We start from the raw sequence: 72,089 nt of genomic DNA on the forward strand, positions 1-72,089 counted from the left end.
TTAGAGACAGAGATGGCTAAAAAAATAACTAACATAAATAAATATATACCAAAAGTAATAGTTTTGCTTATTATTTGTTGTTCAGAAAATTGATATGAAAAGTTATTTTGCTTTAATGTAATAAACATGTTATTTTTCAAACTTTTTTTATTGAGTTATAGTCATTTTACAATATTGTGTCAAATTCCAGTGTAGAGCAGTATTTTTCAGTTATACATGAACATACATATATTCATTGTCACATTTTTTTTTTCACTGTGAGCTTCCACAAGATCTTGTATATATTTCCCTGTGCTATACCGTATAATCTTGATAAACATGTTATTTTCCTTAGAAGCAATTTTATTTTTGAAGCTAGTTTTCGATAGAACTGTCAGTGAAAAAAACCAACTTGTCAGGAAAGAAATTTATAGAAATTATCTAGTTTTAAAGTGTCCTGGTTAGGATGACAGATTGATTATATGATCACTTTATTCACATTATATATGACCTTTTTTTATATTTAGATGTTTATATAATCTTTTTATTTGTTTGTATCTTGTGCTCTAAATTGTTGCTGTATTGTATGTTGGTGAAAATCTTGGGCCCCTTTCAATCTGGAAACTTATATCCTTCATTTTGGGGCAATATTTCTTGCAGTAATTCATTAAAGATTTCATTCCTTCAATTTCCATGTTTTCACTCTTTCTGTATTTTCTATTCCTTGATCTTAGATCTATGAGATGGTTTTCTAATTTTCTTATCTTTTCTCTTTTTTCATCTCTTTTTGTTCTACTTTCTGGAAGATTTTCTTAACTTTATCTACCAACTCCATCACTGAGTGTTTCATTTTCATTATAATAAAAAAAAGATTTCCAAAAGCTCTCTTCTTGGCACATGAAAAAATCCTCAATTTTTTTAACATTTTTTATTGATTTATAATCATTTTACAATGTTGTGTCAAATTCCAGTGTTCAGCACAATTTTTCAGTCATTCATGGACATATACACACTCATTGTCACTTTTTTTCTCTGTAAAAAATCCTCAATATTGATAATCATAAGAGAAATGTAAATCAAACCCACAATATTACCTCACACCCTCACAGAATGGGTATCATCAGAAAGGCCACAAATAGCAAATATTGGGGAGGATGTGGAGAAAAAGGAATCTTAGTAACAACGGTGGTGGAAATGTAAATTGGTGCAGCCACTATGGAATACAGTATGGAATTTCCTCAAAAAACTAAAAATAGAACTACCATATGATCTAGCAATTCCACTCCTGGGACTATACCTGAAGAAAATGAAAACATTAATTTGAAATGATAGATGCATCCCAATGTTCATAGCAGCACTATTTATAATAACCAAGACATGGAAGCAACCTATGGTGTCCACATGCAGACAAATGGATAAAGAAGATGTGAGATATCTCTATGTATCTATCAAAAGAGAGAGAGAGAATATTACTCAGACATAAAAAAGAATGAAATTCTTCCATTTGCAACAACATGGATGGACCTGAAGGATATTATGCTTAGTGAAGTAAATCAGATAGAGAAAAGATAGTGAAAGACAAATACTCTATATTATCCCTTACATGTGGACTCTGAAAAGTAAAACAAATGAATGTATATAACAAAACAAAAACAGACTCATAGAGAACAACTAGTGATTACCAATGGGGAGATGGAGGTGGGGAAGGTCAAGATAGGGGTATGGGATTAAGAGATACAAACTACCGTGTATAAAGTAAATAAGCAAAAAGGATATATAGTGTACAACACAGACAAATATAGCTCTATCTTGTAATAACTAAATTAAATCTGTAAAAATATTGAATTACTATGTTGTACACCAGATACTAATATGATATTGTAAATCAACTGTACTTCAATTAAAAAATAGAAAAAATAACAAAAGCTCACTTCTTTTTTGTTGTCTGAATGTCTGTTTTATTTTTATAGTGTCTGTTCTTTTGCATGGATTCCCAAATGTTATTCTCTCTTTGAGGATATTAATGATGATTTTATTTATTCATTCATTTTTAAAGTTTTCTTCTCCCTGTATAGTGTTGGTTTCTTCCAAAGTGATTTTTTGCATGTGGCTCTTTTAGTCTGTTGATGGACTATTCATAATTAAGATCCAGGGATTTAGAAGCTGATTGGAAGATCTGAGTGTGTGAATGAGGCTTTGAACATCACTGTAGGGCGATCAATATCTCTAGGTTTTGTCTCATGGCTGAGCTACTCAGGACAAGTCTGTTCTGTTATCCTACTAGATGGGAAAGCTCTGTGTTCTGGGAGCCATGCCATTTAGTATCAGGTATTCACATGGTCACTTAACTGTACTCTTCTTGGTACACATCCCATACAGACCCTCAACTCTGACTGGCATATAGTTGCTGAGTATTGGTAGCTCCAGAATCTTTTAGGGTTCTGTGGTGGAATGGACTTGATGATTAGTTTTTCTGACTGCCAATTTTGTATTGCTCTTTCTTGCATCTCCTAAGTCATATACACTGGTCCTGCTTTTCAGCTTTCAAAATTCTGTCACTGTTGTCTCCCCTGCTGCTCTCTTCATTTTTGTGGATTAAACACTTTTTCCCCTATATTTGGTAGGAGTGAGTAGAATTATATGCATGTGTTCAATCTGCCAACATAAACTTTATATAGATGCTTTATTACAATCTTCTTCAAATCTATTTTTATAGTGATTTCATCATTTTTCCATTTCTTATTATTTTCTTCAGTTGTTTCAAACATGCTGATTTTTCTCATTTTTCACATTGTAGAAATCCTCTAGTTGCTGAATTGAAACTTTATCAAGGTGTAACTATTTTCCTGTGTGGTTTATACTTTTTTAGACTGTGAATCTTTCTCATCATCCGATACAACTCCTCTCCACCCCCACTCCTCTGGGAGTTGCCTGCTTTGTTCATGGCAAAAATGTTGCTCTGGGATAGTTTTGTATTTCCATCTGCATTTCACCTGCTCCAGACTAGTTTATGTTAGCTCGAGGCTTCCTGAATCTCATAAATCATGTCAATTCTGATTCTGCATGTGTGTGTTTTGGAGGCATGGGTCTTTCTTTATATTCTTTCCATGCAGAGAGCTGTCTTGTGGTTTGACTAGGCTGGTGGTGCTTCTTGCACGGAAAGGGCTGTTCTTCCAGGCTCCTGGCTTTGGGCAGAATAGCCAGTTCCAGTCTCTATCTTGAAAGGACTCAACACCTTGTATTTTAGGTTGACTTTCCCAGAAGCATTCTCTGAGATGAGGATATATGTTGTTTATTAATTTTTTAATTTTTTTAGTTGAAGTATAGTTGATATATAATATTATATGTTTCAGGTGTACAATATTGTGATTCATAGTTTTTAAAGGTTATACTCCATTTGTAGTTATTATAAAATAATAGCTATATTCCCTGTGCTGTACCATGTGTCCTTGTAGCTTACTTTATAACTAACAGTTTGTACCTCTTAATCCCTATCCCTGTATTGCTTCTCCCCACTTCCCTTTCTACTAATCACTAGTTTATTCTATCTGAATCTAAAAAAATAATTTATTAGTGAGTGTTTACAGAAAAAATAAGGGTTTCGGGAAATGGGACTGGATAGGGAATTTGGCCAACTAAGGTCATGGTTATCAAGCAAAGTCCCACCCAGGAAACTTGGTCTCAGGTCTGAAAGGCAGATTTAAAGTTTACACCTTAGAGCCCCACCCTTATCAGATGGGGTGGAGCTAGAGTATTTCTAAGCCAGTCTTTAGTTAAAGGCTTCCCCAGAAGGATGTAAGTTTCTGGAAGTTTTCTACTTGAGCTCTGTCAAAGGAATTATAGCAGCCTAGGGCCAACTCCTTAAAAAAAAAAGAAAAAAACGCAGGTGCTGGTTGTTCTACTGAAAGTACATGGGTGGGGATGTGAGGGGGTTGGGGTGGCTATAGCTCAGTGGTAGAGTGCCTGGCTAGCATCTACAAGGTCCTGGGTTCAATCCCTAGTACCTCCATTAAAAGAAATAAATAAACCTAATTAACTTCCCCCCCAAAAATAATAAAAACTTTTTGAAAAGTAAAAAAAAAAAAAAAAGAGAGAGAAAGTTCACAGGGTAGTGTGGTGATAAAGAATCCAAAGGAATGTGGGTGGAGCAGTGCCAGTGCCCATTGCATCCTATGTCTGTCCCCGCCCGGGGCTAACCTACAGCCTTATTAGTCTATACCAGCTCTGCACTTCTCCCTCACAAATGCTGCCTTGGCATGGGGAGAGCTTTGTTTCTCTCTTTGTATGGACTTGGCATTTCCTTTCTTTTTCATATTGAAAAATTAAAATGGGATGGTGGTGTTGCCCCTTTTTCATGTACTTGAAGCAAAAATGTGTGTCCACTTCGGTGTATTCTGTCATGGTGTAAGACCCAAGTCTAGTATGTATAACTAAAACAAATAAAAAGTGATCACATTTCACTGTGTGTTAAGTGATGACATAGGTGGGAAAAAGAAGTAATATGGATCCTTTCAGAAATGACATGCTAAAAAGTCCTAGAAAAAATTGTGGAATATAGTGATTTGGCTTTTAGGTTATATGTTTATTTATAGTTTGGCATAGTTCAAAACATTGATTTGAAATTAGGTGCTAGTCTCGTGAAATTGCACACTGGATTTCTTTTTTCTTTGCAAAAATTATCTCTTTGAGATTTATGTTTCATTTTGTTAGTAGCGTTTTGAAGACAATAAGATGTTTTACCAAATATAGTTTAATGTAAAGAGTATAGTAAAACTTCTTAAAACCCTAGATGACAGCTGATTTACATTCCCTCCGATGATCTATTCCTTTACTTCCTAAGATGTCATAGCATTCTGGGAGACATGGGCAAGTTGGATCAGTAAACTAATGCACTAGTGAAATCCGGATTCTTATTATCGTAGCATGACTCGTCTCTTCCAATGTTTGATCTGATTTGTGAGGATGTGCAGGAAGAAATGCTGCGTGTGTGTGTGTGTGTTTTAAACAGATTTGAATGGTTTCTGTAGTCCCTGATTATTTCATCTCTGGAGGCTAAGGGTTTGAAACAAAGGATGATTTTCTTCTAAGAAACACTTTTAAATGTGTACCTCTTTCTAAAATAGAATAACAAAATAAAGAATGAAAAAATAAAATGAGTGGACAAGCATGAAATGGATACCAACTCTGGAATCAGACCTGGTGGGGCTTCTTGCTCTGTAGTTCCAGTTTTTCTGTCTTCCTCAAGATCTATAACTCTCTTTAAGCTGCAGTTTCCTCATCTCCAAAATGTGTGTCATAATCATACCCATCTCTTGGAGTGTGGTGAGGACCAGATGACATAATGATGAATGAATGGTGCCTACCACAATGCCCAACCCCCGGCTAGAACTCAGTAAATGGTAGTGACTACGATTATTATTGCATCATTGGTGTCAGACTAAAAGTAAGGGCATATACAGTGTTCATCTCCCTGTTAGTTACTTTAAAATCAGTAATTTTAAACCCACACAGTATTATAATCACAAATTTGAGTGATATATAGCCTTTCTTCCTTCCTTCTTCAGAATTACATGTTAGATTCAGATTCAGCATAATATTAAAATACTGACCTTCCCATCTCAATCATATGTATTTTTAAATCAGGAAATACAATCTTTCTTAAATCCCAATGAAACATCATAGAAATTCACAGAAGCCTCTCTGGGTTGAACATCATTTTCTGCTTGTTCTTTTTGAGAGAACACTGCACTTGCATCTTAAAACAAAACTACTTCCTCTGTTTCAAGTACAGCAAAGGCAAATCGTTTCCTAATTCCAGCCACAATGGCGCTCTGTGAATTTTGTCTATTAATTCACTACAAACCTAAGCTAAAGCACATACTAGGGCTGTCATTATAAAATGGACCATAGATTTAAAGCAAACAAGCCAACAAACACACAAACAAATTAAACCAGAAGATTTACATTACAAGATAGAATTGAAGATTTCTGAGATCAGCTGGGCTAATGATATGGGCTAATGTCTCAGATCATGGACAAGCCCTGCAAGGGTTGAGTTAATAGCCCTAGTTGATTTTATTATGAAAAGGTTAACAATAGACAGGCAAGCGCTGGTCTGTCTGCTTCGCATGTGTGTTAAAATCATGTTCCTAAAGAATGCCTGAAAGTCAGATAGTCCCTGGATGTTTTTCCTTGCAAATAGACATTTGTTGATGATTTTACTATGAAAAATAGAGACTAGCGACTACTTGCTGAACTAAAATTTGTCTTGTGGTACCATTTTCCTAAACAAATCCGAGTATTATTATTTCTTTCTCTTTCCTAAATCCCCCGAAAGTGAGACTTTGTAAGAAGCAATATAAAACTGATAAAGAGGGTCAAACTGCTCTTTACATCAAATGGCACTGACCAAAAGCTGGACCATATTTTTTGTGATCTGGAAGAAGCCATACCTGTCATGTCTGCAGGGTTTGAACACCTCTGCACTAATATTGGAAAAATATCCAAACCTTTTATTTACTAGAAATCAGTACATTTGAACTCCTGCTGAACAGGAATTGTTCCTGACTCTGTGTCTCCTGTAATACAGAGATACTGAAACCCCGGGCTCTTGTGAGGATTAAATAAAAGAATATATTTAAAATCTCTACACAATGCTCACAACTGTGAATTTGTACTCAGTAGTAAGGTTCCCCTTTTCCCTTGACTCTGAGTTCAAGACAGTGTTGGAAATTTCAGCAAAATGACATACAGCCATGAATAAGACAGGGTAGAAATTGCTTAAGTGCCTGATGTCTAGTGCAGACCGGAAAAGCAGGGGGAACCCTGACCAAGGAGAGGTCAGTGGGATGCCATAGTCAGTTTATAATGAGACATGACCTGGCATTTTGGCGGAGCTAATATTGTGAGGAAAGGTATTTATTATAGCTTTAATGTTTAGTGTATTTTAGATTAGTTTACATCCTTGAAAAATGGTAAGTTGTAAATAATAAATATGCCAACTGTTGTGGTACCAGAATATGTGGCCTTTCAGTATACTGAGTGCTTTGTGTAGTTAAAGTGGTCAAATGACAGTTTATTTATGTTTCAATTTAGGCATATTCTAAATTGCTTTCTCAGAAGTTTCTGGCTAAGACTGATTTATCTTTTTTTGGTACATGTAGAATTTATCAGACTGAGTGTGACATGGTAAATGTGAATTGACAGTTTTGCTAAAGATAATCTCTAATTGAAACTTGCTAATTCTCAAAACAAGTTACTTCTGAATCTTTTATAAATTGATACTGCACTCTTGATAATTAGGATTTAAGGGAACAGAAATTACCAAGTTACAGCAAAATGTTTCGCTGTAAGTGCTATTGGAAAGCTCTGACAGAAAAACCTGACAGTTCTCGGGGGAAAGTTTTTTAAAAAATTTTTAATATGAATGACCTACTTCATCTCTTGTGGCATCACCTGAAGCTTTATCATGAGTTGAACTTGGTGATAGAGAACAAAATCCAGGTGGAATCCTGAAAGAGGCATACTCAAACTTTGAATTAGCCTAAAGAGTCATTTGATCTGTACATTTTATTGGAAATTTCCTGAATTTAGGAGGCATTGTGGCAGGATGGGAAAGGCATTAGTTCAGGAACTGAAGAGAGATGGATCCAAATATTGGTCCACCAGTGAGGACTGCTATCCTTGTGTAAGTTATTTAAATCTTTAAGCCTTAAGTTTACCATCAGTAAGAAACAAAGACACAACAATAACAGCAAAAAACCAACTCAACTCATTTCACAGAGTTATTATCAAGATACACTCATTTATATAACAGGTGGTTGTGGAGTGTCTTCTAAGTGTCAGGCACCATGCTGGACACTCTCCACGTGACAGGAAGCAAAATCAGGCTGGATCTGTGCTCTCATAGAGCTTGAGAGACAGGCAACACTCAGAAACACCCAAGAATACACGTAGAATCACTGCTTCGGGAGGTTTTGCAAAGGCAAAAAATACGGTTCTGGGGCCAGTTTTATAATGCTTCATTGAGGAAATGGATTTTGAGCTTTAATTTGAAGGCAGAGGAGAGTGTGAGGAATGAAGAGAGGTCCCAGTAGAGGGAACAGCAGGTACTAAGGCCAGATGGAGATAGGACTGAAAGAAGGCCAGTGAGGCTACAGCAGAGAGAATGAGGAGCAACTTGCTATCAGCTGAGACTCAAAACAGAAAAAGGGCTTAATCTTCAAGTAATGAAAAGGCACTGAAGGGTTTTAAGATGTGGGGTGACAATCAGATTTTGTGGCTATGGCTCATAAAGGGCAAGATAACAGTTAGGGGGCTGTTGTATCATCTGGATGAACAAGTGACTGCCTTGACTAGGGTATCGTGGGGTTATGGGGAGAAATGAGATAATTTGAGAGATTCTCATGATGGATGGACTGAGTACAGGGGTGGCTGAGAGAGAGTTGTCCAGGGTTGTCTGAATGGTTGGATGGCAGTTTCTTTTGAGTAGGAAACCACTGCAGGGGAGAGAGCATAACTCAGTTTTTACTACATTTGAAATTCTTTTGAGATACTCAAATGCACGTGTCAAGAAGAATTTAGATTTTAGAGAAGATAAATCTTGTCATTTTCTTTTTCTTTCTTCTACTTGTATCTTCAACTCACTTTATTTTGGATCTTTCCTTATCAGCCTTTTAAACATTCTCAGGACTTTCCCAGTTTACAAACATGAAAAAATTCTAAAAAAGGACTCTCTTTTGCATCATATTTCTCTTAGTCATTGCCTCATTCTCATAGTCAAGCTTTCAGAAGTTACTGCATTCACTGTTTCCATTTTCTTAACTCTTAGTCACACCTACACTTACCAGTTTTTTTCTGACCTCACCTCCAACAAACTGCCTTGCCAAATGGCGTGTTCTCTGCCTGCTACTTCTTCGAAATTCAAATCAGTATGTGTGAGTGCTTACTGAACTTGGTACCGTTAAGGCATCTCAAACTCAATTCATCTAAACCCAAATTCTTGGTTATCTTCCTCCAAACTTGAAGGGTCTCCAGTAAATGACTCATAATTCACCCAGTTGCACAAGCTGGAAACTGGGGTTTATTCTTGTCATTTTTTTTTAATCCCTTTTATTGCTCTTCTCCTGTGTTCAATCATTGTAGACTTGTCACTTCTACTTTCTAAATATGTGCCTATTTCTCTTTATTTTTATTGCCATCACTCTAGTCCAAGGTTCTCTACTTTGGCACTGTTGACATTAGGGAGACTGGGTAATTCTTTGCTTTTAGGGGGGCTGTCTTGTGCACTGTAGGGTGTTGACAGTGTCCTTGGTCTCTACTCACGATATGCCAGTAGTACCACTATCCCTACTTATAACAACCAAGTATGTCTCTAGACATTGCAGCATGTGCTTTTGGGCAGGGGAGGAAGAGTCATGGTGTAAACTTGCCCTCATTTGAGAACTGCTGCTTTGTCCAAGTCACCATCATTTCTTCCTTGAACTTTTATAGGCTAACTGGTCTCCATATGTGATTCATTTGAAACCATTCTTTATCTGTTGCTACAGTGATTAAAAAAAAAGTAACCTGCAAATCTATTTATATCATTCCTCTGCTCCCAAAACCTCAGTGTCTTTGCATGGCTCTTAGAATAAAAGCAAAATCCTAATAAGACCTATAAGGTATGACTAAATCTGCCTCTGCCCCTTCGTAAAGCCTCATTTCATATTCTGTCCTCATTCTTGGTCCACTCAGGCAACTTTGACCATTTTTCACTTTATTCTGTCTCAGATCCTTTGCACACGCTGTTCTCTTGTCTGAAATGCCCTTTGTTCCCCTTTCTCTATTTCCTCATTCCCAATTTGGCTTTGCTAATGTTTATTTGTCCTTCAAAACTTCCTCTGTTATATGCTATTAACACTCCACAGAGTTAGTCTTCTTCATAGAAGAAGGCTTCTCTACAGTCTTCTTCACAACATGTACTGATATGCATAATTGTGTAGTTGGGTGTTTAATGTCTGTATTGAACTCTGCAAGGCTAGGGACCATCTTCTTTTGGTTCAGCAATATATCTCCATTGTACAGGGGGTGCTCTACTCATAGGCAGCACTCAATACAGTGTTGAATGGATAAATTAGTAATTAAATATGAATGTGAGGTCTATAGATGAAATATCAGTTTGCTCTGGTAGGAATGTTTTATTGTGATTGAATTTTGAAAACTGGAGGCATGAGCTAGTTTCTGATCTACTTATAGTAAATTGCTGTCTATTCATGCTGTAAAAAATAAAATCTGTTTTAACACACTTTGAGTTTTTAGGTTTAGGTGTGCTATGCAATATTTCTTCCTTTTTTTTTTCTGTCAGCCTCTAGAGGGGAACTCTAGCCTGGAAGTGGAGGAATATATAAATTTGGCTCACGAGGTTAAAAAAAAAATTGGTATAGTGAACCATGAGGTAGTTGTGAGGCTTGCCCACAAATATCTGCAAAATACATGTATTGCTATTCATATACTGCAATAAAATTACCTCCCCTCTGGGAGTTGGCTGAGAAGAATTTAGTATTTAATGAAAGGTTGACTCAGTAAGTCATATTTTCCAAATCAGAAAATAAAACTTTAAGAGGAAGAGTCTTGGACAACTGTTCTGTGATTTTGTAGACATTAGGACTTGACTTGAAGCTACCTTTAATTACACAAGCCTTGTGGAAGTACAGTTAGTGAAAAGGGGTACAATATGGAATTTGAATAATTTTATCTATTGAAATGTTCCTGGTTATTTATGTAATGTTCAACACTTACCCATCTTCTAAACTATTTAGGCAAAGTCTAAACATAGCATTTTCCCTTTTCCATGAAAGTAGAAAGAAAGCTATCAATAAAGAGAAAGCAGATGTTTAATTTGGGTAATAAATGACAGTAATCTGGGGTTGGTTAGCTTCATGACTATCCATCTTAAACCTATTTTGTCATAATCCTATAATGTCTGGTTGTTACAGGCTCTGTTTCACCACAATCTGGGTGCCATTGGGCCAGTGATACTAGCCATACAGACGTACAGTTGAATGTAGAAGCTGTGTTCCTCCAGTAATTAACTGATCTTTTAATTTTTCTATATAGTGTGGGAAACAGAATAGTTTGATGGAGTCTGATGTGATACCTCAGTAAGTGCCAACGTACTGGCATATTCCTTTCTCTTTTTTCATTGTAAAAATAATGTCACAACATTGAAGAAAGATTACCTCCTGAATAGTATCTATGGTCTCACTATTCTAATAAAATGAATTTCCTATTTACATTTAAAAACCAACTCCGTATTTACACACATAATTGCACACTATTCTATAATGGCTACATTTCACTTCATAAGATCGATGTGTGATAATTTAATCAATCACTCCCTATTTATTTAACTTACAAGTTACCTTGAATTTGTGTATTTATGTCTTTTACCCAGTTTGGCAAGGTTTCATCCATTATCTCTGTAAATATTTTTTCTGCACCAAACTCTTCTTTTCCATCTGGGATTCTGATGACACCAACATTAGCTTTTCTTGATATTGGGCCATCAGTTCTTGAGCATATGTTCACGAATTTTAAAAAATTCTCTATTATTTAGATAACTTTTATTGATCCATCTTCAAGTTTCTTGATTTTCTTCCTCTATTATTGCCATTCTCTATGAAGTCCATCCAATGAGTTTTTATTTTGGTTGTATATTTTAGTTCTAAAACTTCCATTTGTTTTTTTTAAAAAATAGTTTATCCTTAAGAGTTTTTTCAAGGCTATGATGTAGTAAACAAAATCATACACCCAATTTTCTTATTCAAATTCTGCTCTGTTTGTATCTATAAAATTTATTGAGTTAAAATATAAGCTTTAAAAAATCATTGTTAGATGTAGAAGTTAATTTTATGTCCAATACAGAAAACTTCTTTTGCAATGTGATATATTGGAAACGTAAGTAATACTCCTGAAAGTTAGCATTGGAAATGATCAGAGAAAATGCTGGAATTTTATTTTCCAGTAACCCCTAGAGAAGTCTCTTTGGAAGAAAAAAATAAAAGGTGAAAATCTGCCACAATTTTGTGGACAGTGGGTAGACCATATCTTATAAAATGTGGTGATTATGATTTGTTAGTCTCCGGTTGTTCCTGAGAGAATTTTTTATTCATTTTTGCTTTTCATTTAATTATAATTGAAACAGTATTATATTAGTTTCAGGTGTATAGCATAGTGGTTTTTAATTACGAAATGATCACCATGGTAAGTCTAGTTACCATCTGTCACCATACAGAGTTATTACAATATTATTGACTATATTCCCTATGCTGTACATTGTACCCTGGGACTTATTTATTTTATAACTGGAAGTGTGTACCTCTTCATGTCCCTTACTAATTTCACTCATTTCCCCCCTCACTCTGATGACTACCAGTTTTTTCTCTGTGTCTATGAGTCTTTTTGTGTTTTATTTCACTTGTTTTTTTCATTTTTTAGAGTCCATATATAAATAAAATCATATGACATTTATCTTTCTCTGTCTGGACTTATTTCACTTAGCGTAATACCCTTTAGATCCATCCATGAGACATACACTGTGTCTTTATCCCTTCACCTATCAATGATCACTTAGATTGCTTTCATTCTGAGATGATTTTTTAAATAATATATTTTAAATTTAGATATTGTAGGGTTCCCCCCAATTAATGATTTATATTTTTAGAAAAGTGATCTTTTATCATTTAAGGCATATTATAATGCTCATAATGAAAAGGGGTTGTCTTAATTCTATGTATCTATTAAAACTAAATTACTTGTTATCAATAATTAAAGCCAATATTTATTGCACAGTGCTATATACCAGATGTTTTTAATTAATTAAGCAGAGGATTAAATAGGATAGTTAAATATGTCAGCTGAATGAAGTAGATACCTTATTATCACCATTTAAAAAATCAGGGCATTGAAGTACAGAGAACTTATTCAGTTGCCCCAGGTTGCCTAAATGGTGAGTAGAAAGGCCAGGATTCAATCCAGCTATTTTGATTCCAGATCCTTCTTTTCTTTTCTTTTTGCTACCAGTACTATTGAACATATATACTCATAGGGGTAGGGAATACAGAGATTACAAGAAGCAATGCTTTTCTAAAAGTCTCTTTAGGAAATAGACAGACAGAGAAATGGAATACAGTGTAATAATTTTTATAGTGAAGGTATGTACATGTGTGCTGTGGGAGGCAAGACAAGAAAGTGGGAAGTCGGCTTTGGAAGTTAGGTCGGGCTTGGCAGAGAACCTAACAAATAGTTGTCTCCAAAGTGTTGAAAGTGGGTAACTGCATTTCCACCAAACCACAGATCTAAATATGGTGTGTTCAGGGAATGCGCCTGTGATTCTTCCTAAAATCAGAGCAATTCTGCCTGCATATACATGAACCCTGACTCTTGTATTTGTTGTTTTGGTTGCAGAAAGCAGAAACCATCCAAGCTAGTTTAAATAGAAAAATATTTGACATGGGGAACTGGGTGCTTTCAATTTTAATAGAAGAGCTGGAATACAGGCTCTGGGCCAAGCTTCTAGGAATGAGTCTCCCATAAACACCATAGAATTGGCTTGCTGAGGGGGTTGCATCCTCTTCCCTGACCAGCATGTGGGGACTTCTCCTTCAGCCTGGGAATCAGAAAGCAGCAGCCTGCCTCTCTACCACCACACACACCGCCTCAGCAGCAGTCAGTAGTTCAGCAAACCAACACAATTGGTGGTTCTAAAATCACACCTCCTGTCGTCCATGCCAACAAAATGGATTCACTCTCTTAACAGCCTTAAAGCAAGCAACCAGTCAGTCACTACAGCTGCTACTGTTGTAGAAATCCAAACACCTCCACCACCAGGCTTGCCAGCAGAAATATTTGACGCAGCCAAAGAATGGTCTCTCTCTCATTCTGTGATCCAAGTATAAGTCACCTCTCAGTCTAAATCACATTTGGAAATTTAGCTGCAGGGAAGTCTGAGAAACGTCATTTTAGTTTCCTGATTTTGCTTTATGAAATGGTATATCTAAAAGGGTTAAAAGGTTTCTGAACTCGTGCTCTGAAGTACCTCCCCCATCTCAGTATCTGCTAAGGTGGTAGAAAAGTGAATGGAACAGAGGCCCAGAATTCTTCACTCTGAGTAGATACCTTCGTGTGATCACCTTCACATATTATGTCTTGTTTTTTTTAATGATGTCTCTTTCTCAAAACTGGTTTAGACTCTTGGATTTGTTTCCAGGACTTGTGTTTTTTTCATCGAATAGTATCGATTATGATGAGTATTTGTCTATTGGAAATGAATTTGAGTACTGGAAACAGTACTAAATAATGGTAAATGAGATAGATTGCCATGTTGAGTAATACTGTTTAGCTCAAAAAATTCACAAAAAACATATACTTTCAGCCAAAGCATTGTCATAGTGAAAAAAACAGTCCTTGTGTGGCAGTCCAGGCCATGTGCCTCACCCTCCACTACCTGCAATGCTGCAATCATTAACTCAGGCATTTACTGGACATTTAGTTTGTGCAATGGTTGTGCAATGTTTTGCAACATTTAAAACTTATATTTGTGCTTTGCTTTATAGCTCTTTTACAGTGTGCCTTCCTGTATGTTATCTTATTTAATATGAATAACCAGTTTATCTTTCAAAAGGAAACTGAGGTCTAGAGACTTTACTGTTAAGAATGCCAAATGAAATGAATAGTTCCACTGGATATTTTATTTTTTGAAATTAATTTCATATAATAAATGTCATCCATATTCCAAGACTGAACCCATTTTGTTTTTACTTGTGATTTTTGATATATATTTTTCCTGGGTTGTATTAGAAATTATTTTCCTCTATACAGTGTATAATGGATGCCTAAGACCCTTGGCTTGCTTTCTTTATTTTTTTAAAGATCAACTCTTAGCAACTTTCAAATATGCAATGTAGTATTATCAAGAGTAGTCTTTAGTTTGCTTGTTTTGTTTTTACTGGTTTCCATGTAGATAGATTTCTATAATCTATTTTATAGTCATTTCTCCTTTATAGCACGTAGGATGATGCAAATCACCACAAAAGTAAACAAGAAAAACTGGATCAATGCATAAATCAAACGGATAAGTAGATGGATGGATGGATGGATGGATTGAAAGCTAAAAAGAAAGAGAATTTTTTTTGGTGCTTTATAGCAAGGAAAAAAGGCTTAGAAACATCCTAATTAGAATTATATCAACCCTTAGTTCTGAAAAAGTTGTTAATAGTGGAAAAATCAGAATCAGAAATAGGATAGTTGGTATGCAGATAAATTCATTTTTAAAATATTTGCTTAGAAGAAGTTAGAATTCATGAAAATATAAAGTAAACTCATCTTTATTTTGTCCCTTTTAGTAGAGTAGGTAAATAACACATAAGAGTAGTGCAAAAAAAATACAAATGGATTCAACAGAATATAAAATCTTATCACCTATAACAATTAAAATTATATATGCAGCAGCTTTGCCATAATTAAATGTATGTATAAGTGCAACTCTAATAAAATGCAGAACTCAGTGCAACACTTGTGCAAGAGATGTGCCCAGACAGCAGCAGGGGTTCATTTTGTTCCACCTCCTACTATTCATTCTTGCAATCTTGCCCACCTTATCTTCTTCCTGCTTATTCTAGGCTTGTTTTGGCCTTCCCATGGTTTGTAAGGGACTTGATTGATTAGTTGTAATTAATATACTGTTGCTTAGGAAAGGTCCCCAACCTTCTTTTGTTGCAAAACTAATAGATCACAGGAAGAAGAGGTCTATATTAACATTCAAAGCTTACCAGGTTGTTACTGGGTTTCATGATCTCTTAAGCCTTTTTCTGATAAGGACTGTCTTCATCCTAAATTGGTTCCTAATAAATCAGATTCACTTTGTTGTCCTTAAAAATCCAACTTTTAACAATTAACATTTATTTCTGAACAAAATATAACAGTGTTGAACATTATCACAAGATATAAGGTTTAAAAAGTTAATTTAAGCAACATGACAGTTAACTTCTAGCTGATGAAGTTAATCTTATGTTTCAGTAAAATCACTCAGCTGCTTATGCTGACCAAACAATTTGGTGGCAGTGCAAGAGAGGATAAATGGCTATCAAATGCTGCATAAAACAAAGAAGGCAAAGAGTGAGTACAAAGGTGTGGTTAGTCGTTGCAAAAAAAAAAAAAAAAAAAGCCCAATTGAAACATCAACAAATTCTGTAGCTGAGAACATGCTACCTTAAGTACATGAAATATTACAACCTTTGGTGGTCAACTTTGTGAGTTAACTCTTTTCACACAGATTTAATTCATTTTAGCAGCTCTCCGCAGTATTTTGCTCAGACCACATATGACGAGTTGTGAAAACTTATCAACAGCTCGGAAAAAAACAACAAAAACACTCAGGGATCCCTGAGAAAAAGAAAGCTAAACAATGAATAAAAAGAATGTCTAGAATTTGTGAAAGTATGAGTTGATAACTGAAAATATAGATCTGATGGCATTCTGTTATTTCAGAGCACCTGTCCTGATTTTATTTAAGGTTAAAATTATTTAAGAGATTATGATCTTTGCTTCCATGGTATACTCTGGAACTGATGATAAAATACTGTGTCTTTCACCTGGTATGTCTTATTCAATCAGAAGACACTGTGAAAATACACCTCTGGGGTAATGTTCGTGACCACTGGGTAGAGAAGTCGAGGCATGGATAGACATGTAGCCAGATATCAACTTCTGTTCCAGCTATTACAATTCTTCACATGTGCATTCATATCTCACAAAAGTTGAGTCAGTTTTTTTCTTTTTTATCACACAATTACACTCCATTGTGTAATGTTATTTCCTTCTATCAGTTGCAAATCCAGTCTTTTGACTGACTCATCTTTTTGTCCTCAAGTTGGTTTTCTACTTTTTGGTAAAGCTCTTCTTCCATCTTCAGTTCTTATCAGAGTCCTTTCTATTTTCTTCTGTTTTCCAGTGGCTCTTTCCTACTTTTATTTAGCCTTTCTCTGTGTCAATCAGTTTCTGACTTAAGATTCAACAAATATCCCAATATGAGTTTGTAATATTCTTAAATACATTTAGTTTTCTGGAAATTAATTCGATAGACAACTCTTTATTTACATCTGATTATCTCAGACAAACTCCTTGTTTTTAATTTCCCTAGTTGACAACAAATTTCTCTTCACCAAATATCCTGTAAGGAGACTGTGTTCTTTTCTAGTTGCTGATTTTCTTTGTGGCTGAGCTTATCTGTAAGACTTATCTGTGAGATACTAACCCTGAGTAGGAGGCTAGTGTTTCTTATTACTCAGTGTAGTTCATAATTCTTCAAAGACTTCAGTTTACCTCATTTGGAATTTGAAAATTATTCCAATTCACCTCATGAAAGATGACCATTCCATGACTATGGTGAAATAACTCCCAGACTGTGAGTTCACCAATTCCAGTTTTATTATAGACTGAGTCTCTGTATGATTTCATGACTTCAAACAATTAGTTGCTAAGATACTCTTTGTCAAACAATTCAGCAATTCAATAGGGGAAAAATAGCGTTGTTTTTGCCAAGTCATTCCAGTCAAAACAGGTGAACTGTAATAAAAATATGAACGATTATGGGTCAGTGAACTCTTAACCTCTAAAATAATGTGGAAAATTGTGATCTGTGCATATATGCATTTTCTGGGGAGAGGATTTATTGCTATTATTAGATTCTCATTACCTTGCATAGTACCTGCCACATTGTTGAGTCTGAATAAATAATAGATGGGTGAATTACAAATGATACAAGAATTCTAAAAATGGTTCCCTCATTAGTGAAAAAAAAAAGTTTAAAAATAACCAGAGCCACTTTTTTTTCCCTCTGAATATTGCCTCTCTACAGATCTCTTCTGCTTCTCCTTTTTGATGTTCCTAGAAGGTGGGTGTTAGAAGTTTTGAATTTATCTTTCATATTTCTTCACTTTTCTTTCATACTTTCCAATTTTTATCCCTTTCTGGTGTGTTCTAGAAAATTCATCATCTCAGTCTCACCAGTTCAAATTTAGCTGTGTCTTTTCTACTATTCATTTTATTTAAAGGCTTTAATTTTAATTTTATTTTAGTCAAGCTGCTTTTAGTTACTAGGGGCTAGATAAATAGTAAGCCTTATTTCCATGCTTGTGGCACTTTTACCCTCAATTGTTTGCTTAGCTAACTTTCAGTAGTTCTGTGGAATCATATTCTCAAATGATGGCTTCTTTCTTTACCATGGAGAATAATCATGGGTGGACAAAATTTCACATTTGCATCTCCTAGGTATAATTGAAATACATTAAGTCTTAGCCCCTTCTTTGCCTGAGATCGGCTACATAATGTACCTGAAAGTATTACTACATCTAGGTTAACCTGGGTATGGATAATGTCTTCTAACAGAAATTGAGGAGCCTTGCTTATAGTCTCAGCTTGCCTGTCAACTAATCTGGTGAGCTTGGCCAGGTTACTTCTTTGTACCTCATGCTCCTCCATGACTAACCTGGAGCCTAAGCTCTCCTGCTCCTCCTCTCAACTGCTCAGGAAGACAAAGAGTCCTGAATTATTTATAGTGGCAGCCCTGTAACCAGTTAAACCTTAGAAATAGCAAGACCCAAATGGTTATTCATGCTCAAGTAGTAGAACTGAAGAAAACTCCATCTTAGTTATTTTTGGACAGATGCTGTCATTTAAAGTAATGAAAAACAAACTCAACCTTGCTTATATCATACAGGCACATTTTACAAGTTTCACAACTTCCATTAGTATGGTAAGCATTAGGCTTGGTACACAAGGTCTTTACTGAGATTCTATTGAACTTTACTTCTCTGAGATTCTGTTGACTCTGTTCTTTTCTGGTTGATTGAAAGATGGTGGTAGTCATTAAGGCATCTCACTTAAATATGAACAGGAATGGAGGAAGAAGAGTCCATTTATCCTGTCTTTCCTCCACTTAGTAGTAAGGAGTTTATTCCCAGAAGTGCCCCCCCAGATTACTCTCCTTATGCCTGGAATTGTATTAAACTGTACTAAATATCAATTCCTAAGCCAATCACTGATAAGGAGAATGGATCATCATGACTGGCTTAGATTCCAACAGTTTTTGCCAGTTTATTTGTTACTCTTGTGAAGAGACAGAGCCTTGAATTTCTCTACTCTGCCATTTTCGATGTCACCTTAGCTTTCTGATTGGCATGGATTAATTAAGATTTACCACTGGTGTTAGAGCTGTGTAAAGTTATTTTTAGAAGACAGAGAATCCCGATAAATTAGGCTTAGCAAGGAGAAATGGACAGCAATGTTCACTGAAGTCACTATGGAAATGGTTATAATAAAAGGCATCATGGAGGAGAGAGGGTGATGATGGAGAGTCCTGGGCCAGAGCACAGTCTGTCAGTTGAGAGGACAGCAAAGTCTTAGGAGGAAGACAGACTCAGGTTCCAGATTGGCTCTGTCACCCTCCTGGTATATTAATGTGGGGAAATCAGTTAACTTTGTTGTACCTCAGTCTCATAATCATAATAGGAAGAGAATAATAATTTCTCCATTTTTGAATGAATATTAAGGTGATAGAAGAAATATAATATGTCAGAAGAGAACTTGGCACATCACAGATGGTTGTCATTATTGTGTTGATGAGTGATTGACCCTCCTGGTACTCTGCAAGGATACTCTACTGAGTGATTAGCAGAGCAGACTAAGTAGGAAGTTACTGGTAGCTGGATGACTGTGATTAAATCACAATACTTGGCCTTTATTGAGTGCTTCCTGTATGCCTGGGATTATTTATTGATTCAATCAACAAATCATTATTGAGTGCCTACAGTGTGTCAGACACTGTTCTTGGCACTGGAGATCCAGCACTAAATATGAGAGATAAACACTTCTGACCTTAAGACGTTGACAGCCTAGTGGCGGGGGTGGGGAAGACAGACACAAGTAAGTGTAGAAAGGTATGGGATGTGAGGTGGTGCTGAGGGGAGCCATGAGGCATGGAAAGATAGGGAGGGCTGGGATGGGGAGGCAAGCTTATACAGGGTGTTCAGGGAGGGTCCTCCTGAGCAAAGAGCTAAAGGAGGCGAGGTAGTAGGGGAGCAGGCCACGTGGCATTCTGGAGGAGATGTCCCAACAGAGGGACAGCACGTGCAGAAGTTCTGACACTGCAGCATGCCTGGAAAGTCCAGGGAAGAGCAACGAAGACAGTGTGGCTGGAAAACAGGGAGCAAAGGATCAGGAGAGGGTGAGGTCCGGAAGGTGGCAGGTGAGATTGAGTAGGGAAGTTTGTAAAGCTTTGAATGTGATTTTAAGGACTTGGACATTTCATTCTGAGTGATATGGAAAGTTGTGAGGGATTTGAGCAGAGAGGGGTGGCATTCATTACTTTTCCTTCATCATTCTTTCAGTTTTCTTTGATTTGCATTTCTGTTTTTATAATTTTTAATAATTAAAAAAATGTTTTTGTCAGTCCCTGCCCAGTTCCTAGCTTTTCAACGAGTTGCTGTGTGTTAGCAGTTCCTGCAGCCATAACAGCTGTTTGCTCCAGACTCCTAGACATGCTTCGTTGGCCCTGAAACTACTGAGAAGCTGTCTGGCGTCTGTCAGTAGTCTCATTTATTTACTAACCGGATGTGGACATAACCTTTGCCTGCTTCTGCCTGAGGGGATCCTTGGCATCTCCCTCAAGAGGTTAGGCTGTTTTGGTTTCTAGAACTGTTTAGGAGACTGGTGCTTGATAGAAACTACCTTCTAGCCCTCGGTCTGCCGAGGGGCTGCTGCCTGCCTGATGGGCTGCAGTGTCTGCTGTGACCTGACGGTGAAGTCAGGCTTGGGGCTTCCCCCTTAAATTGACTTGTCCTCATCTCATTGGACCTTGATGACTGCCTGCATGTCTTCTAGATCTTAGGTGCCATATCACTTGGTTGTTATTCTTACCACCCTTTTAGACATATGTTGGGGTCTGTTATTCTCCCATTTGTGACCTAGCTGCTCCCCAAATTTTTGTTCTCAAACCCTGTGTGCTGCATATGAGAATTTCCTCAGAACCAAATTTCTATTAATTCCTTCTTTATCAAATCTTGAGTCCATCTAGTTTTTTGTTGTTGTTTTCGTTGTTTAAAAAATATTCTATTTTTTATGTATAACTATTATTATTTTCTTCTGTTTTTCTATAGTAATTTCTAATTCTCTTTGAACAAATATTCACCCTTTCTTTATCTCTATGAACATTCAGATTACTTTTTATAATTCTTCGGTGGAACATTCTTTGATTATTAAATCACCTGAAGGGGATTCTTTTTCCCCTTGTGGGGTGTGGATTGTGGATTTTGTTGGCTTCCTTTCTTCCTCTGGTATGCAGGATAGTTTTTTGAGTGGGATAATTTTGTCTTCTCCCTTTTTTTCTCTTGTGCTCACCTCCTCCTTGTCTAGGGGTTTTCTCTCCTGTCTCCATCCAGCCCTCTGAACTCCCAGTCTGGAATCAGGTGTTGTGATGTGTTGCGGCTCCTGTTTTGTTGTGATGTTTGATATAGTGCGGATGCACTCTGCAAGCCGGTCCTGAGCATCAGTTATGCTTTGTCAAGCAGCCTTGCAGAGCATACAGTTTGTGAAGTCTTGGGCAGTTTTCTCAGTTTCCCCCAGGAGCAGTGAGGAGGGAGCGGTGGGCAGAGGGGAGTACTTCCCTGCCAGCAGGCACCTGGCTTCAGGCAAGGAGCCTGAATCCTCTTCCACGTCTGCCGTAGGGTATTAAGTGCTTCTTACTCACAGTCACTGGAATCTTAAATGCCCCTGTCTGTTTCCAGACTCCAGACCCTGCAGATTCTGGCCTTTAGCCATAGGCTCTGCTTTGCATTTGTGTTCCTAATGATATTTATTTTGTTTTGAAGCCTGGTTATAGATCTTAGATTTTCTTCTTTTAGATTTTTTTCAATTATTCTTTGGAAGGAAAAAGGTATATTAGATTATGAAATTAATTTACCATCTTGGCTGGCGTTTTCAGGTAGATTTTTAAGTAGAAATTGAGAGTGCTATTTTTGTCAGTTTTGTAACTGATGAAATCATAATTTTCTTACCTGTATGTCTTAGTCTGCTTGAGTTGCTATAACAAAATATCACAGACTGAGTGGCTTAAACAACGAGCATTTATTTCTCACAGTTACGAGTGCTGGGAAGTCCAAGATCAAGGTGCTGGAAAATTCATTTCTTGGTGAGAGTCCTCTTCCTGGTTTGCAGATGGCCTGGTTTGCGTATCTCTCTGTGTGCTCACATGGCCTCTTCTTTGTCTTAACTCCGAGGAATAGAGAGCTCTAATGTCCCTTCCTCTTCTTTCTCTTATCGAAGTATAGTTTATTTACAATGTTTTGTTAGTTTCAGGTGTACAACAGAGTGATTCAGATCTATCTATCTATATATATGTTTTTTATTTTTCAGAGTCTTTTCCATTATAGGTTATTACAAGATATTGAATATAGTACCTTGTGCTATACTGTAGGACCTTGTTGTTTATCTATTATATATATAGTAGTTTGTATCCACTAATTCCAAAATACCTAATTTATACCTTCCCCCCTTTCCCCTTTTGTAACCATACATTTGTTTTCTATGTCTGTGAGTCTGTTTCTGTTTTTTAAAAAGTTCATTTGTGTCATTTTTTTTTAGATTTCACATATAAGTGATACCATATGATATTTATCTTTCTCTGTCTGACTTACTTCACTTAGTATGACAGTCTCCAGGTCCCTCCATGTTACTACAGTTTGCATTATTTCACTCTTTTTTATAGCCAACTAATATTCCACTGTGTGTGTGTATGTGTGTATATGTGGCACATCTTATTTATCCATTCATTTGTCAATGGACATTTAGGTTGCTTCCATGTCTTGGTTATTGTAAATAGTGTTGCTATGAACATTGGGGTGCATAGATCTTTTTGAATTACAGTGCCCAGGGGTGGGATTGATGGATCATATGTAACTCTTTTTTTGTTTTTTAAGGGCCCACCATACTATTCTCTACCAATTTACATTCCCACGAACAGTGCAGGAGGGTTCCCTTTTCTCCATACCCTTCCAAGCATTTATTATTTGTAAACTTTTTAACGATGGCCATTCTGACTAGTGTGAAGTGATACCCCATGGTAGTTTTGACTTGCATTTCTCTAGTAATTAGCAGTGTTGAGCATCTTTTCATGTGCCTATTGGGCATCTGTATGTCTTCTTTGAGAATCTCTTTCTCTTCTTACAAGGGTTCTTGTCCCATCATGAGGGCATCACTTTCATGACCTCACTAAACCTAATTACCTCCCAAAGAGGTTAGGACTTCAACATGTGATTTTTTTTTTTTTTTGTGTGGGAGACACAAACGTTCAGTCCATAGCATTGAGCTATTACTACGTTATTGTTTCTCAGTTAGTTTCAGAACCATAATTCAAGTAATGTCTACAGGTATATTGATTTTTAATTTAAAGAAAGAGACTAAAGAGTTTCTGCAGTCCTTACCAACTGAGCTAGTTTTAGAGTTGTCCACATCAGAAGCAGAAAGAATCCAGGCCCTGGGCCTCTGGGCACAATCTTCTAGAATTTTAGCCATTATGTGAGTGATTCAATTTAGTGAATCAGCCCATTTCTGTGATTTCAACTAATAACAGCAAGCACTGGGAGGAAGGTGGCAACTTGTTCAGAGCAGTAAGTCTCTCATTTGGATCCTTAGCTGTACAAGGAGAAAAACAAATGTAAATATTTAATAGCAAAATCATGCCTTTGTCCTTATCAATGACTGCCAAATAATCCACACATTGAAAATGAGTCACACATAACAGTCTTTGGTGTTTCTGCCTTTTGTTCTTCCTGTTTAGAGAATGAAGATGAGTTTAGAAATCTAATTACTGTGTTGCCAAGTAAGATGAGAGAAGTGATCCAGAGCAAGGACATTCCTGCAAACTCAGCTCCAGGTTGGCAATGAGAATCTAACTCCTGCTGGAGGACAGGTCCTGCCCTGGGGTGTGAGGGGTTTCACGGCTGTTTTTAAGAATCTTACATTATCAGAAAGAGGCAAGGGATCCTATCTCCAGGGACTCTTTATCTGAGAACACCAAATAGTAAACATTAAACTTTGGCTAGCAAAAGCTACATTCAGGAATACAGATATACATAGATCAATTGATCTGTCTGTCTGTCTGTCTATCTGTCTATCTATCAATCAATCATCTAGGCTAAGAGTTAATTAAATACCTTTTTTTCCCTACTAGAGTCTCTTGTCCTTCCTAACTGAATCTTCTTTGCTCATGGCTCATATGGCAGGCCTAGGAGTACCAGGAGACCACATAAAGTCTTCCCTACCCAAATTCAGTCTGGACAATGACCTATTTTGTATCCAGGGTAAAAGGATGTTTAGGCCAATCTGATTTTTTCTTATTTGGACCAAATTAGGAAATGTAGAGAGGAGTGGAAGGCATATCAAAGGACACATAGAATTAAGCTATGTGGTTGAGATCATAAATCAGGGCCAAGCTGGAGTTAGAAGAAAAAATATTAAAGGAGAGACATAAGAAAATGTATGAAGATAAAAAGAGGAAACCAAGAAATCAGTGATGGTTTAGAAAAGGGCAAGCGGAGATATTAGTGACATATCACTACAGGGCAGCCATAAACTCTGAAAACAGATAAAATTATCATGCGTTGAAACACAATACCAATAAACTATTTATTATGTGTTTGGCTATATTTATAGACTTGGTGTCCAGGCTTCGGTGGAGATTCTGTAGCCTGTCTCTACTGTGGATCCCACTCTAGTTGCGTGACTTCTCCTACATTCCTGTGCATTTGTATTCATACAACGTCCTCACTGTTGCCAACATCACTTTATTACTTGGGATAACTAAAGTGAGCCTCCTTTTCCTTGTAACCAGAAGATGCTAACTGAGCCAAACTCTGAGAGTAGAGCCCATTTCCTAACATGGGTTTATATACTTTCTTTGGGTTTTCTTTGTTTTCACTTTTCTTGTGCTCTGTGAAACATTTTGGCTTCTGGGATGTGTAAAACACATTTTCTTCATGCTGTACATTGATTAGTGCCTTTTTCCATGTAAATGTTTCTATATTATAAACTGTAGTGTTTGATTTAAACCATAGATTTGTATGTGCAGCACAGAAAACAAACCGTTCAGTTTACTTCTGTCTAATAATAACTCTAATACCGTGCTTGCCAAAACCTCCATTAAAGACATATGCCTTGACTCATTGATTCCAACAATACGGAAAAGCACCATTTCCCAGCAGCTGGAGATTTGATGTTGCTTTTGAAGAGAAAAAAAAAGGATCCCATGAAAATATTTATATAGCTAGAAAACCCTGGGAAGCCCTCAGTAGCAGGCGGGATTCTGGGATCCCCAGTAGAAGAGTATCAGGAGTTCCTGAAAGGGTGTAATTTGGCTCATCATGAGAACAAGGTACACATGGATGAGACCAGTAACACAGAATGAAAGCCAAATTTTAAATAGTAAAATTGGGGAACAGGGGCATGAAGAAGAGAAGCAAAAATAAAACAAATCTCAGATTGAGAATATTATTAATAATTAAACCCAAACTTTATGCTCAGATTCTCAGTAGCCCAGGCAAGAGGAAAACCAGATGATAATGTAGTTCTTCTTGTCTGACAATAGAATGTACCATATATTAGCTTTTTAGAATAACTTTTTCCTGTCCCTTTCATCTGAGGTGAATGTATCATGAGGTTCTTATAAAGAAAGCACTGAAAAAAATTATGAATCTCAACCTACAGCCTGGACATCAAGTCTGTAAATTCATTAAAATACAAAATTATGCAGTAGATAGCATTTTTTTTAAACTAAAAATTCACATGGATTCCACTTCCAGTGTCTTTTCATAGTGGCCCTTGATGAAAATCAAACTCTTTAAAGGTAATTTTTGTAAAGGCATTTATGAAAGCTTGGAGTGGAGATTGAGTGATATGTTCAAGATGCTTTGCTGCTCTGTAGCTTCTCTGGGTGCAGAATAAGACTTATTGCCTATAATATTAATAGATATGAATAAACTGCTCAGTTGGAATGTAGAGGACTGAAAAGCATTCGGAGGTTCTGATTGGGAGAAGATCAATAGGATACGGTGAGTATGCATAATAAAAGAGTGTAAAATTGAGGATTTAAGGGTCTCTTGAAATACATTGTCCCCTTCTGGCTCCCTTTCAATATACTATCTCTTTTCTTCTTTTTCTTACTGTCAAAGCTCTGTCTCATTGAGACTGGTTTTAATCAAGCCCTGGTCGTATTAAAAAAAATAATAACAAATTACAAATAATCGTCTTCTTCTCCAAATGCTCATCATCTTCTTATATTTCTTCCCTCAAGCTAGAAATGTCTCATTTTTTCCCTCCCTCTTACTTACACACAATCCTTTAGGTATCAACACCTTCATTCTGCCACGTTGTCAATTTTCAAATGTCTCCTCAGTCTATCTCTATGTCACTGCATTTGTGTTTGTTCATTATTTCTCAACTGGATTATTATAACAGTCTTCTAAATCACCTCCAGTTATATTTTCATATGATTCTAGGGTGATCTTTCTAAAATACCAGTTTTGTCCTCTACTTACAACCCTTCAATACCTCCCTCAAATCTTAAACACGGAGCATGGATACAAGACTCTGAATGACCCAGTCTTTGCTTACACACCCAGGTGGTTTGACATTCTCATATAAACTTCTGTTATCTATTTCTACTGAACCATGTGCAGCTCCCTTGAAAATGTCACATGTATGCTCCTATGCTCTTTTGCTTGTCTCCATCTTCACCTGGAACAGGTTTCTCCATTGCCACCCAATTTTGCCTAACTCATCCTTATCTTTCAAAATTAAGCTTAAGTGATCTGCTCTTGTGCTTCTCATGTTGGGTTAGTTTCCTCAGCTTGGGGCTTTGGGAGCAGATCACTGTATGCACTTCCTTCCAGTGGAGTGTGAAGAGAAGGCAGTGCCACGGGGTCTAGAGAACTCTCCTAACCCTCTTCAGTTGCTGCATGTCATGGGCACAGAGTTGAGAGCTCAGTGCCATCATAGGGTGGAAATGGGCTTCTTGTGTTGAAAAATAGCTGCTCTGAGACATCTGTGCACATCCTAGAGGAAGACCAGGGAGTTATTAATGATCTCCTGAGAGACCACACTCTGGGGAGTAAGCTGACACAGCTGAAGATTGTTCAGTGCCTTCAACTGGATCAACCCAGGCTTGGCAAAGTCATGCAGTGCATCAGGCAGGGAAACCCCAAGGGCCAGGTGGTGCTCCCAATCACCAGGTGACCCTGGTGTACCTGGCAATGTGTGGATACCCATTGTGGAGCCAGGCCTACCTCAGGAACTTGGTTTCCTATTTGAAACAGAAGCAGGCTATAGGGGTGATCGTCCTGCCGGTGGGTGGGTCCAAGGCAGGGGAACAAATCACAAGCATACTGTATGCATCCCTGTCCTACTACTTTTCATAGTGGTACCTCCAGTCAGTGCTAAGGAGACCAGGGAAACTAAAGGAAGAACATAGAGTGATGGTTATCATCAGAGACACTGGCTGTCTTCTATAACTCTGTTTTTTTTTGTGTTTTTTTTTTTGCAGTTATTTTAAAATCTCATCTCCTCCCTCCCATATATTTTGGCTTTAATTCTCTCCTGGGTTATTTTAGTTCATTTGGTGAGGAACCAGAGGTCCTGTCTACCACCAAAGCCAAGTTTTTAGGTTTTGCTTTGTTTTTACAGTAATGAGAAGGGACTCTTGTTATGTTGATGTCTAGTGTACAAGATACTGTCTGCTGTGTTATGTGTTTTTTAATTTTTTGACTAACTGTATGGAGAGTTGTCAGAAAGGCCTCTGTTGAAGGACAGATTAAAAACACACACACACACACACACACACACACACTCACTCACTCACTCACTCACTCACACACACAGGGCCATGGTAGTGGCATGAGTGATCCCATAGCCAAAGTTCAGAGTTACCTGCTGGATCTCAGGGCTGTGAGGAATGAGGAAGAGATCTATATGGGTCTGAAAATCTTAGAGCTGAGTCAGAAAGAGGGGGAATTGCAGTTGCTCCTGGGGAGCAATTTCTAGGCAAAAAGTAGACCATGAATAGCCAGGTGCTGACTTTAGCATTGTCTATTGACTAGGAGAACAAGGGGCATCCTTTGGGTACCAATGGGCCCTAGAGCATCCCTGGGGACTCACACAGTAAAGAAGTGTAAGCCACATACTTCTTTTACTAACATCCACTCACTATTTTAGGGAAAGATGTGTAAATGTTTGGATCTAACTAAGCATTAAGTTAAATTAGACATTCTGTCTCTTTTTTCTGTTAACCAAGGTATGAGGCTCAAGAGAAAGGCGTCATTTAAAGAAAAATTAAGAAATTAAATTTTCTATGTTTATCTAAGTGGTATCATGACTTAAATTTTGTGAACTTGCTACATGCCTGGAAGAAAAAAAATTGTTTTAGAAAATATGCTTTAGTTATAGGAGATATATTTGCAAGAGTATGTATAGAAAAGTTCCATAAACTAGGCCTCCATAAACTTAGAACAAGTACTTTTTCTTCTTAAGGCCTTATACTCATTGTTCTTCCTCTCAGTGCTTTATGCTATTTTCTTTGTGATGTTTATTATTAGATTTTGCTTCTTCAGTGAAGATATCAGAGAGCCTAAGTCTTTTCTAGAAACCAGCATTTTACGCTTGTCTTCTTGCTTCCCATTCTACTGGATTTTGCCAGAACTCCCTGGTTGCCTAGTGTAAGAAAATATCATAATTATCAATATTTGGTCCTGGCCTACATGCTAATCAGATTATTATTGCTGAGAATTCAAAGGAGGAGAACAGAAATCTACTAAGAAGGAATAAATTGGTCCTCAGATTATAGTTCCAGGAAGCTGCACAGGAACAAAAGTTTGCCTGATGATGAAATAAGAGATCATGTAAGATGTAGATTTATATGGAGAGTGTAGCTCCGTGAGTTTAACTAGTCTAGACTCTAAGCTTCTGGAAGACAGAGAGCATGCTTTTAGCGCTGTCTTCAGCACCTTGTCTGTAGCAGGCTCTCACAAAGAGCCTGTATCAAAGATAAGTAATTTCTGAAATGAATTATATTTTTTTCCACTCTCTGTCCTCTCTGAATTCATTTACTGCTTCCCGGAATATGTTTCCTAAGTAGAATGTGAGATGCACTGGATATGCCCAAGTGAGATGTTGTAACTCTGGAGATAAATTCCTAATCTACCATCCATCATTCAGAGGATTTTAAAGCCATTAGACTGGGATTTTAAAATTGTAGAATAGATAAACAAGATTACACTGTATAGCACAGGGAAATATACACAAAATGTTATGATAACTCACAGAGAAAAAAATGTGACAATGAGTGTGTATATGTCCATGAATGACTGAAAAATTGTGCTGAACACTGGAATTTGACACAACATTGTAAAATGATTATAAACCAATAAAAAATGTTAAAAAAAGACATAAAAAAAATAAAGCCATTGGTCACAGTGTAATAGATATGCTTGCTGAACGCTGAAGTAAGGTATTTGACACTCATATTCTGAGCTATATATGCGACTCTAATGAATAAAACTGATTCCAGCAATAAAACTACTTGTGACTGAGGTAAATGAGAACCCAGAGAAATAATAGTTGTAACTTCCAAATCAGAGCCACTACTTCTGGCCATGGTGACTTCAAAATATATTCTAGAGCAACTGTGACTCTTGGAATAACTCCATAAAATGCAGTACAGCTCAGAAAGGAGATTCTTTTCCACTGGACATAATTAATAACTTTTGACTGATGACATTGTTTTGACATTCATATCAATGATTAATTCTTTTTTAAAGTAATTCCCACATTTAAAAAATTAAAATATGGTCAGTTTACAATGTGTCAATTTCTAGTGTACAGCATAATAGTTCAGTCATATATATACATACACATATTCATTTTCATATTTTTTCAATTATAGTTACTACAAGATGTTGAATATACTTCTCTGTACTATACATATCAACTTCTTGTTTATATATTTTATGTATAGTAGTATCTGAAAATCTCAAGCTCCCAGTTTATCCCTTCCTACCCCCTTCTCCTCAGTAACTATAAATTTGTTTTCTATGTCTGTGAGTCTGTTTCTGTTTTATAAATAAGTTTGTCTTTTTTTTTTTAGGTTCCGCATATGAATGATATCATATGGTATTTTTCTTTCTCCTTCTGGCTTACTTCACTTAGAACGACAATCTCCAGGTCCACCCATGTTGCTGCAAATGGCATTATTTTATTATTTTTTATGGCTGAGTAGTATTCCATTTTATAAATATACCACAGCTTCTTTATCCAGTCATCTGTCGATGGACATTTGGGTTGTTCCACGTCTTGGCTATTGTAAATAGTGCTGCTGTGAACACTGGGGTGCGTGTATCTTTTGAATTAAAGTTCCCTCTTAATATATGCCCAGGAGTGGGATTGCTAGATCATATGGTAAGTGTATTTTTAGTTTTTTGAGGAATCTCTATACTATTTTTCATAATGGCTACACCAAATTACATTCCTACTAACAGTGTAGGAGGGTTCCCTTTTTTCCACACCATCTTCAGCATTTATCATTTGTGGACTTTTGAATGACAGCCATTCTGACTGGTGTGAGATGATACCTCGTTGTAGTTTTGATTTGCATTTCTCTGATAGTGATACTGTACTTTTTTTTTTTTAATGTGCCTTTTGGCCATTTGTATGTCTTTATTGGAGAATTGCTTGTTTAGGTCTTCTGCCCATTTTTGGATTGGGTTTTTTTGTTTGTTTTTTATTATTAAGTTGTATGAGCTGTTTATATATTCTGGAAATTAAGCCTTTGTCAGTCTCATCTTTTGTAAATATTTTCTCACATTCCATAGATTGTCTTTTTGTTTTGCTTATGGTTTCCTTTGCTGTGCAAAAGCTTATAAGTTTAATTAGATCCTATTTGTTAATTTTTGGTTTAATTTCTATTGTCTGGGTAGTCTGCCCTAGGAGAACATTTGCTAAGATTTATGTCAGAAAATGTTTTACCTATGTTTTCTTTTAAGAGGTTTATAGTGTCTTGTCTTATGTTTAAGTCTTTGATCTATTTTGAGTTTATTTTGTGTATGGTGTGAGGGAGAATGATAAATTCTTTTAAGTTAGTACAGTGAATATTGACAGAGCGTGATCTTTATGTTCTATGCCATACAGGCTGTGTTTGTTGATGTGGTCTCTCTAATGATCCTGGAAGTTTCCATGAATAGGTGCAAATTTATTATCTCATTGCTTACATTCTTCCTGGAATTTGCTTACACAAAGATACAAATTCCAGAAATAGCAAGGCAAAAGAACAGTCCATAGAAGTCCTGTCTAGCAACTCTAAATTTTGAGCCATAATTGAATCAGACTAATAAAGAACCATAGTTCTCTGAATTATTCATGGGAAATAGATGGCCAGGCACGCTTTGGAACTTTGATTCAGCACTTTCAATCTGGTAAGATAATTGGAACCACTCTGGTTTTGCTTTTGTCATACCTACTATTTGTAAAATTGTAAGAACTGTTATTTGTAGAAAATGCCATAACATAACCCAAGGGCCATTTTAAAATCTAATTAAAAGTGTATTCTATTTCTGAGATGTGATTATTTTGTTTATCTTCTGGAAGCAAGCACTGTGAAGAATCATGGGATTTGTGTGTGTGTGTTCTTGATTGCCAGATAATCCTCGTTATACTGTGGTTACAACAGGGCATGGTCACTTGGTAGAGTAGTAGCCCTTGAAATGAATTTCTCATGAAATCTTTTTGAACAGTCATTTATTTTCTTGAACTAAAAGTAAACAATACCATGATCAAAATTTGCAACTTCTAGTTTTCCACCGAATCTGGAAATGTCGGAGATAATCGAAAGTAGTTTGGAATGAAAATATGATACATTAAATTGGATATGAAACATGTCAGCCTGCTGCTGCTTTTTTGTCATTATTTCAGTCATAAGAAAATAACATATACTCAGAGTCATTTTGTTTCCTGCAGCAAATTCTTTGATTCACAGTGTACTCTGGGGTTGATGCAGGGCTGTGCATTGCTTGTTGGAAAATTCTTTAAGCCATTTCCCTCTTCAGTCAATGTGTTGTTTCATTATAGTCTTTTTAGATCAACTAAGGACTGAGGAAGCTATTCTCTGATATAATAATGAGAAAAGAACATTGACTTCCTGGTTTCTAAATGGTAAGAATGTTGTTAAGTCAAAGTACGTAATTTCTGGAGAACTCAATAAGTGCTGTGACTTTTCATGGTGATGTTGCCTCCCAGACATTTTAAGGTCTAAATGCTAAAGAATAGATTTATTTTAAAACAATCAATGAATAGGAAAGAATCAGATCTCTTGTCTTTCATGCCAAATTTCCTGGCCTTTTTTCTGATTCTCTGATTAACCCATTGTAGATTTTTTTCTTTCCCTCTAAATCTTTTGATGTTCTTTCAATCTCTCTTTTGGCTTTTTTTTTTCACTCTGTATTCTCTCTCTGGGCAATCTCAACCACTCTTATTACTTCACCATCCTGAGTAATTTGAAAACTATGGCTAGTCCCCAAATTTCCTTGTGGTCCAGACCTCCAAAATAACAACAAAGATGGTGATACTCAATGTGTCCCTGCTATGTGCAAGGTACTGGGTTAACAAGTTCACATGCATGATTTCATTTAAGTCTTACAACCCACCACCAGCAGGGTAGATGCTATCACCATCTCCATTTTACAGGGGAGGAAACTACAGTTTAGCCATATAACACAATTTGCCTGTGGTTACACAAGTTGTAAATGACTTAGCTGGGTTTTAAACCCTGACAGTTTGATCCTAAAGTGAGTGCTTTTCAACCACAGAGACCTGCCTTTTAACCACATGCTGAGCGTCTTCCCTTGAATCTCACAGACCTCTCAAAGCTAATATACAAATCTGTTTCCCTTTTGGCAATTAATTCATGTGTTCAACCAATAAGGAATTTATCAAGCATCACTGAGAGCCAGACCGCTGCCTGTGCACTAAAGATCAAATGTTGAACTGAACAGTCATGATCCCTGTATTTATAGAGTTTGTTATTTACAGGGGGGATATTCTCATTAATCACATTATTATGCAAGTAGAGAATTAATTCCAATCTGGGATAAATACTAAGAGGGGCAAGTGCAGTATACTGTGAAAGCATCTAACAGGAGAGATGCCTTCTATAAGGGGCAGATAGAGGGCAAGAAAGGTTTCCCTGACAGACTGCTAACAAGCTGGGATCAGAAGAATGAATAGTGGTTCACTAGGCAGAGAATGACTTCCAGGCAGAAATTACAACATCTGCAAAGGCTCTGAGGTGAGGTGATGGGGGGAACCTAACATAGCAGAGAGACTGCAAAGAAGATTGGCATATCCAAGGGAGTGATAGAAGTTGCAGGTGTAGGCTAGGCAAGTAAGGACATGACCACGTAGGGTCTTCTAAGATGTACTGAGAATTTTCCTCTCTTATGACCAATGAAAAAGCTGTTAATCACTGTAGTGAAATAATAAAATTTATGCTCAAAAACTACTCTGGCTACTTTTTGAAGACTGAATTGGAGGGGGAGAGAGTAGATTCAGGGAAACCAACGGAGAGGAGATTTCGGTGGTCTAGGTGAGAGATGATGCTACTATCTCTCATTACTCTTTTTTAGAGAAGGCAGTAGTCTTGGAGACACCCAGATCTACTTTACCATTCAAATCAGAAATCTTCATGTCATCTCAACTTCATTCTTTTTTCCTGCTTCTCTTATCTGACTATTCTCCTGTTAAAGATATTCTTAAATATGCAGTACATGAATAATATTGACTTGGGTGATTCTATTGTCTGGGACACTATTTGTAAGAGAGATATATTACAGCAATATTAATCCTTTGAAATGAGACTGTTGTAATAGGAAAAAGAAAAACTGGTTCATTAACCATCTTTTTCAGTTCTAATGAAAATCGAGGGTTGGTCCTCATGCAAAATTACAATATGCAACTCACAGGACAGTCTCTCAATTTCAGACTATCTCATTAACCACCTTTGATAATGAGAGAAAATATCTTTATTCCTGATGGATGATCAGAGGGATGATATCAGCCCATATCCTGAATATTTCACGTGTGGGACTTTTATAATTCATTTCTCTAAGGGAAAGTCTTGCAGTTACTCTTACTGTATCTTTTTAATTGAGGTATAGTTGACATATAACATTATATTGTTTTCATGTGTAGAACATAGTGATTGGACATCTTGTGTATACATTGTGAAATGGTCACCACAGTTCTCGTTGATATCAGTCACTATACATAGTTAAAAATTTGGTTTCTTGTATTATTGAATCTTAATCTGTTTCCACTCAGCTACTAACTGAAAGGTGAAGAGGATGGTCCCTTTTTTAGATTGGAAGGACCCTTAGAGACTACCTAAAATTTTAATCCTCTCCCTTTACAGGTGAAGCTGAATTGCCTAAGGTCACTCGGTTGGAGGCATATCAGGAACTTGTACGATTTCTCAGTCCAGAAACATTCTCACCTTGCTACACTGGTCCGGGATTATCCCTTCAACATCAAAGGGGAAACAACCAGACTCTGACTTAAGATAACTAGATTGGCTTTATTATTAAAGGTTTCAAGCTATAAGGTTAAGTGGGGGTTCACATAAATAATGTGATTAAGACTTCTTGTGATCATGTGTTTCATAATTGGGATTTGAACATAGTTCACAGCAGTTAAAGAGACCTTGTTCTTTGTAAACACTATGTAACAGCTGCACAGTATCATCCTGGCTCTTGAAAGTTTATGGAGTAAAGCAAACTGCTGAAATAGCATTAACTTTATTTAGTTTATGAGAATTATTTTTGACTAATTGTATATTTTGACCAAGATTAGTAACATTTCCTAGTTTAGATTTCTGAGCTGAGTCTGCTATTTTTAAACCACTGTTATAAATGGTGGTGCCCAGTCTTCTCTGTGGCCCTCTCTGTGGGATTATGGAGAACTATCTGATATGTCCAGCTTAATTCAGTGTACTCCTGCAGTCTTCTTCAAAGATGCACCAGAAACCATGAAGAAGGCATTAAAACATGCTTTCAGATGCCTGATAGTTCTTTGCAGCTCAGTAGACGTCATGAAATAGTCCACAAAATAGGTACTTCAGAAACTTTAGCACGTTCAGTTTTATCATGTGAATACCATGGCCAGAGCTAGCAGCATTCCCATAGTGTCATGCTCTGATGAACTTGAAAAGGGCTGTCTCTTACCACATTTAAATAAGTACTGTCAGATTGTAGTGGATGTTGTCCTGCATGGCCCCAATCCCCCTTTCATGAAGAGCTTGTTGGGAGTGCTGTCAGCAGACATCCTTCAGTGTCAGCCATCCAGAGATTACCTCAGTTATAAATAGCTGTCTTGTCCAAGGTCAGACCCTTTCACAGATAACCCATGTCCAATGTCTGCTGGAGCATTAAAGTCTGATTATCTTTATCGAATTCAGAACAACTCTGAAGGTCCGTTCTATCTCCAGAGTTCCCTATGGCATTGGCCAAGCCTTTTTCAGGCTGTCCCTGTAGTTCAACTTTGTTTTGTCCATTTTTGCTACCACTTCCTCCCTTCCCCAAATAGTGATTCCCAAGGGCACTCCTAAATAAACATCTTGCATGCAAAACTTTATCTCAGTCTGCTTTCCAGGAAACTCAACCTGGAATATAAATATCTGCCTTTTTCCTATTAGCTGAAATGTATTGTTCAATATCATCATCCATTTTTGGGCAATACTGTACATTGAAAAATATGTTTAAAAAGTCAACCTCTTTTTTTTTAGGAGAATGGAAAGTAGTACAGAAGCAGGAAGAATGATACCTCTATATTTTATAAAGCAGGTATCCCCACTACACTAGTTGGGGGAGAGGGTGTCTTGACCGGGCTGAAGCTGGTTACAGGCTCACTTGAGGGGCAACGGACTCTACATATGTATGAATGGAAGTAATTTCTGCAATTTTGTTCCAGTTTGTTATTAGGGAAGTAGGTGGTACAAGTGTGAAGTTGATCTGTGGCCAGGTTTTCTGGCCCTGTCACTTGGATGTTTTGATTAGTGGCTCTAGATAGAGGGTTAAAATTGCACTTCTTTCTTTGACTGACCTACTTCATTTAGTATGATAATCTCTAGGTCCATCAATGTTGCTGCAAATGACATTGGATAGTTGATTAAAAACAATCCCTCTATTTCATTCTTCTTTAGGCTGAGTAGTATTCCATTGTGTGTGTGTATATATATATATGTATCACATATTCTTCATCCAGTCATCTGTTGATGGACATTTAGGTATCTTCCACGTCTTGGCTATTGTAAATAGTGCCTCGGTGACCACTGTGGTGCATGTATCTTTTCGAATTAGAGTTTTCTCCAGATATATGTCCAGGTGACTGAATTACTATGCTGTATATCCACAACTAACACAACATTATAAATAAACTATATTTCAAAAAAAGTTGCACTTCCTAAGCTTCCATTTCTCTTGCCCATTTATTGTTCTTAGCAAATGGGAATATGTATCACAGGTACTTTTGTTGGCATATAGTGCTAGGAGTTTAGGAAAGGCTAGAAGTGAGGAAGAGGCAGAAATTTCCGAAGGATACAGGATACTTTGGAAAGTCTTTTTACTTGGAATTAGACCCCCATGAAAGCATTGTTCACCATGGGTAGGGAATAAAAATTTGATGAATTAAAATCCTTTTGTGAGATATTTTGGATCTGAGAAGGCACTAACTAACCCTCAACTATGCAACATAGTTCTCTGGGTATGTCACTTTTAGAACGAAGTGAAAAATAGTAGCAAAACCAACTATTAAGAAATTTGTTCAATTAAAAAAATACCAATTTCTCATTTTATCTTGAAGCTTGTCTATTTTCACTGCTATGGCTTTGAAGAATTTGCATCTACATGGTTAATACTGTAAAATGTACTGAGTTTATAGCTCTTCCCTGACTCCTGGGAGATAAAATCTCTTTATTTGAAATGATAGTCCTGACTCAGGTAAAAGCTTCACATAGTAAAGACTGATTCAATTATGTTTACAAGAGGGAGAGATCAACTTATTATAAACATGAATGGATGGCACAAAGTAGTTTCTGATTTATTCTCTTATTAACTAGAAAATTCGATTAACAAGAAAAGTCTGCACACCGAGGGGTCTTGTTAAAGATTCGTGAACCAGATCTATTAAAGGACAAAATGGTCTTTGAAAGAACTCTTCCCTTAGGAGCAACTTTGCATCTAATAGAAAGTGCTGGAGAAATACCCATTTTAAGGGAATAAATCTTTCTTCTTTGGATGAATGAGACCTAAAGACAGGTTGAAAATAAAAATGGTAAAATATCACCTAGAAGCAGAGAAAGTGGGATAAGGAAACATAGATAAGTACTTTATTTATGAAATTTACTTTTGAAAATTATGAGTGAAGCATGAGGAAAGGCGTTCACCCTTGGAACTAAGTGGCTTAACATTTAGTATTGGTAACTGTGGAACAGAGAAACCTCAAGTGTATTTTCATTACAATTACATATATAGAATAGATAATATAAATAACAGTAGTCACCACAGTTATTTATTCAGCACACAGTTTGATTTTTATGGTTTTATGTTTTGCTTTTTATAATTGGATGATTTAAAAATGTATGTATAAATATTATTTAATTCTATAATTTCCCATAATTTTAGAATTATTCTTCTCATTTTCCACATGAGAAAAGTAGAGGACCAAAAAGCTAACATTTGCCCCAAGTCCCATTTTTTAACTTGGTAAAAGAGTTGTGGAATTTAAACCTTCTAACCCCAAAGCCTTTTCCAGCCACCATGCTTATAGTTGTTAAACATTCTGTAATTTTTAGCAAACCTGCAGAGCAGACAGCCAAGGTACATTGCTATTGTTCTTTTCCTTCTGCAGATGTGGGATTGAAGGAGATGAATTCCTGGAATTGCTTCAGCTCACAAAGCAGGTCAGCAGAACACCTGGAATTGGAACAAACTGTCCTTGCCTTTTCACTTTCTCCTTTTGGAAAGGAAGTTGATTTCTTACACATTTCAGAGCTCAGTCTGACTGAGCATGCCAAGGGTGGTAAATCTCCCTGCCTCTCCCAGGTGTGAAGTATATTGACAGCTACTAAATGTTAATATTCTTTCTGAGACTTTGCTTCATGCTCTGTGATTTTTTAGCCTCAGGCAGTTCACATCTTGTTTTACTTTCTTGAGTTTATCTTAGCACGGTCACACCAATTAAACTCTTAAATAACAGGGAACTCAAGGAAATGGCAATACAGATTAAAGGTATTTCCCAAAATCTCACGAGCCAGTGGGCAAGAGGCTCTGAATCCATTAGTTACGGTATCTAGGAAGTGAATATCCCATGGAAGTAATTTTGGCTTCCATGTTTATGAGAACCATTTGCTGTGACTTCTTTAGCAGTCATTGTGCTGGAACACTCTGTGAGACAATGCATTTTGTTCTTCAAACACTGATACCTGGTAACTAAATAATCTAAACCTGCACTGATAATTCCCAACCAAACTAGCTCTCATAAACCTGGTAATCATATAGCACTGTTTTCTGAGTCAGGGGACTAAAAACTTAACATCTTTTAATTCTCCTTATCTTGCTTCCTCCTTAGGTAACCAAATACTGTGTTTTGTTGTTTCTGCCTTTCAGTCTTCCTCTAATGCTGTATTTCCCTAATTGAGTGCATGGAATACTAGTATGCTGTTAGATTTGACAGGCTTTCTGTGTGATCAAGTGAGTTCAGAAAACGATGTATTAAAAAAAGTTGACATGTTTCTTTAAGGCAAGGCTTCTTAGGTCTTTAGTATATTTGTGTGCATTTCAGATGTTCAAAGTGGAATGTAACATATGACATTTCTAAAGTTTAGTTGATTAAAAACAATCCCTCTAGTTCACCAATTATATGAATATTAGTAACATTGATACTAATGAATATTCAAAGGTGTTCATTAGTAAATACCAGTATTCTAGTTCGGAAAAAAATACTGCTTAAATCCACTCTCCTGATTTCCTTGACATTTTCTATTCAGATGCAATCATCTTGCTCAAGATTGCTGTGGTGGATGTTTTAACATCTGTCTTCTTCAATCTCTTTTCTCTAACATTGGCTTCTTCACTATTAACTCTAGTCTCTTTCCAGTGTATAGGTAAGGTTATGTTACTTTCATCCTGAAAACCATTCAGTTTCCCCTAATGTCTCTAAAATAAATTACCTATATAATAAACTCTTTCATGTGATGTCAAAGTCATTGATGATCAAGCCATGACACACTTTCCATTTAATCCCTCCACAAATCTGTATTCTTTGCTGATGGTAATTCATTTATCTGGAGCAACCTATTCATTTTTAAGATTCATCAGAAGCATTTGTAACCCAGGTATTAAATGGGGCTAACTTGTACCAGTGTGACGTGCCTTCTCCACCTCTAAGCATTGAAGATGTCATTAATTTTGAGAATTCTACCTCACTAGATACACATTACAAAAGGATATCAAAATCAAGTATGAGAAAATGTAAGTCACATATAATCCAAGTACCTCAAAATGACTGTAGATAATACTTGACATTTATCTTTATGGTAATAAATATCAATGCCCTTGTCTATGTCTATGTTTATCTTTATCTATTTATATCCATCTATACACATACACACAACACACACACACTACAATCCCCTCCCCAACCCTACCCCCAAATGCATGGAGATCATGCAATGCTGTTTTGTCAGTTGATGAATATTTTCTAAGGCAAAAATAGAATCCCAGAGAGAGACAAGTATTATACTGAATTTTACAAATGTATTTAAAACTTCATAAATATTAAATGCAAATGGATTAAACACACAACAGAGGGTGGCTTTATAACAAACAGTATGTGCAGAAAAGACTGAAAGACTGCTTCATTGGAAGCAGTGTATATTCAAAAGTATAAAAATTTTAAGTGACTACCAAGTGACTTCATGGTAGTATGACCATTATAACCTGCAACTTTACCGAATTCATTGATGAGTTCTAATAGTTTTCTGGTAAAGTCTTTAGAATTTTCTGTGTATAGTGTCATGTCATCTGCAAACAGTGATGGTTTTACTTCTTCTTTTCCAATTTGGATTCCATTTATTTGTTTTTCTTCTATGATTTCTGTGGCTAGAATTTCCAAAGCCATGTTAAATGAAAGTGGCGAGTGGCCTCCTTGCCTTGTTCCTGATCTTAGAGGAAATCTTTTCAGCTTTTCACTATTAACAATGATGTTAGCTATGAGCTTGTCATATATAGCCTTTATTCTGTTGAGGTATGTTCCCTCTATGCCCACTTTCTGGAGAGTTTTTTTTGTCATAAATGGATGCTGAATTTTATCAGAAGGTTTTCTGCATCTATTGAGGTGATTGTATGGTTTTTATTCTTCAATTTGTTAATGTGGAGTATCACACTGATTGATTTGTGGATATTGAAAAATCCTTGCATCCCTAGGATAAATCCCATTTGATCATGGTGCATGATCTTTTTAATGCATTGTAGGAGTTGGTTTGCTAGTATTTTATTGAGGGTTTTTGCATCTGTGTTCATCAGTGATACTGGCCTGTGGTTTTCTCTTTTTGTGATATCTTTGTCTGGTTTTGATATCAGGGTGATAGTAGTCTCATAGAATGAATTAAAGGAAAATATCATATGATATCACTTTTATGTGGAATCTAAAAAAATGAATACAAATGAACTTATTTACAAACCAGAAATAGACTCATATAGAAAACAAACTATGGTTACCAAAGGGGAAAGGGACAAGAAGGGATACATTAGAAGTTTGGGATTAACATATACACACTACTATATACAAAATAAATGAACAACAAGGACCTACTCTATAGCACAGGTAACTGTACTGAATATCTTGTAATAACCTAAAATGGAAAAGAATCTGAAAAAGAATATATAAATATGTATGTATAAATGAATCGCTTTGCTGTACACCTGAAACTAACACAACATTGTAAATCAACTATACTTCAGTTGAAAAATAAATTGCACATATTTAAAGCGTAAAAAAAAGTCAGCAGGATTTAGCATTACTGGAAATATAGTATCTTGTAAAGAGGACAGTTTGTCCCACTCTAATCTGCTTTGTCAAAACATACATACAATGATGTACTTAATTCTGGACCCCAGCACTTCAAGAAATATGAACCAAATTGGACTGCATTCATAGGCGAGTGATCAGATTGGTGGAGATAAAAATAGGTGAAGGAACCACTCAGGGAAGAGAATACTCAGGGGGACATTTCTAATTTCTGAGAGATTGTCATGTAAAAGAGACATTGGGCTTGCTCTGTATGTCCTCAAAAAATAGAAATTGAACAAATATGTGAAAAATGCAGGATCTCAGCTTTCTGGTCTAATACAAAGAATGTACTCATTAAAATGCTGTCACACAACTTAATATTAATACAGTGACTCTCACATTTTGCTTTATATTGAATACCAAAACCAAATGTCACATTTCTTCCTCTTACATCTTGAAGATACAATATAGTAGTCCCCCCTTGTCCTTAGTTTGTCTTCTTTGGTTTCAGTTACCTAGTCAGCTGTGGTCCAAAAATATTAAATGGAAAATTCCAGAAATAAACTAAGTTTTAAATTGCACATCAACCCGAGTAGCAAGATGAAATCTTGTACAATCCCACTCCGTCCTGCCCAGGACATAAATCATTCCTTTGTCTAGCTTGTCCATGTTACTCACCTGATCGTATAGGAAAAAACACAGTACGTATAGGGTTTGGTACACTCTATGGATTCAGGCATCCACTGGGGGTCTTGGAACATATCCCCTTGGATAAGGGAGAACTACTGTATTTCAAAATGTTGTTTTATGTATTTATTGATTTTTAAATGAATATCTGAAAGTTACATACAGTTTTTCAAAATGATTGTACCAATTTACACTCTCACATTCTATAAAAGCGACATTTCTGTTTCTCCTTGTCATTGCCAAAGTTTGATGTTGATAGTCTTTTTGTTTTTAATCATTTAGGAAGATATGTCCTGGTATCTGAAAGTGGTTACTATTTGCATTTCTTTGAGTATATTTTCATATATTTATTACCCATTTGGATTTCTCTTATTTTGAAAGGCTCATTGAAATCACTTCCCCATTTTTCTTAATGACTTTATTTTTCTTACTGAAATAGTTCTTTGTATATTCTGGCTACAAGACCTTTGTCACTTATTGAATTGAAATATCACTTCCCACTCTGTAGTTTGCCTTTTTAATCTCTTCATGCTGCTTTTCCAGGAACAGAAGTTCTAAAATTTAATGTAGTTGTATTACCAATCGTCTCCTTTAGGAACGGTGCTGTATCCTATTTCAGAAATACTTGTCTATTCCAAAGTCACAAAGATATTTTCTTATAGTGATTTTTAGAAGCTTTATTCACATGTACAACTTTCCATATTTATTCGACTTAAAGCTGATTTTTGTGTATGGTGTGAGAAAGGGGTCAAAATTTAATTTTTTCTCAATGAATATTCAATTTACCTAGTTATTGAAAAGATGGCCTTTCCCCTAATACTCTGAAAGATATCTTTATTATAAATCAAGTATCAAAAATGTGTGACTGCTATTTGTGGATATTGTATTCTGTTTCCTAAGACTTATTACCTGGCTTTGGGCCAAGAGCACACAGTCTTAATGACTGTAGCTTTATAATTAGACTGATATCTGGTAGACCAAGCCACCCACCTTAGTCTTCTTCAAGAATGACTGGGCTATTTTTGGTTACTGCATTTCCATATAAACTTTAGAATCTGCTTGTCAGGTTTTGTGGAAAAGAACTGTTTGAAATTTGATTAACATTGCAATGAACCTATAAATTCAATTAAAATAATCAATACTTTTGAATTTTGAGTAATTCTATTCATAAAATAATGCATATCTCTGTTTATTTGATGTCTTTAACTATTTTATAGTTTTCTGATTAGAAATCTAGTAAGGAGAGATTTAAAGCAGACTTCCCTCTGACTACCGACTTGGTCTATTCTTATAGACGTGATAACTACATCTCCAGACAAACAGAGCAATGGCAATTGCCAGGAGAAGAGTCCTTATCTGTGGAATGATTTGAGCAGGATGTCTCTGGCTTAGGATTGCTTCTTGTAAACAAACTTATAATTTATGGATTTATGAGGCATGGCTGCTAAGAGAATGTCACCTAAGCTATAAAACTCCCCAGGTTATAAAATGAGATGCTTCATGACTTAAAATGTCCCTACTGGATGAGATGACCTACAGATCTCATTAGAGATCTCAAGCTATTATTTATGACAGGGGAACTCTTATCTGATGTGGGAAGGAAGGACTTAGGGAGCTACATAGACTATTTCAGACCTCTTTGAGTTTTGCTGGTGCCTCTTGATTGTTTGTATGCTTGACATTTTTAATAAAGCTTAATAGAGGGAAAAATTTCTGATTTATATGAGTTTGATTTGGCAATTACATGCTTAGTATTTGGTCAAGGATTTACACCTATTTTGTTAAACATATTACCTGGTACATAATAATTTCATGCTATTTTTAAATTATTATTTTGTGTTTGTTGCTGGTATGTAGTATTATAGTTGACTTGCTTTGTATCTATTGGCCTTCAAAGTTTTGATTATTAATTGATAAGATTATAAGATTTACTGTATATTTTTCGATTTATCTACATATACAACCATGCTATCTTTGGATTTTGACAGTTTTATTTATTTATGCCTTTCGTTAATTAATGTTCGTTTCATTTTTGCCTTTCGTTAATTAATATTCGTTTCATTTTTGCACTAATTATAAACTCCAGTACATCATTATGAACTCCCAAATTTTAGAAGAAAAGCATTTAAATTAGTATTTCATCACTAATTATGACGTTAGCTTTAGATTTTTTTGCAACACTTTGTACCAGATTAATAAACTTCTCTATTTCTTGTTTGCTAATAGTTTAATTTTTAAAAAAATCATTAGTGGATGTAAAATTTTATCAATTTTTTTTCTGTAACTAGTGCAATAATTTTCCTTCTTTACTACATTGTTGATATTTGGATATTGATATGAAACTTAATTTGATTATTTTAAAAATCTTTAATGGCAGTATAATTTCATCTGGAAAAGAATAGCATTACAAGAAGTAGAAGACCAGTAAAGTTCCAGAAATGTCTTCTTCTTCTTCTTCTTCTTCTTCTTCTTCTTCTTCTTCTTCTTCTTCTCCTTCTTCTTCTTCTTTCTTCTTTCTTCTTTCTTCTTTCTTCTTTCTTCTTTCTTCTTTCTTCTTCTTCTTCTCTTTCTTCTTTCTTCTTCTTTCTTCTTCCTATTGCCACTATAACTATGACAGTAAAGCAGACCTTACAAATTTTGAATGGAAGCTGGGAAAGAAATAGAGGTAGCAGAATAGAACCTTCTTATCTTCTGCTGTTTCTGTCTTCACTAGCAGCAGTCTCTGGTTGACCATAAAGAACAACCTTTGTTTTTCATCTGAAACTTCTAAAGTACAAGTAATCCTTTAGTCACAGTAATAATCTCAACTAATTTTTCATAAAATGAAGTGAGCAAGTTTTCAAATAAATACTATACCAAACAGTCCCTCAAGGGTCAGAGATTTCCACAGAGAAATACGTTACAGGAGTGTGGGTGAAAGTGGGAACTGCTTAATTCTGTACTACATGACTTCACTTTGGAAGATTTTTACTGTTTGCATTAAAGGCGTGGTATCTTCAGGACGGGGATTATTAACTGCCCACAATTATGGATGTGGAAATGAAAGCTGGGAAAGGTCAAGGGACTGGCAGTGGTCACAAATATCATCAGTGTGGTGGGGTCATCACTGGAACTCATGACTCTGACCCCCTTCACACTGTGCCAGATCGCAACCCAAAATAGGAAGCCCTGAAATCCACAGGATAGGGGATTTCCTACTAGATGTCTTCATGTAGAAAAGCACAATGAAAACGAATATTCTATAAGAACTTTGGGAGAAAGGCAGAATTTTTTAAGGGTCTCATATTCCCATTGCCTTTAGAATGGCACCAGTCAGGCTCCACCTAGCAGTGTGAGATGCTTTGTTTCCCAGCATGTCTAGACAATCACATTATCAAGGTCCTGACAGATTTCCTCATTTTATCCCTGAATGGAGATTAAATTTCTCTCATTTTGTCTCCTCCGGTTGGGGAATAATGACACTCCCAAAGATATTGAGATTCTCAGCCACCAATAAACCATTTGACCCTTCCACAGAGGGACTCCTGTGTTAGAAAAAAATCTTGGGGAACTTCTGAAGTTGGTTCTCTGTTCTTTGCTGTGATTGCCCATGGTCATTCCTGGTAGTTGTGACTGTCCACTGAGTCAGTAGGGCATCCTGTCGGGAGTGCTGGAGGGCCTTCATGCCATCAGTGCTCATGTCACCCAAGGGCTTGGGTTCTCTGTCTCTCATCTCTGGGAATCTCTTCTCCCAGTCAAGATTTTGGGTGGATCTAGAGTTCAGAAAAACTGATGTTCCCCTCTGTTGTGGGCTGAATTCTGCCTCCCCCTAAATCGATATGTTGAAGTCCTAACGCCCAGTGCCTCAGAATGTAACTGTATATGGAGATGGGGCTGTCAAGAGACGATTAGATTAAAATGAGTCTCTTAGTGTGGTTCCTAATCCAATCCGACTGATACCCTTATAAGGAGAGGAAATTTGGACACAGGGAGACAGCAGAGGTGTGCACACACAGGAAAGACCATATGAGGGTACAGCAAGAAGGCCAGCCAAGGAGAGAGGCCTCAGAGGAACTCAAACCTGCTGACGCCTTGATCTTGGCCTTCTAGCCTTCAGAACTGTGAGAAAATAAGTTTCTATTATTTAAGCCACCCAGACGGTGGTACTTTGTTACGGCAGCTCTAGTCGACAAATACACACTCTGATCTCGTTCCCTGTGTACTTCACTCTGTTACTTCATCAGTTTCTCCCTACCTCCACCCATCTTCCTGACTCCTTCCTTCCCTCCCTTCCTTCCAGCCATGCACCTACTTTGTGCCAACCCTCTCCTAGGAATTAGAGCAGTGTCTGTTTATTCTTGATGCCTGCCTGCCTGCCTGCCACACTTCTAGAAGCTACATTGCCACTGTGTCCCCCAGTGTGCTGTGGTCAGACTCACACTGGGGAATACTGCCACTGGCTGTTGCTTCTTCCTTATGTGAAATCTCTGGTCTTGTCTCTCACCTGCTGGAGGAGGGAGGTTAGGTTCTTTGATTTCTTCCTGCCTATTGCAGAGGGCAAAATCCACCCCAAGTATATTAATGGAAGAGGTACGTAAAATGAAGAACTTCTCTTTCCCACTGTTGGGATTTTACTCCTACCTTCTTTCTCAAATGTGTAACTGGAAAAAGCTGGCCGCACATCTGTCCAAGTCCAAAATAAACTACTGTAAGCCACCTATTTCTAAGAGACCTGAATGAGGCTGGGAGGTGGAGGGAAAATGACCATCACCCTACTGTCACTACTCAGTGGACAATTTTCACTACCTGCCTATAACCTCTAAATCAGTCAGTTCTCTGAACACCTGAAAAAATATCTCATTCCTATGACTCTCACCAGTAACCTAGGCCACCCTCAGTCTTGCAGGGGCCATTAAATCATGACTTCCTGCAGCTCTCTTGGAATCCTAGTGCAGAAGAGGAGCCACCAAGCCCTCAGTTAGTTCTGGGTGATGAATTTCACACTTTGCAATATTATCTAAATACTTAATTAACCTCTGTTTCTTTCCATTAGAAGTTTACCTTAAGCCTCAGGGTTCTTAACATGCGTTTTATACAGTAACTTCAGGAGTCCACAGCCCTCAGATTTGTGTGCAGTAGTGCATGTGAAGGCCGATTTTTTTCCAGAAGATTCAGATTTTCAGAGGGGTTCAGAGGCTACCAAAACACCATGAATTGTTGATTTTTAATACTTACATAGATTTGACTTAAGCAGATTACTCTGTACCTATTTCTGTCCTGCTAAAGTCATGCGTGATCCACAGTCTAATTTCACGAAGCTAATCTTGATAGAAATGCATCTGGAGCTGACACATTCGAGTTTGGTATTTTGGTATTACCACATATGTTTCAAATCATTAACAGAACAAAGACTATAAATATTTCTTTTGGTGTGTGTTATTTTTAAATGGTTCCCATGGATTGCCAAATGATCCTTTGATGAATTTTAGTTTTATTAAAAAAAAAAAAAAAAGACAGTGTTTGCTTACCAGTTGTCCTTTGATATAACTCCAGGCCTGTTATTCCAGGATGAAGAGTTTGTCCGAAAGAGTCATTCTGGGTGCGGCTGACTCATTTTTTATAAGAATTTTTAGGGTATTTTCCAATTTTCAACTTTCTGTTTGGTTTTTTGATCATTCTCCACTTATATAGCAACTGACTGATTAGATTTTGTAAGGTTGTTTTTAAAAAGGGATGTGTATTTGTTAATTTCTTGTTTTCTCATGTATATTATCAACTACAGACTTCAAATTATTTTTGAACCAAACCAAATACTGACTTCACAGCTCTGTAAATTATTTTGTTTTCCCATAATGGTTCTGAGCACATGCAGCTTGTTTAAATAAACTTAGCCACAGTAATTTAGGTGAAGCAGGTAGCATTGAGAAAATTCCAGATGGTGGTTAGGACTTTGAGTGTCTTTCATCAAAAAAGATTCTTCAAACTTTGTTAGGGATAGCTTCAAATGGAACCCCAGATTATTTAACCAAAGTTTGGATCATAAACACTAGTGTCATTTATGGTTCTATGGTAACTTCTCTTTTGTTTTTTGTGTTTTATTTTTGTTTGATTACATTAATATTGTTATAATAAATTATGTGATGAATGTAAAAGAGACCAGAGTATAATTTCAACTTTAGTCATCCTTCAAATTCAGTCTTTTTAAAGAACTATCTCCATTACTTACATAAAAGAGGAAGAAATAGGGATGGATAAGGCAAGTAGAGAGGGAAATTTAGTGTGGTTGTTGTTCAGTGGGTTTTCTTCATTAGTCCTTACTCTTTTCCAGTCTACAAGGATCTAATAGTTGAGGCATTGAGCAATCTCTTAAGGGAGGAGCTCAGAAGGAATTGTTAATGGGATGACCCTTCTTCTTGCCCTGATCTGGAACTAATCTCCTCTCCAGAGTGTTAAAATAAGCAACCCCAGAGAGTATGCTTAAATAGTCAATTGTTCTCTGTTAAGACCTATAAGAAGGGTAAAAGTGTTATTTGAGTGGAACGTCTTCTTTATCTAACTGTGCTTATGAATGGGAAGTGGATCAGGAAGAGAGGCTCGGATGAGGACTGTGGAGGAGACATGTTGCTGGATGCTCTCCATTTGACCAAAAACAGCAGAGCCACAGGTTTAAAGCATGCCACACAGTCTTTTCTGCTCGGCCAACCATCCCTTTCATAAGAATAGCATTAGGACTTCCTATTTCTTCACTTAAATAGAATCCAGGTAAACTCACTCCATCTCTTTGGTTTTCTCTACTACCTGCCTATCTCTCACCTTTACCTAGTCTTTTTTTCAGCCCTTAATTCTGACTCCAAAGTCTTACCAATTTCTCCTCCTCATTGTTCTGGATTTTCCCTTTTTACAGCTTTCATCACTTACTGGGAAAGTCTCGTAAAAGACTTCGGGGGACATTTGAGAGTTGGGCGGTAAGAATCCCAACAGAGTGAGATGATGTCTTTCAGTGTTCTCCCCACTACGTGATGACAGATGAAAACCATCCCACTAAATGTGCAGCCCTAATGCAGACCAAGTAGAACAATAGCTGCTGTACAGCTGCTGGCACCATGAACAGTGCCCGAGCTGGGCCAGTTCAGTTGGCTTTTAGAGTCACTTGACCTGTGTTTATGAGGTCTTCTATCTTAACAAAAGGAAGCAGAGAGGGATTCTAATTTTCTGTCTTGTGCTTACAGAGATTTTGTTTTCTAATGTTAAAAAAAGACTCTTTGAAAGTTCCCATGGAAAGACTGTCTGATCTGAACGCTTGTTTGATGCTTAGGGCTATGAAAAAAATGAGAAGGCATAAATTTTAGATAAGATATTTGAATATTTGTCAAAGGTGGCAGATCTAAGGTGGGAATAAACAGCTGTTGGCATAATTTAGGAGGAACTGGTAAAATTACACATGTTCATGAAAAGTCACTGAACATAATAACTTGTGCCATGATAACTTGGTCCTCAGGGTTCTGGATGCAAAGGAATGTTTAGAGGCTGAAAGATGAGAAAGCTTCAGTCCAAACCTACTTTATAGTTTTTTAAAAAGCTGACTGATAATGAAAGAAAATGGCTGTTTCTCTGTAGGGTTTGAGATGATGGTAGGGCTTAGATGACTCATTTCAAAGGTACAATGATCAGTTTCCACATGGTTTATCTTACTTCCTGGAAGGGTTATATTTTTGTACAAGAAAGTAGGTGAGTATTTAGAGATGTGTGCTACAAACCCAAACAAGGAAGGAAGCAAAGATGCTTACTGTAGGTTTCACAGATTTGAAATTGGAATCCACATCAAAGGGGCTGAAAAGAAAAATTAATCAAGATAGCTAAGCCTGGTGGGCAGCAGCAGTGCCAGCAAGCATCAGAAAATGAGGAACAATTCCAAGTGATATTCTGGTGGGGGAAGAAGTCACTTCAGTGGGAGTCAAACAGAAGAGCCTGGGTGTACTGTTAGATAGACTGGAAGTGAAACCTGATTCCCCCTTCTAACTGTGTGCATTTGAGCAGGCTGCTTAACCTCCATGAATCAGTTTCATTCTCTGGAAGCCTGGAGTCACCATCTACCTCTTAGAGTTGGGGAATGAAGTGAAATGCCGTGTAAAAAGGGAATGCCACTCATTCTCAGTAAAGAGCTGTCATTAGTATCATTGGCAGTAAGACTCTGCCTTTAGGCAGACAGATCAAAATTGAGAAATAATTAAAAATTCTTACCTAGGTTAGCAAGGGACTAACTCCTAAGATTAGCTTTGCTAATTCCAGTTTGTTCTCCTTGCCTTCTTGCTGCTGGGAGAGATGCGCCAGCAGCAGAGATGATGCCAGTGTCAAGTGTTTAGGCACAGAGAGTTCCTGGTAAGGGCCCAGGGCTTAAAAATCTGGAAGACATTTCCAGAAAAATCTGAAAGACATTTCGCCATCTCTCCAGGATCCCTTGGGCCTAGGATTCTCTCCCCCTTTACATGCATTCATGAAGTCCGAAATACGGTCTGATTTCTGATAGACAGGAAATTCTGTCATGTGATTTGTTTAATTTGAAGCAGCAGAATACTGAAGAACTAGATTTTGGGCCATGCACTATTCAGTGTGAGTGAGTCACATGTGACAGGGCAACGATAATATGTGACTTTCCGTTTGTATCTATAGTGACTTCCTGTGCGTTAGCAAGGTTTTTGGAACCAGAATATTTAAGTGGCACTTTCTAAAGTTCCTTGTATCTTAGACATGAATTAGATTGTGACTTCTTATACTCCTGAATATTCAGACTACTTAAAATTAATTTGTGCCAAGTGTTACTGACTCATTGCAAACAGGACATAACGATTTGCACGATGAGATTTTACTGCCTGGCTCACGTGACTTTAATGTGTGGAGTAAGATTTCCAAGACTAGAGTTTTGGCATGTGTGAGAAGATGAAGCTTTCATTTTAGGTGCCCCCTCTCCAAGAATGAGGGAAATGGTTAGTACTCTGCCAGATGTTTTTTTGTTACCACACGGACATCACGTTTCCAGAACGGTTCTTCCTCAGGCTAACAGCATTGCATCTGATTAGTTGTACTTAGAGCCTTTTCAGCTTGTAATTTCCCTTTGACCAAATCATTACTGACCTCGAAAAGAGTTGAACTTCCTCAGTCTCATGTGGAAAACAGAAGCATGCCGACTAAGAGGCAGGACATAGAGCTATCTTTTCTACTAGTTTAAGTTTCAGTCTCTGCTGGCACCAGGGCCTCAGCTACAGTCTAAGACACCTCGGCCTTCCTGGATGAATGTGCGGAGGTCAGGGAAGCTGCTGTTGGTGCCCCTGACTTCTTTCTCACTTCCTTCCCTTCTTTGTTTCTATGATGGGCTGAAATGGTAGCCCCCACAGAAGATATGTCCAGGTTCTGGTCCCCAGAACTTGTGTATGTGGCCTTATTTGGGGAAGTCTTTGCAGATGTAATTAAAGTAAGCAGCTTGAGAGGAGTAGTTTATCCTGGATTATTCAGGATATGCAACCACAAGTATCCTTAGAAGAGAGGCAGTGAGGAGAAGACACAGAGAAGAGGAGGGAGCAGTGTGGCCACAAGGCAGAGACTGGAGTGAGGCAGCCATAATCCAGTGAGTGCCGAGAGCCACCAGAAGCTCAGAGAGGCGAGGAAGAATTCTCCCTGAGAGCCTTTGCAGGGGGCGTGGCCCTGCTGACACTTTGATTTCAGTCTTCTGGCTTCCAAAACGGTGAGAGAATAAATATCTGTTGTTTTAAACCACCCAGTTTGTGGTAATTTGTTACACTGTCCACAAGAAACGCTGCATACAACTTCCTTTTGACTTTCTCATTTGCCCCATTTTAATTTTTCTGTCCTTTAGTGCACTTGCTTATTTATGCGTCCCATCCAAATAATCTCCATCTCTTTCTCTATCTCTCTCCCTCTCATTGTCATATTATTGCCAAGACAAATGGTATACTGATAATTACTGCATAAGGTTATTATTGGACTAAGTCAACTAACTGTGCTTTAAACTTTGATAGACATGCAAATCAATTGGGGATTTTATTAAAAATGCGGATTCCTGAACTCTGCCCTAAGACATTTCTGATTTTATTGGTCTGGGATGAGACCTGGGAACCCAAGACCCTGAGAGATTCTTAAATAGATGGCCATCGATTCACACTTTGGAAAACATTAAAGCAGGACTCCCTTAGTCTACAAAAACTGATACAGATTTGTGGCATAGAATTACAAGGCCAAAAGCCCATCCCAATCTAGTGAGTACTGTCTATAGAATACTAAAGCCCAGGCCTCTGTTGGTGAAAATATAGTGACATCAAAAGGATTTAGTTAGATATACATCTAACAATGCACAACAGGCCATTCGAGGATACCTGAGTGTTTTCCTTAACACTGAGTTGAAAGCCAAGAGGGGCCAGCGTGCCATTTTCCAGCACATCCCTTATTGCCAGTGCCTGGGAGAGAAGACTGGGCAGGGCTGCCTGGGCCCCTCAAGGGGGAATGGCTCTGTCAGTTTTGCCCCACAATGGGGCAGTCCCTACCATCTATTTCATTTGGGAACTCTGAACACAGTCCAAAGGAAAGACTGGCTCTGGAATTCTGAATGGGCTCTGGCTAGAAGCAAACCCAGCACAGTTTTTCAGTCCTCCTCCGCATACCTGGGAGTTTTTTTGAGGTCACTCGGTTTTCTGAGCTGTTACCTGAGGCCACTCAGCCAAGAGGGTGTCCAGCTTTCACACTTTGACTGGCTGGAAACTCTACTACCTCAGAGATAAAGTGGAGGCTGAAGAGGGTCTTCAGTTTGTGCCTAGAGCAGGGCACAGTCTGCCCCTTGTGGCTGTGATGGAGAGTGTAGAGTCTGTCTTTTTTTTTTTTTGTCTTTGTCTTGGATAAATGGAATAAGTATACTCTCATGAATTAGAAATGCTGATTAGGTAAGTCTCCTGTAAGGAACCCATCACATCTTGTCTTATGCTTTCTGGATGCCTCCAGCTCATACTCCCCTTATCTCCTTTCTGCCTCCTCAGAGCTTTGGTTTGGTTCCTTGATGACACCCTGACTTGACCTGTCCTTTCATCATTCTGTATGCTCTGCTGAAGCTGCTCCTTTAGCCCTGGGTTTCTGCCTTTCGCAGCAACAGAGTAAGTACAAAACAACTTCATTAAAAGTTGATTTAAAATCTTGGTCTCTTAAAAGCTGAACTTTTAAATACGATGTTTTCTACCTACCATTGAGCAATGGCTCTCAAACCTTAGCTGAAGGGTTTGTTATAACAGAGATTGCTGGGTCCACTCCCCAGAGTTTCTGCTTTTAACTCTTGGAATTTTCATTTTTATCAAGTTTCCCAGTTGCTACTGCTGACCCAGGGACCGTCCTTGGGGAGCCATTGCTCTAGAGAATGTAATCTTTTTTTCTTCATTTGTTTCCTATTACATGATATATGTCTACGTATTATATTTTTTGAGAGGTTAAATGATGTCTTTGTTTACAACCCAAGTACAAACTTCACAACTGGTTAGGAAACCAAGCAATGTGATAACCACTTCTACTAAGTGTTATGATGCTTTAAAAACAGTCCCCCATGATGGAGAGCTCAGCTGTGAACTGTGGTTCATTTGAAACTTGGTAGGTGCCTATGGGTCATGCTCAGCTTTCCAAGTCATGCTTTTTGACTTAGAATCATTTCCTCCCAGGATACCACTTTAAACCCATATTATTTGTCCTGATCATGTTTCTCTTTGCTTCCCTCATGTCCTCAGAAAGTCATCTTCAGCATCCCATGGCCAGGAAATCTCATGGCTTGGGAAAAATTAAAAATGGCCTCCCTCCCACCCACTACCTGTTTTGAAGCACAGGCATATAATGTTGTAATAGGTGTTGTGCAAGTTTGTTTTAGCTCCATGGCCTTTGAGGCTCTTCAGGTTAACATTACCTGCGTTTCCTTAGTCTCCTAAATGTAATGAGCTAGATGGCAGAACTTTTGATATTTGAGAACCCTACCTCTTTGAAAGAGAAAAAGGTATTCTAAGCTGGAAAATATATCTTCACTTGGATGAGTGGAGCAGAGTTGGGATGATAAGTTTTGGTTAATCTATTGTGGGAGCTTCACCCAGCTCTCAACACTAATATTTTGAAGTCCTTGTTCCTTACTCAGCTTTACAGTGCGAGCTCGATCCCAGATAAGCCTGTCTCCTCAACTTTAACAGTGTCTGCGTAGTAGATCAGATGTTGTGAGGTTTCTTCTTTTCCCTGAATTCCTCTTGAACCGAATGCCCTTGCCACTTGTTGCTCAATGTTTGATTCTACTTTCTTTACATGTAGGAGGCTTGCTGGCTCCACTGTCTGCACATAGTAGGCTTTGTAAGGATGATTTTGTGAATTTTCAGTTGGTTCTTTTCTCCCCTATCATGAGACTAAAACAGTCAAATCAGGACACTAAAACAATTCAAAGAAAATAAGCGAAACAGCAGAGAAACACTAATATGGTAATTAACAAGTGGAAAAGAAGCAAAACTCTTTTAAAAAAAGACAGCTTGTTTGGAAAAAGTTGTGGGAACAGCCACTTGACAAACTATTATCCATATGCTCTGAACTAATAAAACTATTCCTGGGTTGTTTTTCATTGAGAAGATGAAAGGAGGAGATTGCAAAAGAAAAAAGGAAGAAAAACTACTACAGGACAAAGCTCCTGACATTCTAAGTTTTGTAAAAGAAATTAACACCATAGGAATGTTTTAAACAGAGCCTTTTCTCCTTCTCCTGTCTCAAATCCTTTATACCCCAGGAAATGGTGATACAAATTTCAGAGTTGTAGTGCATGGGTTTTGCTTTGTTTTGCTTTGCTTTAAATAATTTGTAATTAGGGAGATTTCTTTGTTTAGTACAATCTGTCCAGCCAATAACGTCCATGTGCCAAAAGTAGCATGGCCTCCTTGGGCTTTGTAATAGGGAGTAGTAATTAGAACTGGATGAATCCCATTTAACATTGCGGTCTGATTTCAGGCCCATGCCTTATTCTTCAAATTCACAGAAAAGTTAAATTGGTACAAAAATAACTTCTCTTGAAACATTTGCTCCCTGGACTTGACATTTTGGTATTTTGGTTCTTCTGATGTTTAGCCTCATATACTGAGGAGTAAGTAACAATGGGAACCTTTCTGAGAACACCACATGAACATGGTAATTTATAAAGTAGGAGCTGCTGAGTGTCCAGGAGTCTCCATATTAGGCTCTTGGAGTACAGTCCCAACATCTGTGATTTTGATCTGTTAACTGGGGGTCTGAATCGGTGAAAGTTCGTTCCATCATATGTGAAAGCTGTCTTCACATTTAGCAGTGGTTGGACAGTTGGCTAACGGAAAGATTTAAATTTTGTGTACATTTGTGTGTATCTGTGTGTATACAATTTAAAAATAACAATTACAAATGACATTGTGCTTGAGAAAGTCTTTAGAGTAAAATACCCGTAGAATTAAAAAAAAAAAAGCTAAAATGCCACAGCTAAAAGTGACCTTAGAGTTCTTGTTTTAATCCCCCTGCCACTCATTATAGGTTAAAAAAAAGTCAAGAAAGGGGAAATGATTTGTTTAGGATCCTACAGTTTTTACCACTTCCTATTTAGATCCCCAATAGGATTTCAATGACTGTCACTCACTACTGTATCATTGCCAACACTTTTTAAAAATGAGGGAGTAAAGAGGGCTGAGAATCAGGCTGAAGAGTACAAATGAAGACAATTAGTTGCTGCAGAAAGAGTTCCATTTATCAGCAGGAACCTACATAGTAGTGGCAAGAAGAATGTTCTTTAACTGGTTGCTCTCCACCTCCACCCCACCTTACCCAGCGGGCTACAGAAGTGATCGCTGGTAGAGACAGTCCGTACTACCCCAGGAAAGCAGTGCTCTTTGATCTCATCCTCATGCTTGTTGCTTGTTCTCATTTACCAAGATATCTAAAGCTTTTTTTTTTCCCCTCCCAAGGGTCAGAAATGTTCACTCCCATTTAAAATGATTTTTTGGGGGGTTAACAGTTGCATATCCGAGACAAGATAAGAAAATGCTTTCATACAGGTCAAAATGTAAAAAGATGAACCTATCTTAGGATACAAGGAGAGATTCTGACTGTTTTTCCGATGACAGTGAACCAAAAGTGAGATGGAGGGGAGGAGTCATGACAACCAAGTTAACACACACAAAAATTTAAAAAGATATCAGAAAAGCAATCTGAACCTATGGCTTCATTCAGTACTTTTCTCAGCCTTTGGAGCCTTTGACAATTTTTTTCTCACCAAATGTAAGAAAAGGATAGTCTTTCAGAACAGAGAACAAAATATCTTTCCTAAAACATTAGATTAAGCAGGCTGACTAGGGATCAAAGCAATTCTTAATGGGGCACTAGATTGATGATACAGTTCCCTAGCGATATTTGGGATTACTGAGAAAAGAAGCTCTTTTTTGGCTCCAAAAAAATTACTGAATTTTTTTATTTGAATTTGAGCTAAGGTCAAGATAACCCAGCATCATCCTGGAATAAATGATTTAATTTCTTCAAGCAACTTTTGTCTAAAAAGCTTTGAATAAACTAATAATAACAGTATATAATTAGTAAATAGATATTTTAGGAAACCTAAAAGATTTAGGGGACATGAAATTTCCTGAAAGGAAATTTAGGAAATTAATGGAATAAACTATCTTCATTTGTAAACTATAATACGGAAGTTAAGAACTGTGTGGACAAAACATTCTTAAATTTGGAAACTTTTAGTATGATGGCAAAAGGTGAATTAAAGTACTCTTGATAAAGGAAATGGGAGAAACTGCAGTAAATGAGAGTGCATTATTTTCCTAGGATTACAGTGCACAGACTACAACAAGCGTCTGGGGCCATCTTCCAGTAAGAGTTCATGGAAAGTCTGTATGCAAAGCAATTGAAGTGATGACAGAAACTCTCACTTCCTGGCATTTGCTATGGACCAAGTTCTGGGTTAAGGATTTTACAAATGATATTTACTATAACCCTGTGACAATCCAGTAGGTCAGGTGTTTTCACTTCTATTTTACAGGTAAAGGAAATGGAGGCTTAGAAAGTTTAAGTAACACATCTGAGGTCTTAGAGCTAGTGAGTAGGAACTAGAATTTTAACCCATATCTATCTAATGCCACATCTTTTACTTTAACCACTGGATTGCTTTTTCTCCATCATTTCCTTTAATTGTGTCTTAAGAAAGTTCAATCCAAACAACTGTCAGGAAACTGTATATCTTGGAAATTAAGCCAATTCTCCTTTTTAATTTATTTGTATGAGTTAAGTCTGATGGTTACTGATCAAAACACTGTAATCCTGAAATCAGACTGAGAGTTAAAATCAATTTTAATTAGATGAAACTTTACATACTATACAAGAAAATATACAAAGCTTAGCATTTTAAAAATGCTGTCCATCTAAATTTTAGCATTTTATAGTATAAGGACATTTATATGAGAGTACTCTTCTTAGAAATATGTTGTGCTTTTCAAAGATTTCGTGTTTACTAGCATAAGCATATTTATATTAGATTAGCGTTCCATTGGTTTCAAATATTTGCTTTTTGCTTCAGTGAATGCCTGTTAATCACATTAGAAGTCTGTTTTTGACATTTGCTATTTAACAAGCCCATTATTTGGCAGCTAATATCTTAAAAGTGACCAGTTTAAGAACTGATTGTGACTTGGGTAGTTCTTCTGAACAAATGAGGTTATTATATCCTCTGTAATTGGCTCAAAACACAGCTTGTATTTTATTTACAAGGTGACAGTTGACACCAGTTGTTTGATGAATGCCAGTCTGATGAGAAAACTACTGCCACTTGAACCATGTAAGCCCCAAATTAAAGAGAAGCACCGCTTTTCATATGTCCCATGAGGATACAGCTTGAACAAGAGGGCTCTCATTTGGCTCTGGTGATGTGGTTCATGGTTCACTTTTAAAACTGAGAAGATCCTAACCAACTGCCTATCCTTTATGAAATCTTTTACAAGTTTACAAATTCATTGCTTCCTGAAGCATGTTGGTAAGTGGAAGATCACACAAGTGTAAGCTCGTGGAGTAAATGTTAGAAAGATGCGCGATGATTTGGGGTTCCAGAGCAAAGAGGGGCTGAGTCTCCCAGTGACACTGGGGAAAGGATTACAAAGAGGATAGTATTTGCTCTGGGTTTGAAGAGTTTTGTGAAATATACTGGGAGAGCGAGGCCACCACACTTCAGGAGAATTTGCTATTGAGAAATTTGAATTGATAGATTCTTTCCTTCCTTCCTTCCTTCCTTCCTTCCTTCTTCCTTCCTTCCTTCCTTCCTCCCTTCCTTCCTTCCTTCCTTCCTTCCTTCCTTCCTTCTTCCTTCCTTCCTTCCTTCCTTCCTCCTTTCCTTCTTTCCTTCTCTCTCTCTCTTCCTTCCTTCCTTTTTTTTTTTTACTTTTCTAGTGGAAATTAACCTTTATGTATTCTTTCCACACAGAGAACATTTTCATCTACTTTTTTCCACTTATCCCCATTGAATGTATGTTGGGCACGCCCAGGCCTCGGCTCTTAGGCCTCTGTCATTCCATAGACATCCCAAGCCCCTGGAAATAAAATGAAGACCAGGCAGTGTGAACAGTCTGTGCCACGGGTAGCATCTCTTTTTTGCATGTCCTTATTTCAGGAGAAAAGAGGGGTATTCTGGGGGACTTTTGGCTTACAAGTCAGCATCACTCAAGTGAAAATGATATTAAATCCATTGACAGTTTAGTTCTCTGCTAAGTCATGACAATTCCTTGAATCATTTATTATTCCAAACCAGGCCACCCGCCTAGAAAATAATCAAGTTGTACAAAGCTCTATAATTCACCTCCTTAGTCTTCTGGGTCTCAATGGGTTTTTAGGGACTGTAGCAAACAAGCTGGAATGCAGGCACTAGATTACCACATTTGCTTGGCTTAGCATCAAAGCAGGTGATGACTATATGCCTCTACCCACCACCACTGGCCAGGAAGATCTTGTGTGCACACAGTATACTCATCTCCTAATTCACAGGGTACACTAAATTCTGGACTATGACTTGAAAGGGAGATGACTCTTATCTCAGCCATGAGCTTCATTTTTTTTAAGGACTTGAAAGAAGAATTATATACCTCAGAGGGTTCAGATAGTTATTAGTAATAAACCAATGTAATAAACTTACAATTTGACATATTATAAGAAGAAAAAACATTTTACCATTGGGCCAACTTTTCCTGGTGGAACCACTCAGAGAGATTTTGGAAGCAATTGAGATTTACCTAATAATTGCAGCTCTTCATCTTTTTTTTTTTTAATGAACTGTGATACATATGCTTTTGCATGTGAAATACTCTCATGGGTAGATGTAGATTTGGAAGTTGAATTGCTACTTAAATAGAAGAGACTTTGGATGAGGCACAAACTATATGCTCTAATCTCTACTCCTTTTTCAAAACTCATTTTCCACATACCCGTGTTATTTCAATATCCCAGTCAAGGAGAACTGATTGTAAAGCAGTGAAGATTTTGTTCTTTGCAACCCTAGTGTTTCTGGCTAATCTAAAGACCTAGGACACATATCCAATGATATAAGTAGAGGCGACAGGGTGGATAGTGAGTAAGTGTCAGTATGTGTTTTCTGCTTGCAATGAAAGTTCTTGAGAAAAATGTGAGGTGAGGTAGAGGGTATATGGTGGTGCCCCCCTTGCAGGGTACACACATGGAAGTATTATTGAACATATTTACATATGAAGTGTAGCAGAATAAAAAAGGTGGAAACCCACTACTAAAAGGATTATCTTTAAAAAGATCATGAGCTCAATTAAGACTGTAGTGATGTATTCAAGAGAGTCATCTCACTGGTTTTTTGACAATCTGGGCTTGTCTTTGTAAACTATTTTTTTTCATTTTTCAGTTTTAATAGGTAGAATTGTTACAGTTTGACTGCACGTATACAATATGTTGCATGTAAATACATATAAACAATATACTGCACATATTTTTTAAATTTACAAATATGTACTACTCATTGTTTCTAAAAATGTTTGGAGCTATAGCTTTTTAAACTTACATAGTTATCAAAGGAATAAAGCCAACCACAAAATAAGAATTAATTTAAAAAGATACATACACCCCACTATTAACAGCAATATTCCTTATAATTCCCAAGATATGGAAGCATCCTAAGTGCACATCAATAGATGAATAGATAAAGAAGATGCAGCATATATATGTAATGGAATACAACTCACTCATAAGAAAGAAAGGTATTTTGCCATTTGAGGCCCTTCATTCACTTTCTTTTTCACTTCAAAAACCAGAAATTTATAACTGGCATAAACATTTCCATTGCATCAAAAACAACAAAATACCTAGAAATAAACTTAACCAAGGAGGTTACCTATACTCTGAAAACTATAAAACACTGATGAAGAAAATTGAAGATGATACAAAGAAATGGAAAGAAATCTTATGCTCTTGGGTTGGAAGAATCAACATTATCAAAATGGGCTTACTACCCAAAGCAATCTACAGAGCCAATGCAACCCCTGTCAAAATACTCATGACATTCTTCACAGAACTAGAACAAACAATTCCAAAATGTATATCAAACCATCGAAAACTCTGAACTGCCAAAGCAATCTTTTGTAGGTCTTTGTTTTTTTTCCCTTTCCTCTTTTTGTTCACTTTTCTTATGATTTGATGACTAGAGAAGTTCCTTTAACATTTATTGTAAAGCTGGTTTGGTGGTGCTGAAATCTTTTAGCTTTTGTTTATCTGTGAAGCTTTTGATTTCTCCATCAAATCTGAACGAGAGCCTTGCTTGATAGACTATTCTTGGTTGTAAGTTTTTCCCTTTCATCACTTTAAACATATCATGCCATTGTCTTTGTAAACTATTAATGGGTCAGACTTGGTCTCTGGGGCCAGCATGTGGAGAACAATTTAATTGTAGGACTCTGTGAAGAAAAGAAGAGATGTTAGGATTATACATAAAAGCGGCCTAGAATTTTAGCACTTTTTTTTTTTTGCATTTAGTAAATAGAAATGTAGCTTTCTACGGATCAGTATCCCAAAATATACAGTCTTTTGAGAAGGAGTTCTACTGTGTCGTCTCTAATTTTTTAAATATTTAAAAAGATATAATTAACAGAGTTTTTTGTAGTTTTTTTGTTGTTGTTGTTGTTGTTGTTGTTGTTCTTATTGTTTTTGGCCACTCTGAGGACAGGCTAATTTTCATCTTTCAGTATGTATGCATGTTGTCAAAAGGCTTTAACTAGTATTACATAAATACTAAGAAAATTGGAGTTGAGCATCATGAAACTTGGATTTTAGTCATGAATAAATTTATCCAATACTTACTGAACACCTACTCCATTCTACGTTGTGGAAACAAGGATAGGTCAGACCAGTCCCTGTCTTCAGAGGAAGTATAACCTTAATGAGGTGGGTCAATGTGTCAGAAGAAGAAATTAGATACAATCCATGAGGGAAATATAGTGTTAGAGGCACACACAGCATCTTATAAGGCTTCAGATAAGGAGGTTAAACTGGCTTGGGTCAGTGCTTTTTGTGTCACTTTCACATCTATATATTTTCTTGAATACTTTAAAGCGCTTTCAGATATAATCCCATTTCTTATACTTGTATCAGGAATTAGCCTCATGACATTGCTAAAGCTTCTCTGAGCATTCATTTTTTTATAAGTAAAAGTGAAGGGATTTTTCAGCCTTTCTAAGTCTCCTCTAGTTCTAAAACTTTAAGAAGATGTAGATAAAATGAAATTAGTTATTCTGAGCCGTATTTTGCAACTGTGCTCATACTCAACCCCTGAAACCTAAAATCAGTAAGCTCTAAACTTAAAAGTAATGTTGAGAAGGGCCAGAACATATGCTGTTGCTTCAAGGGCCACTGTGTTTTTCTTTACATGTGTCTGGACTTTCAAGAGTGGCCAGTGAGATCAGTTCTTAGTTCTACATTAGCTGTTTTTGAATGAGAGCAGTGAAGATACCCCTTTAGCAATTAAAGTTTAAAGCTTTTTGGTGTTTGTGTTAGGGAGAAGCTAGATTTTCTGGTCTTTCTGATATCATCATCCACTAGTTTCCCATCAGTCTTCCACAAGAGAGCTAGTCTTTCTTTTCAGGGTTTACAATTCCAAATTACCTATTTACTTATACCAGAAAACAGTCATATTATATACTTCGTTGGAAGAATTTTTCTGGACCAGTTAACTCTATCATGGGTAGAAATGGATGCCAGTCTTGCTTTCTTTTCTTTCTAATCAAACTTATATTAATATGACATTTCAATAGCTGTTTTACTCAGACCCTAATTTTCTTTGCTTTCATCTTTTCCTTGCAACTCTATGTCAAAACCCTAACCCGGGTGAACCAAACTGTGTTCTTCTGTCTATGCCTAAGAAAAAACTTTGCTCTTCAAGATTGGACCCCAGCCCTTTGCACCCACTCTGTACTTTCAGCAGATGTCCTTTTCTCTTCTCTAGTGAAACAGAAACCATTAGATGAGGAATCTCTCTCTTATGCACTTCCATCCATACCTCTACTCTTTCTTCTCTTTGGTTATATTCAACTGCTTTCCCCTTCTATCTCTTGTCTAAGGTTTCTCCTTTCCATTTTGTTTGTCTCCCCCTACCTTCCAGAGAAACTTAACCTGTTGATTTTACTGCACTTTCTTGAGTATTTACACTTTGTCCTCCACTGTATTCTTACTGGCAGCTATTAATTATTCTCAGGTCCATTCACCTCTTAAAAAAACATTTCATCCATCTCATCCTATAGACTCTCCCGACTGTCATCCTTACTTCCCCTTCATTTCCATCCTATCTCTTAATAGAGTTTGAGTCTACCCAGTTTTCTTTCCTCATTTCTCAACTCACGCACTCCTTAAGCTATTCCAATCTGACTCTGGCTAAGTTTGCCAGTCCCCTTCATGTTGAAAAAGCAATGGACATTTTCAGTTATTTTTAATTGCCTCAGCATCATCTGACATCACTGACTACTCATTTATTGAAATTAACTTTTTCTTGGTTACTGAGTTAATGTATCCTGGTTTTCCCTCCTACTTCTTTGGCATTTCATGTCACATCTTCATTATGGGCATATTCACCTCACATTAACCATTAATTATTCAAGTTCTTCAAATCTCATTTGTAGACCATTTTCTTTTCCTATTCTATTCTCTTAAGAAATCTTATCCTCATCCATGGCTTCAGTGACCATATACCTATATGCTGATGACTGCTAAATTTGTTTTTCTAGCCCAGACCTATTTTCTAACCATCACCCATACATTTAGGCATGCCCCAGATCTAAGAATCAGCTTGTCACTTTCCCCTACCACCCAGCATACATCCAGTGTATTGCCTAGTTCATCTACAAATAAATAATCATTCTATAGTATCTCTATTCAAGTCTATTTATATCATCAGAACCTTGGTTTAAGTTGCCATTTTTCTTTGCCTAGACAACTGTAATTAATGCCTCACTATTGTCACTAAATTTATGGATTACATGATGGTGTAACACAATGTGCAGTGGGACTTTTCTAATTGTTTTGGAATTTTTGCCAAAACCCCAAAGCTGAGAAAATTAGGTGAAAGGTACTCCTTAATTCTAATGTGCTGCTGGTTACCTCTGTAATTTGGTAGATAATCAACTCTGTGATACCATCTCTTACATAAGGGAACTCTTGAGTTTATTAAGGAAATTCAGAGATGAAGAGAGTATTTCTAGAACCCAAATACACTCAGCATGAGGATATTTTTCTTAGTTTTTGTGTTTATAAGTTTTCAGATTATTCAATTTGGCAGTGATATTGTAGATTATTAAAAAACGTCATGGTTATTTTAGAGCTAATTTTATTTGCTTACCTGTCTCCTCAGACTCTTGCCATTCCCCTTGACTGTAGGCTTTATCTGCCACTTCGAGTAGAGATTTTATTGCTTTTTCAGCTTCTGAAATTTTAGATTTTTTTTAACAGAGATTAACATGCCTTTCATAGGCAAAATCCACAGCCTCTCTTTACCTTAACCTTGCATACTTTCTAAAAATGGTGTAAGTATTCACCTTCTCACCATAACATGTATGTTAGGTCATGAAAGCAGCCAGAGAGGAGAAATTCCTCTTGAGACTTCAATTCCTCTATACATGATCTATCTTTGGCACTTTGACCATAAGAAGTGCCAACTCAGTTTATTTTCCAATAAACTATAATTTTCCAGAATTATCCAACAATTACACAGTTTTAAAAGTCATGTGAAAATACATCTCTTGTGTGCTTAATTGCACTCTTGTTGGGGTTACTGATTGTTTGACAATACAAGCACATTCTTCCCAGCATGGCCTCCGTAGAGAAGCTACATTCTCAGTTCCACAAGACTCACCTAGATAAAAGGGAAAATTAGACACACTGAGCAAGGACAAGAAAATTGGAATTTAATGTTGATTCTTTCATATAGCCCAATCGTTTTGATCTTGTCTACTAAACCAGATGGCATTTGGAATATAAATTTTTCAAAAAGTACAAGTATCAAAGACATCTGCAAATGTGGGAGGTTGTAAAATGACTGCACATGTAATTTTTTCCAACCATAGGTGGTTCATAAATTGCAGTAAAATACATCAGTGTATTTTCCTGAAATAGATCACACTTATGAGGGTCTGTTTGATAAATTGGGCCATGTAGAGTGATTGCAAGAGACAATGGAGAGTACATGGCAAGTGTCATTGTGGTTGTATAAAAGTTTTGTTTTAAGCACACAAAAATGAAAATTCTTAAAGAATTATTTGTGTTTTTCATGGTACTCACAGAATGGCATTAAGTCTCAGAACATGGCAGGGAGGTAAACAAGAGAAGGTACTAGCAAATTTCATAGCAACAAATGTTACATGAATAAGACTTATCAAATCACACTTATTTAATTTAAGGTGATTCAGAGATAAATCAGTATAAAAGATAGCATATTTATAATTTCAACTGTAATTTATTTTGAGTTGTCTCATTATTTAAAAGTGCCAATTGAAATCATTAACACTGGATTTTTAAGACAAAGAAAAGTTTTCTATCAACTAGATTTTGTTCCTATTGAAGAAAGAACTATATAGATAATGTTATTAATACCTAAAATAGCATTTATGTCCTTGTCTTTTGTACCTCTAAAGAGATTACACTTCAGACACAATCTTTATAAACTGTAGCTCATGCCAGGTGCACAGTTAGCTATTAACTGGAGATTTCAGGCAGCATAATCAATCAGAATAATTCATATCTAGAAGGAGAGGGAAACTCCTTCCTTTTATCAATCATCAAAGAAATTTAGGGTGGGGCAATATGTTTATTAACCTGAATTATTTGGATAATTGAGGTCTTTAAAATTGATTTGTGGAACTTTAGTGAAAATGGCAGGTTAAAGACTTAAAAATTCCTTTTTACAATGTTGCATTAAATTCCAGTGTGGAGCGCAATTTTTCAGTTACACATGAACACACACATATTCATTGTCACATTTTTTTCACTGTGAGCTACCACAAGATCTTGTATATATTTCCCTGTGCTATACAGTATAATCATGTGTATCTATTCTACATATGCCTGTCAGTATCTACAAATTTTGAAATCCCAGTCTGTCCCTTCCCACCCCCCGCCCCCTTGGTAACCACAAATTTGTATTCTGTGTCTATGAGTCTGTTTCTGTTTTGTGTTTATGTTCTTTTTTTTACATTCCGCATATGAGCGATCTCATATGGTATTTTTCTTTCTCTTTCTGGCTTACTTCACTTAGAATGACATTCTCTGGGGACATCCATGTTGCTGCAAATGGCATTATGTTGTCATTTTTTATGACTGAATATTATTCCATTGTATAAAAGACTTGAAAATTCTTACTTTCATAATAGCAATGAGAAACTAGACAAAAATCATCGGAATCAAAAATTTCAGAACCCTGGAAATTAATAAAAGTCATGTAGCAATCTGAAGTGTATTTATTCAAGAAAAGCAGCTGAATCTCAGTAAGAACAGAGAACTCTGTGATGTTTTAACTTATTGTAATCCTATCCTCTAGTTGCTAACTCTCTGGTAGCCTTGAAAGACATCACTGCGATCACAGTGACACCAGCAGCCTGACAGCAATATGGAGGGGATAGAAACGACCAATTGCCAGAGCACTGCCATTATTTGTCCTGTTTGGTGGCTCCTGGGGAAACCCCACTTGCGAGATTGTCTTTATTTGAACTCAGTCAGAGATCACTAATGCAAAAAATCTCTTCTCTGAGGGTGCTTGTTAAAAACAATTACAGGAAATTGCTTAATTTCACAGCTGCGTGAGGCAGTGGATAACTGTTGTGGCAAAAAAAAAAAAAATAGACTAGCCATAATACTGAAAAGGAAAATTGGGGGAATAAGATTTCCATGGGGGCTTTAAAAAGTGCTAATATATTTCTGGGAGTCTGTAAGGCCATATACATACATAGGGATGTAAGCATGCTCAGAAAAGACCCAAGAGGGTCCTACATTTTCACCTCTCTTTCCTTTTGAGGCTCTGTACAAGCAGGAAGTGAAGATTAAGGCAGAGTTGTCAACTGCCTGGCTAAGAGTTGAAAAGTATTACTGGAACTTAGTGAGAATTGGAGCCATAGAGAAGGGGTCACCTAGTGGGAGCTTTTGTCTCCATTAGTCAAACCTAAGTGGAAGCCAGTTGGTAAGGCAATCTAGGATGGGTCCAAATTTAAGACAAGAATATGTATACAGATAGGTCTAGCTCTTGCTTGAGAACATTTGCCAATTAAGAAGAAATGGTGACAGAGTTTCTTTTGTAAAATTGTTGGGCTCCAAGGGAAAATAAAGCCCTCAGAGAAACAAAATGATCAACGGTCATCAGAGAGACTGGATGGTGGTGAGGAGATTGGCTACAAATGGACACAGGAACTTTTTGGTATAAGGGAAATATTTTATATCTTGACTGTGGTGTTAGTTAAATAATTGTCTATTTATTAAAACTCATTCAGTTATACACTTAAAACTGGTAAATTTTTTGTATGGAAATGTGCCTCAATAACCTAGAGTTAAAAAAAAATGCCTTCTAAATAATAAGACAAAGACATGCAACCCAACTAAAAATGAGCAAGGAAATAAAATGGCAATTTATAGAAGAACTTTAATGGTCCTCCTTCACCCACCAAAAATAAGAAAGTACTCAAACCTAGAATAATTAGTAATGTTTAACTTTGTACAACACTGGATAACACTTCACACCCTATTGACAAAAATTTTAAACATGTGTTGTGTAAATTGTGGAAAAATTAGACCTCAGGACAGGAATATCATTTGGAAAAAACACTTAGGAAACAATAAAGGAGGATCTTGAAAATAATATATGTGCAGTCCATATGACCCAGCAATTCCATTTCTTAGATATATACTGTGAAAAGATCTGTATCTCTATAGTAGGAAATCTGAATAAGGAGCTTATACTACCCTTGCATTTTTTTTTTCTGCTTTCACTTTGCTGAATCTGTAAAAGATCTTCATATGACTGGTTCCCCTTTTCGTCAATGTTAGCACAAACATTGCTTCTACTGAGAGGCCTTCCATAACTATCCAATTTGAATTAGAACTTCTTCCAAACTAGCAGGACAGCAATGACCTTTTCTGCCTCCTTGTGTAAATGGGAACTCTAACAGAGCCTGGCACATTAGACACTCAAATACTTAATGAGTAATAATATTGCTTGTTAAAGCAAAATACTGGGAACAAATTAAATGTACATCAGTATCGGATACTATTATATCACATACATACAGATACTATTATATCACATACAGAATAGTTAGAAATTAAAGAGCATGGGCTAGGTGAAAAACCTAGTGCTAAGTGAAATAAATCAACTTGTCAAATTGTATGGTTCATATTAAATAAACCCTTAATGTAAATTTAAAAGCAGCATCCTTTAGACATTGCTGTTCAAAGTGTGTTCTGAGAATCAGTGTGGGTTTGTGAACATTCCTGATTTTTCATAATGTGTTCAGAAATTTTATAGCTGTTGATATTGCCACAACATCCAAGTACCCATTCAGTGGCTTTGTCTCATTAAACAGTGAAGGTGTAGACTAGTTTAGTGTGACTGAACTCACTAGTGAATTGCATGTGGCTCAAGCTATGTGTCACATACATATGGTATCATCAGAGATTGTCTGCCGTAGATTGTGGAAAACAGAAAAGTAAAATCTAAAACACTTGACCCTTTGCTATGTATAGATTGAGAACATGCCTTTCAAACAATATTCTATATTGTTAATGCTCATGCCTATATCTGAGAAGTATGAACACTGAAAAAATAGGCACTAAATTCAAGACAGTGGCTGTAGGTATGTTCAGGATAGGTAGAAGAATGAGACTAGGAAATGGAAATAAATTAGGTTTTATGTTTGTCCAGCATGCTTTAATTTATTTATTGATAGAAAGATAAGGCAAATGTGACAAGCAGTTATTAATTCCAGGTATAGGGGATTTGGATTTTTTTATATTGTGATTTATACTCTTATGCATTTTTTTCTCAAAATAAAACTAATAAAAAAAGAAAGGAATTCTTCCAAATTAGAACAGGAAGTCAGTTGGTTCCAAGAAGAGTATCTTCAACAAGAGGAAAGGAATGGATCCTAGCAATGGAAAAATCAAGTAAAGAGCTGGAAAGCATTAATGAAATGGTGAAATAGCATCTGTTTCTTATCTCACAAAGGGGGGAAAAAGCCAGTTAGTTTCCAGGGGAAAATAAAAAGCTCCATGAGAAATACATGGTTCAGATTTTAAGAAAATGATGATATAATTTTACAGCTCTAATGCAGTGTAAGGAAAGAGCCCTGGTCTTCTCAGTATAGGAACATCTTTAAATGGCACAAAGATTGTGACACTTAACACAAAGAGAAAAAAAGGTTATCCCAAAGGTTGCTTGGTTCTGTAGTAAATATTTACATAGTCATGATAATGGAATTCATTGTTTTTCAACGTTAAAAATCCAAGAAAACAAATATGGATGATTTAAATACGGTGACAAAGTAGAATGTAAATGTTATCAACTTAGACAATATAAGAATAGAGACGTAACTTCTCCTTTCTATAGCTTAGCGTTAGAAACAGATAGTTCAATAATTCGATGAAAGATTTGATGAATTAAGTTGGATGTCACTTGAATATCTATACGAATTGTGGCCCTAATGTATAGAAATAATCTGAAAATAATTCATTATAAAGTTAGATAAAAAGTAGATTGGCTGAATCCATTGGGTGTTGAAGCAACTTGAGAGGAAGATCTCAAATAAAATATGTGAGATAAGACCAAGAAGAAACAAAGGAAAAAAATCAGAGAAAAACAAATATTTCACTTTTGAAAATCAGTTGTAGTGGGTAAAAATATCTTGGTTGCTTGGTAGAGGCAAGAACTCTAAAAGATGATGTGTAATCCATTTCCTTAAATTTACTTTTAATTATCAACCACAAACACCTTAGAACTACTAAGAATAACATTACTGTTGTGCATCAAGCAGTTTTAAAGTCTGCCTCTAGATTTGGGGGAAAAATTTCTTCTAGACATTGCCATTATCATAAACTACTTTGTTGTGAATGTTATAGCTTGTTACAATATTAAATAGATGTACTTACAAGTCCAAGACCATTAATTGAAAATTCTTGTTTATTGTCACCGTAAACATATTTTCCACCATTCCAAAAGTTCCTAACAAGGGTTTTCATTAAATGAAGTCAAATATCATGAAAAATGGTAGGTATTAAATACTAGTTAAAATATGGTGCATTAGAGAGCCATAAATCAGCAGAATAATAGTAGACATAAATAAATAGGTTTTCTTTCTAATGCATTCTTACAAGTATACAGTCAAATGGCATAGGAGGCTGCTGAATGTATTCATTTCGTTTTGTAATCTTCCACCCTTGTGTAAAGCCACAAGGACACAGGGCTGCTGCAGAGACTGCTGCTGTGGGTGTCTGATGGTCTGTAGTGTATCTTAAACCCAGAGTCTAATGTAAGTTTAGCTCATAGACACCCGTTAATCAGACTCCCGTTAACATTTGCAAAAGGGACTGTCTCGTGAATTATGCAGTGATTTCCACCCTGTGAAAAGAACTTTATAAAAGAAATGCTTGGAAAAGTACCAGTTTCATATGCCATTGTTTAAATGCCCTTAGGAACTGAAGGTTTTACAGACATCATTGCTGAAAAAAGTATTGTGAATGACTTTGAAGTGAGGTGTGTGTGTGTCATTAGCGAATTAGCAGAAACTACTTCTTACGTTCCTGGGCACAGTGAATCTTAGTAAAGAACAATGAGTCTACTGCAAAGATTAGCTGTTCCAAAATAAATTTCCCAAGGGGCTTGTGAGCCTCAGCTGGAGCTACATGACAATCTCACTTTATTGTGAAATAATATCCTATTAATTAAGAACTGAAGCACAAATCAGTGTACTGTCATCCAACCATCTCTAAGCTAAACATATTGCATAAATCAGTAGCCTGACTTTTCCAAAATACAACACTTGTTTTTAAACATTTTACTTTTAAAAAGTTGTCAGAAAGTCAAGGCACAATTCATGAGCAGAATGTAGTGGGACAAACATCAGAAAGGTCTGATTTCTCAAAGCTTAGTCTATCCACAAGCTGACTGAGTGACTCTGGCAAACTGTTTTTCTCTGATAAGCTTTAGCTTCCATTAGTTTTGTTGCACCATATAATTTTTTAAGATCTCATCCAGCTCTCAAATTCTATTAAAGTGTATGATATGGGATTGCAATATTTGACTGATTTTTGGCTTCAGAATGCCTATATCATGTGGTTCAACCTAAATGATTATAATCTTGAGGGGATTTATTGATTCCTGTAAAAATTTCCTTTGAGACTTTTTGATGTGGAAGATTGAATATCCTAACTTACGAGTAAAAGTAATGTAACCAAGCAGAAGGCCTCATGTGCCCCTGGCACAGAAAACCAAACTGTGACAGCAAAGTAAGGGTTTATTGTAGGGTGCCAAGCAAGGGAGTGGGAGACAAGCCTCAGACCCACTCCTACTTGGTCTTTGAGTAAAGGGTCTCTAAGAGCGGAAGAACAAAGAAGCTGGGGTTAGTCATCATCTTGTGACATTTCTTCATTGTAGTTTCAGGAGTTAGGATGTCTGTGGTTTATGGTGGCCCATGGTGTGGGGCTCTATGAGCTCATCTTGCCCTGGAGAAAATCTGAATTTGTATATTAATGATGTTATTGACAACAGCAATTTTAGTCACCTGACTCTTGTTGATTAGTGTTTAGTTAGCACAGAATTAAGGTCAGAGGGGACAAGAAAGGGAATGAAATTTTGGAGAGAGATGTTAATCATAAACTCAGCAGGAGAACTTGGTTTTAGGGGAACTTGGTTTCAATTCCCACTCCTGTTTTAATTTTCCCCAAATCTTTGAGAGAAAGGGGTGACAATTGCTCTGGCTACTTCTTGCTGAAACAGGGTATAGTTCTGTCTCAATTTGTTGAATGGAAATGCTGTTCACAAACTTGCAAGTATTCCTAAGTTCTAAGTTATGGATTTGAGTCTTACATGATTAAGATTTTAGTCCCTTGATATACCCTTTTGGTGCAATAGCTTAAAGCACATTTATAATCAGGGACCTAATTAGAAGTAAGAATAAGAGTGATAACCTGAACTTTAATAAACCTTGGAAAATAGATCTTATTCCCTGGGAAATCCAGGAGAGTAGTTCTGAAAACCAATATGGATCTGGCACTTCTGGGGAGACTTGTAGCCAGTTGCCTTATTCTATCTAAGTAGGTTTTTAACTTCTGAAGTGGTGTATATATATAAAACAGGAGCTATTGGCTACAACATACATGTCTCCTTTTTCTGCTAAAATCTAGTAAAAAGCAATTTTATTATATAGTACTATGCTGGCTAAAGAATCTAGTTCCTTCTACTGGGAGGCTGTGGCTTGAGCTGTCTCATTTGTTTCTATCCCCAAAGTAAGAAAAAATTTAACAGTTACAAGAGAACTTAGAACCCTAAGGTTGTAGTTGGCAGCTGCTAGCAGCTATTGTTTTGAAATGACTGATGCTGTCCTTGAGCATGATGCAGTAATACAGGAACATGTCTGAAGCCATATCCACAATGATCACTCAGATCTATTTTGGATGCCTGGACTACAGTTACTGTG

At 36.8% G+C, this 72,089-nt stretch overlaps 1 pseudogene; it reads left to right on the forward strand.

The window, feature by feature from the left end:
• Nucleotides 1-20,122: 20,122 nt before the first annotated feature.
• LOC102542391 (putative RNA-binding protein 15B) lies at nt 20,123-27,578 on the forward strand (annotated as a pseudogene).
• Nucleotides 27,579-72,089: the final 44,511 nt, after the last annotated feature.

Source organism: Vicugna pacos, chromosome 3 (genome assembly GCF_048564905.1).
Source record: "Vicugna pacos chromosome 3, VicPac4, whole genome shotgun sequence".
NCBI classification, from domain to species: domain Eukaryota; kingdom Metazoa; phylum Chordata; class Mammalia; order Artiodactyla; family Camelidae; genus Vicugna; species Vicugna pacos.